The sequence below is a fragment of the Pyrgilauda ruficollis genome, unplaced genomic scaffold (genome assembly GCF_017590135.1).
Source record: "Pyrgilauda ruficollis isolate IOZ18807 unplaced genomic scaffold, ASM1759013v1 scaffold97, whole genome shotgun sequence".
Taxonomy (NCBI): Eukaryota; Metazoa; Chordata; class Aves; order Passeriformes; family Passeridae; genus Pyrgilauda; species Pyrgilauda ruficollis.
In genome coordinates, this window is record NW_024531821.1 from 3,597,939 (window position 1) to 3,668,355 (window position 70,417).

Genomic DNA, 70,417 nt, shown 5'->3' on the forward strand with positions numbered 1-70,417 from the left:
AAAGCCAGCATGGAGCACTCACAACTAAAACTATTTTTGAGAAAAAAAATCCCTCAGCGACATTTCGTGTCTTAAAGCCGAGCGCTCGTCTCGCAGGTCAGCGCCGGTCGGGGCCACTCCGAGCATCCCCGCAGCGCTGTCAGACCGGAGGGGTCAGACCGGAGGGGTCAGACCCCGCGGAGAGAGACGAAAGGACGGAGCCAGAGCGGTCGGTGCCCGCAGCAGCCGGCGTGCACCCGGACGCGCCGCTGCCGCCCTGCCCGCAGGACCCCGCGGCGGAGGCTGTCGGCGCCCCCCGGCACCGGGACCGCCAACGGCACCGGGACCCCGCGGGCACCGCCAGGTGTATCTTTGAGCGGAGCTTTGAGTCCCTGCTCTGTCCAGCAGACATCTCGCCACAGGCGGAGCTTGTCTCCTGCAAACAAGTAATATCTAAATTGGTTTTTTTTCAGATAAAATCTGCAGCTTCGAGGCCTGGGGACAAAGCTTAAGCACAGATCACACACAACGCCCCCAAGCAGTTATTTAAGCAGACCACAAACATCTCTTGTGACCCTCTCCTGGCAGAGCTAATCGAGAGCCACCATTTCAACTGCATTTAATCAAAACTTCCAACAGTCCAACCTCAAAGATTGAGAAAGCTCAATCTTAACTCAGTGTTCTCCTCCATCAGCCTTACACTAATGGCCTCTCTTCATGTAATTATAGACTTTTAATTACACCCTAACCGTATTTGCATGCTTTCACAATCACACCGTTCCTCTAATTCACACACCATCCTGTAGAATTAGGACTGCTGTAAGCTTAATTTCTGTGGATTTCCCTCCAGAGTCATAAGGACTTGCGTGAAGCTCACAGCTGCTGGTGCCTGATTAACTCAGGTTGGAGCCATTGGAATGACTCACCAGGAAAATAAACCCACTTGTGGTCAACACAGCAAGAACAAAACTGACAATCTGGTGGTAAGTGTAATAGTCATTATAAAAAGAAAGGCAAAGTCTCCAAACCAGAAAATTGACTATTTTAGGTTCACTCCAGGCAAAGGATTTTGTGTGAGGGCTCTCCTGCACGTGGACAGGGGTTTGCTCTGAGCCAGGACTGAGGGCAGCGGAGGAGCCTGTGGGGCCCCAGGCAGCTGGTCCCTTCAGCACTCCATCCCACCTCCAGGCTGGCACCAGGGACAGGAGCTTTGAGGCACATTTGAAACAGTTCCCAAGAAGAACCTTCCTTCCTGTTGTTAACTGGCCTGTCCTACTGATCCCACTGAAACCTGACCACACTTTCTGTGGTTACCCATGGAGGAGTCTGCTGTCTGGAGCACACGAAGAAATAATTATTACCTTTTACATGCATCACTCAAAAGTATTTAAAAGGCCAAAAGCCTAGCCTAGAGGTGCCCCTAAGGTAAAGAACTTAGTTTTAAGGTGCCTCTGGGTGAGCTTTCATCTTAAAGACCCCGACAAAGCTAACCATCTAGCTTAAGGGCACCTTTGAGCTAAGCTTTAGTATCAGCTCTAACATAAGTGACTGAACATCCTGGCTTTCATGTCACCTCCACTGGAACCTCCTAAAATGCTGGTTCAGAGCCTAGAGAAATTGAGAGATGTGAAAAACCAGGAAATTGTAAAAGGCTTCAGAGAAAACAAACAGAGTTACCTCAGGGCTACTGAAATGCAGGCATCACTCTGCTCTTTGGAGCATTTGTGAGCCAGAGTACTATTACACAAATATTCTGGAAATTATCATAACTTCCAAACAGGAAAAGACACAGGAGGGACTCAAGAGATGACAGAGGAGTTGCTGTGACTTATCAAGCAGCAGAGATCAGAATTCTCCTGTGCTGCTCTCTTGACATTCGGTGTGTAATTTGGAAGCTCATGTAATTTCTGAAGATCAAATGTAAATTCTGCTGCAGGGCAGAGTTGGACTGCTGGCGGGAGGAGAGCTCCCCACGGTCAGCCGAGCTCATCATGGCCAGCCGAGCCCCCTTCTCCAGCCGAGCCCCCTCTGACAGCCGAGCCCCCTTCTCCAGCCGAGACCCCTTCTCCAGCCGAGCCCCCTTCTCATCCGAGCCCCCTCTCCCAGCCGAGCCCCCTCTCCCTCCCAGGCCCCCCTCCCCCCCGACCCGCGGGCTCGGGGCTGGGCAGCGGGCACTGGGCCGGCACCAAGCCAACAGGCACCATCGTCCTGCGCCCTCGGGACAGCTGCGGGGGCTGTGCGCTCTCTCGGGGGTGCCGGAGGTCCAGGACAAGGACTTTGTGTGCCCAGGGGCAGGGCGGAGCGGGGCTCGCCCTCGCTGCACAGTCCCTGCCCTGTGTCCCGGCAGCTGCAGCCCGGGCACAGCCTCGGCGCGGGGCCAGCCGTTCTTCAGAGGCCTTGAAAGAAACATTCATTGCCAAATACATAATATTTACCCCACTGGGTTTTGTAAAGCTATTTATTAAACTGCCTTTTCAGGCAGAAGGCAGCTCTTACCTGGGCTCTCTTTTTGGTTTTGCTGATGAGTTAAGGTGGAACAAGGTCCTTTAAACTCTCCAGACCTCAGTTTTATCCCAAGTTTATCTCATGCACCTAATCATGGCCTAAGATAGAGTGCCGTTCAGGTTTCATTCTTTCTATATTGTTTGCTATGGAGAAGAATGAGTAGCACATCAGTGTGACATTTTTTCTTTAACTCTTTTTTTTTCCCCCTCAGTCCTGTCATATGATCTCCCTTAAAACAGCACACAGGTGTGCTTCTCCACTGAGTTACTTGTTCCCGTACAATAATCGAGAAGTGACTTGTTCAGGACATCTTAAGGAACTGTACCTTTGGATATAGTCAACTTGAAAACAAAAGAAATCTTCAGGAAAATTCTCAAATAAAGAAGTTAAGAGTCAGATATCTATTTGGATAATTTAATCTGCTTAGAACTTCAGAGAAACTTTAAAACAAAAAAGTTTATACTGTCTGCTTGGATTGAACTACAGCAACCCGAGTAGCTGTAATAACTTAGCCTGGAGTGTCATCGTCTGCTGCCAAGTGCTCCTTGCGTGCCCCTTCCATTCCACACCCTCAGCAACCAGACCTCCCTCCAGCGTTCACCTGGATTTTCCTCTTGGGTCAGGTTGGCAATTCAGTCGTGTTCACAGACTGATGGGTCTGCAGAAAACTGGGTGACAGGGTGACGGTTTTCATCATTAACTGATTTTGTTTAGGGCAAATGAGGAAAACCGCTGTGGTTCCACACGGGGAGCAGCAGTGCCGGGAATGTAAATCCCACGGAGCTGTTTGGTGCCTGCGGGAGATCCGTAGCCCCGTCCGACAGCTCTCACACAGCGTCACGCGGGGATGAATCCGCAAGAATGGGCTCTCCACTGCGAGAGTCCCACGGAAGTCTCGGCAAACACAGTCCCGCTACTTTGCATTCCTACGATGGAAATGCAAAGTTGAAACACTGCTGAGAACATTTCCTTTCCCCCAAACTGCTGCAGAGCTGTTTCGCCAAGACCTGGAAACACGCTCTGCTGACGCCGGGAGAGGGGTCGGTGCCCGGGGGCGGGCAGAGCACGGCAGCATTGTTCCATTTCCTCGGGAATATCCGGGTGCATTTAAAGCCACATCTACAAACCACACGCACCTGGAGCCGTGCAGCCCCATCACCGCAGCTCCCGCGGCTCGGCGTTACCGAGGGAGGGAGGGAGGGAAGGAGGCCCCGGCCGCGTCCGCCGCTCCCCCCCGCGCCCCGCGTACCTTCCGCGTGGCAGCCGGCGGAGCGGAGCGCGCCGTGCGGCCGGAGCAGGTACGGGAGGTACCGCGAGAAGCATTTCATCCTCCGCGCCGGACCGAGCTAGGACACCGACCGACAGCGGCGGGGAGGCCGGGCCGCGCTGCGCTGCTGGCGGAGCGGAGCGGAGCGGAGCGCCCGGCCCGGCCCCGCCGCCGCAGCGGGTGCGGCACGGCCCGGAGCGCTGACTAAGCCCGTCCCGCCCGCCAACACACCCCCGGCGCCCCGCGCCCGGCCCCGCAGCAGCCGCAGAGCCCCGGGCAGCCCCAGTCTCCCCGGGAGCCGCCGCCGGGGCCGCATCCCGGGAGCGCATCCCGGGAGCGCATCCCGGAGCAGCCGTGTCCTGACGCTGCCGCGCGCCCGGAGCCCAGCGAGCCACCCCCGCACGCACCAGCCCCCAGGAGGTTTCACCTCTAAAGTTCGCGCTAATCCTTTTTCTACAGTAGACTCCTAATAGTCAATATATCAGGATAAGGCAAGATCTCTAAAACTTCTTTTGGCAGTACTGAAATGTTGTTGAAAGCGCTGTGATATGACAATGGTAGTCAGAAACATCATGTACTTCGCGTTTAACACTGAAATCAGTGTTTGAGCAGCTGAAAGATGCCTCAGGCCTCCCCTCTATGCACAAGGGAGCTCATTCATCCCCACAGTTGCTTTAGTTAAAGGATCCATTACACCCCGGGTTTCATCGGGACAAGTACCACGGACTGTGACACCATTCTCCAAGTTAAAGCAACGAACAAGGAAAGAACAAAATGAGGTGGTTTATGTAGATCTGTTTGTGTGGCTTCTGTGTGGATAAAGCACACAATTACCACAAAATTAATGCAGAATTATAGTTGGCAATATTTGAGGTATCATTTGAAAGCCAGAATGACAGTTTGTTCTGCTGGAGGAGGTAGGCTCTGCTACATTCAAAGACAAAGAGCATTTTAATAATAGTGACATCTCTTCTCAACTGACCACACACAACTGTGTGCTTCCTAGTCACTAAGGAAATCACACTGTGCAAGTTCAGGATGCTTCGATATTACCAACAGTTCTGAAGGTCAAAAATGTGTTGCAAAGTCTAACATAGTAGTAGCAAGTTATGGATAAACTACAGATGAAGGTGAGGCGTCTGTAATACCACATTTATGACTTCTTTCATGTACACACATTAGTACCTATACACGTGTGCATTCACACACCAGCACAAGAACCAAAGCCCATCCCACGTGTAACACTTGTGTGAGCTCCCTCCTCAGTCACGGTCGTGCTGTTTGTGCCTGTTCAGGTTGGATGCACCAATGGCATCACCTTTTCATTACTAGTTTTACTGAATACAGCTTTTAAGTATTATTCATCAGCCTTTACTGTTCTGTGAGCCCAAAAAAAAAAAAAAAAAGCTTACAGCCCTCAGCTGATAAGTGGTTACATTAAGAAAATAATAGACAGCAAGAGAGGCAACCTAACATTTCATTAATCCTAAAGTAGCAAACAAGTACTCCTGACCAGTTACAATGATCTGCAGATTGTACAGTAAAAGCTCAAAACACCTCTAAATAATTTTAAAAAGTCCAAAACAAAACAAAACATCAGTAAAAAAAATTTTTGCTTTATTAACTATGGTGGTGTTTTTCTCTAGAGATTTAATAAATTTTTAGATATTCTTCTGAGTGTTGTGCCCCACTGTAGTCTCTAGAGATTGCAGACTGAAACCCTCTTCTGCAAAAGCAGCGTAACAGCACTGCTGCTGAAGCAGGACAGGTGACAGTGCTCCAGGCAGAGCTGCCTTCCCACCAGGAGAAGTCAGAGCTCTGCTCTCAGAGACCTGGGCCAGCTCAGTCCTCTTGGTCTCACAAGACTGTGCTTTTAAAAAAGTCATCACATTTCATGGACCACAACAAAATATAAGGAGAGTTCTAATAATCCATCTCAGTTCCAGAACTGATTCTGGTAAAGGTTATAGTGGGAGAAGCTGTCTCATAATTCCCTGAAAACTCTAAATAAAACAGCTGAAAACCAAAAGAAAGTCTATTTCAAAGGCTATTGATATGATTAAGCTATAATGCCTTCAAATGAATTCTTGGATCAATAGCTAATTTCAGATGCACAAGCACATAAAGAGGGCAGAAACCAAGGAGCTTGGCTTAGCTCTGTCCCAGCAGCTCCCAACAGCACACAAATTACCTCCCTGCACACCAGCTAATCAAGATGTATGTGACAAGTTATTTTTGGTCACAGCAACAAAAGGAAAAATAAACTTACATTCTGTCACCCCAGCATCTATAGTTCCTTTTACTTGACTGAAGCACCACAGCACATCCTGCATGAGACTTCCAAATCCTGCCAGGAAAACACATTCAGAAGGAAGACACAATCACATTGGTACATAGCTTGTCCTTTTTAAAATGAATGTACATGCAGCACATGCATGCACGCACACGCACACACATGCACACACAAGGTGCAATCTCTGCATGAAATAAATATCTGCTCACCTGGTGTCATCGTTCCGCACTAAGCACAAAGCTAGCACTGCAGAGCCAAGAGCATCGTGCCTGCCTTATGAATCCCCCTCTGTTCTCTCGTGCCATGGCAGGGCTGTTGGGAGCCAGCAGAGTCAGTCCCCTCCACATCACTGGCAGCAGCACAGAAGTCAGGAGGCCCTGTAGTCATGGTCTTTGTCACAGCCTCCCTCCATCAGAATACTAATGCTCCCAGTCATGTCCAGCACAGTTAAAGAAGGAGTGAAACAGAAAAAAAGAACTGTCCTACTACCACAAGAAATTTTTTTCACATTTGTGGTGAGTGTTCTGAACTGCTTGTCAATGAACCCAAGCAGCATGGAGCTGCTTTACAATACATTATAACACTTTCCTCAAAATCTGCCTGCAATCACAAGTGCCTTATAGCTGCTTTAAAATATTGCTACAGACATTTCTATTGAAAGGCATATTATTAAGCTGTAGTGCTTTCAACTGTGTTTGCTGCTGCAGCATACTCTGTGTTAAGACTCTCTGAGAGAAATTAGGATTTCATCTACCAATGCTCCTTGTTTTCTTGACAGCTCAGCAGAGTTTCCCTTTCTGTAACACAGTTTTCACTGTTCCACAAAAAAAATTCACTGCCTCAAAGGACAACTTGTTTCCTTTCATCCTAGCACACATTTTATCTCGAAGGATTTCCAGGCATGAAGAAAGCAGGAAAATGGAGCCATGGGGACCAGTAAATTTCATCTCAGCTGTTTTACACACAGGTGAAATGTGTAACAGAAGATGGAGGTATTTCACAGTTGGCACGTGTGATATGAGCTCAGTCTGGGGTCATGCCGTGGACACACAGACTTGTTACTTCTCTACAAAAGAAAAGGAAAACATGGGGCTGGGAGACAATATCCAGTAGGGGATATGACCAAGCTACATGGACTATGCTGTAGCCTAACTGGATGTCTTTGTGTGATTTCCATCTGATTTTATTTAGGTTTCTGTATATTAATAGAGGTATATATCAAAAGTAATGTAATCATCTGGAATACATAATAGGTACAAAGTCAAGAGTGAGCTTTATTGGATTATTCAAACCAAATACAAGGAAAAGATGGAGCTTTAAGGGTATGAAAGGAGGCCCTCTTTTTGTATGTTGGAAATGGGTGATTTAAAGGAAGTTGTGGTTTTTAAGGTTTATTGCTAGCTTAATTTGTGAAATTTCTCTCTGGACCATGCAGACCTCCCCTGTAATTTTTGGAGTTCTTTCTCTTGGCACACCAGTTCTTGCTTTAAGGATGGAATTTCACTAATGAAGTGCATGTCTATGATATTGATGTATGGGAAAATCTTGCCTGCAAGCTTGGTCTCTCTCTTGCCAGTATGCAAACTAAAAGCCTTTTCATCCTACGAATTTGAAAAAAATCTTTTAAAAAACAGGTATGCCTGGGGAAAGGCTGCACATGGATATTGATTATTTTTATCTGTACTGCATCCAGCCCTGGGACTGACCGAGTCCAAATGCTGGGGAAGAGCATCTGTTTGAGGTGCACACGACAAGCCTGGAATGCTGATGGGAGTGGATGATGGACACAGGGATCCTGTCCCAGTGGGAGAGATTATGAAACATACTAGTGAAAAGGAGTAGGAGGAACGCTTTTACAGCCCAGCCACCTATTGACACCTCGTGTGACAATGAACCAGTGTTAACTAATGAGTTCCATTTCTCTGCAATGAAAAGTTGTTAGCCACTGCTAACAACCCAGCTTGCTGGAGGTGAGCTGTCACTTTGGATTCTGAAGTCCTGTCCTGCCTTAAATTCTAGTGACCCCTAGCTGAGGAATCCTAGTTCTTCACATTCTGCAGCCAGGAAAAGACATTCCTCAGTGTGTTCTCTGAAACGGAGCTCAGATTCTGTGGAAATCTTGCTGGGATTGGTGTGTTTAAAAATGCAGGTTCTGGAACACTGTGGTTTGCACTGCGAAAAGGATGTCCAAGCTATTTTCAGAAGCAGCCACCTCACAGCATATATCAGAGTGGGTGCAGGTGCCATCATCTCTGCTGAGTCAGGGGCTGGGGAAACTGTGCATGGGATAAGGCACCAGGGGCAGATTTGCCCATCCAGAAAACATTTAATCCTGATCATGGGAGAGCTCCTGCTACAGGAGGGGATCCCTGGGTGGGCCACACCTCTGCATAGCCTGCAGTGAGTTTTAACCCTGATTAAGTACGTATATCAATGGCTACACTTTGGCACTGGCAGCCACCTGCAAAGCACACAAGATAGTTCTCATTCAGAAGGAGCTGTGGGCAGTTGTGGAGGTGAGCTCACTCTAATCACAGGAGATGCCAGCAATGGGTATTGAAATCTAACATTACATGCATTACAGGCATACCATAACGTTAAAGTTTGCTGAAAGATTACAGCTGAGTTATGGCTGCTCAGTATAATTCCACTTCTTTAAAGATTTATGGTTCCAGAAAATACATACAATAAGTATAGCAAAACGTCTCTGCTTTTGCGAGCCATTGATAAAAATTAGTTTGGTAGTTGAACCAAAAGTATAGTTCGCTGAATAGTTAAAATTATAAAGGTGAATAGAACTTAAAAAACTTATTTTTTAATTCAGTGGCAGCCATTAGGGTCTTTACCCCCTCTGACCTTTGCAGACCCCAGGGGTTTGCCTGGCGTGCCCAGGCCGGGGGAGAGGTGGGGTTTATGTGCTGGAGGAGTGTATGGGTTGGTGGCAGGAGCATCTTGGACAAGAGGAATGAGCCATGCCTCCTCTCCATTAGAAGGCACCAGAGATCCACCACGGCGCTCCCATTTCTCAAGCCAGGAAAGCTGGCAGTGGCTGTTGCACATGACAGGTGACAGAGAGACCACTTCACTCCCCTGAGCTTCTTTTTCTATATGAGTGAAAAAATTCCCCAGCTTGGGACATGCCTCCTGTTTCTGAGCTGGCACAGTAGAAAAGCTCCATTTCTTGAGAAAACTGGGGGACAGGTTTATCTGATTTTTTTCCTAAGTATGCTCTCTTTTTGTTGCAGACCAAAGCCCCAGCTCTGGGACAGGAGTCTCTCTGTTTCCCATGGAAAATGAATCCCTCTGCTACACCAAGCAGAATGGTGTTTTCCCATTGCCCAGTGGGGAACAGAGTTGGCTGTTTCACAGGAGCACTTGCAGATCTGCCTTCTGTCCTCTCATTTGCCTACTCAATAATCAAGCTTAATATTTCATTTCTGCAAACATACAAGACCCTGAAACTCTTCAGATGACCCACTCTGGACTACTACTTTTGTAATATCTCCACAATTGATTCTACTAGTTTTACTGGGTTTGTCCTGGGTTATAGCTTTTGTTGGAAATAAAATCTGAACAATAATGTTTAGAAAAGGATTCTAATTACTTAAAGAAAAATTTTCAAGCTTCATGTACATCACTCACATGAAAAGTCGAATAGAAAGGATTCTCCATCCAGCAAATTTTAGTCTCTTCAGGGAAAGTTGCTTTGGATAGGCAGAAAACCACAGGTGGATCCTCTGAAAGGTAGAGTTTGGTCTTGGGCTGGGAAGGAAATCTTGGGCATCTCCTGGTGCTGGAGCTGTATATAAATCACTGCAACTCCCTGCAGCATGAATACCTTATCCTACCCACCAGAGATGGTTTACTTCAAACGCTTTGTTACTTGATTTCTGTGTGGTAACTGCTGGATCCCCATCCTCCCTGCAAGGCTGTGCAGGTCATCTCCCAGGACGGGAGCTGGTGTCCCGACGTGGAGCCCACCTGTCCCCAGAGCCCTTGTACGTGTCCTCACCTCAGAGCTGGGTCCTGAGGACAGATGTCCCCTGGCCCAACCCCGCTCTGCAGGAATCCAGCCTCTTTCTCCCTCCGCAGTCCATGGGTCTGTGTTTCAGACGCTCTGAATTGGTTTAGATAGCTTAGGAGAGTCCCAGCTGTGTTTCAGCTTATTGGTTCTTCTCTAAGTAACACATGAAATTGCTAAAATTGGGTAACTGCTCTGACTTCTGTCTGCCCTGGGGCAAGGACTGCTCTTTCTCAGAGCTCTGGGAGTCTGAGCCTGCTCCTGGCACTCAGGAATGCGAGCAGAAAAGCCAGAGTCGGAAGAGTATGATCATTGGGATGGGAAATGTGGTGTCTCTCTTATGGGATCCTCCCAGGGGGAACGCGAACGGGCAGGGGAGGCAGCGAGCCTCGTACCAAGATCAGAGGGACCGAGGCTCGGACGGGGCCGCCCTCTGGAGCTGCCCCCGAGGCGGGGGCTGGATGCGCCCGGGCACGGAAGGCGGAGCCCGCATCCCCCTTCCAAAAAACAACAGAGGGCCAGGCAGGAGGCGGATAGAGGAGAAAGGATAACCCCGGGGCGAGGGGCGGCAGAGCGGCTCCGGCGGTGGGGCCATCAGAGGGACTGTCGTTCCTCGCCGCAGGGCGGGCACGGGGACAGGCACAGGGACAGGCACAGGCACAGGCACAGGGACACCTCCCTGGCGGCGCGGCGGCCCCGGGGGGCGGTGGCGTGTCCGTGGCGAGTGTCGCTGGCGGTGCCGCAGGCTCCTCCCGCCGCCACCGGGGCCCCGCCGGTTCCTCGGCTCCCCCGGCCCCGGCTCCTCTCCTCCCGCCGGCGGTGCCACCCGGGCCGGCGGCTGCTCGCTGCCTGCGAGCCCCAGGTAGGCGCCTCCCGGTCGTGCTTTCCGGAGCGGGTCTGAGCCGCGGTCCGTGCCGGTGGGCGGGGGGCGGCAGGGACGGCGCTCGCTGCTGGCGGCGGCTCGGGACGCGCGGGGTCCGGCGGCAGCTCCGCCGCTGCCCGCAGCGCGCTGGGCCGGGGGTCGCCCTGCCGGAGAGCCGGCTGCGGCGAGGAGAACCGCAGAAGACTCCCTTAGCTCCGGAGGAGACGCCCAGCGCACTGATGGTGAAACTCAGGGCGCCTCTCCTCGCCCTTCCCGAGCGCCGTTGTGGCTGCGGGCGAGTTCGGGGTCATCGTTCGTTCCTCTGGGACCGAAGCTCAGGGTGATGTCCCTCCGGGCTGTGCCACCGCCCAGTCCCAGCTCTTCGGCGGAGCAGTGCTCGGGTAGTGCAGAGGCCGTGAGAGAAAGTGTCTGTGAACCCCTGGAGGCAGCCGTCCCCTTCCAGGGTTTCGGCAGTACCCATCAGGGATGTCTCTGCCGGCGCGGCTGGTGCGGATCCTTCGGCTGAGCCCCCCGCCCCTCCCTGTCCCCCTGCGCTCCCGTCCCCTCAGCGCATCCTGCTCGCCGTGCAAAGCCCGCAGCTGGCTGCATTCCTCACTTTGGCGTGGGGTTTCCATTCATCTCTCGTGACCGAGGCGTGCTGGAGCCTGCGGGGCTGGGGCGGCCCAGCAGCGCCTGCCGCCTGTGAAACCCCCGCGGCGGCCGGGGAGCCCCGAGCGCTGCGGAGCCGAGCTGAGCCGGGCTCCGACCCTGCATGATCTTAGCGCGGAAGCGCCGGCAAATCTGGCCCGAGGAAAAGTCATGATTTTAATAGTTTTGTGACTTTGCAGCGTGAAACAGTGAAAGATTTATCATTTCCATCCCCCGGCTTCACTTTGTAAAGGTGCAAATACTTGTAATTATTACTCAGGCTAGCTTAACTTCAAGGAACATCTGCACTCTTTCTTCAGAGCTTATATGTATTGATGTATTTTCAAAAATGAACTTGGCTCCAAACTGCTGTGCAAGGAAGTTTCCTTGGGAACCTGTGATTTCGTTTATGGCTGTTGCATCTGAAGGTCTATTTTTATTCTGAAGAGTAAGTTTTGGGGCTCAAAAAGAGTTACTACTATGGGTTTGTTTGAGACTGAAGGCTCGATCTGTTCCTGCCAGAAGCACTGAAGGGAATCGTAAACATTTACTGCTTCATTTGTTTTATTGCTGGATCTTGTTTCAGTTCTGAGATGGGAAATTAAGATTTTGTTTTGGTTAGCTGGAGAAAACAGGCTGTGTATGCTGGTGGGGTAACTCATTGTATCCCATGACAGACCCAGTTCCCAGTAATTCTCTTTTCTCCAACATATTTCTTATAATTCCTCCCTTTTCTGCTTCAGTACCATAATTTTGTTAATTTAAAGAAGTGAAGTTAGTTAGTAGGTGTTTCCAAAGTGTAGATCTGAGAAAATGTTCAGTGAACATACGGATGCCCTGGAGAATGCTCTGGGCTGGACCCAGTCCAGATCTTGCCACACTGGTATTCCCTCATTTTGTTCTTTTAAGGCTTTGTACTTGCAACAAGGAATAAAGTTGTACATCACAGGAATATCAGTACCAAAACCAAGCACATAAAGGTGCATTGCATGTGAATGCTTAAAAAATATAGTGGCTGCTGTACCTTACAGAGAGTGTTCAAGCTCTCTCAAGTGTCAGTAAACTCTACAGACAAGTCAGGAAAGATTGGAAAATTCCTGTGCTCCCTGCTAATGAACAGACCAGTCCCTTTGCAGTGGGAGAGGAAATCCAGTCACTGCAGCCAGCATCAAGCCAGAAATCAGGTTTGCTCTTCTGTTCATAGTTCATATCCAAAAAAATCTGAAGAACCTGAGTGGAAACTATACCTTGATTTTACATGGAATCTTTTCGTTAGAAATACCAGAATGGTATGATTTTTTTTCCCCAAATGAAAGACTTGTGTAACTGCTGAAATCAAAAGGTTGACACTGTGAATTTCTTCTTCTGTAGCTTTTACCCTTCCACATGACCTCAGTAGTCAAAAGTGCCTTTTGGTCTTATCTAGCCAAGTCAGTATGTCCATTTATTTTGGATATTGGTCCCACTGCAGTTAGTCACCCCTAAAGCTACAAAGTACATGCTGGATGATACAGAAAATATGAGCCAGAACCTTGGATCTTTGGGTCTGCTGGTCTGTTCCTACCCTTCCTGTAGCGGGCAGCAGTCCCGATCTGAGGCACAAGGTTACGGTGTTACTGCTTTCTCTAGGGAGCTCCATTGCAATGTGCTTTTCCCTGACAGTCAGTCTTGTCCCCAGAGCAGAGAACCTCCAGTGAGACATTCACAGGCTGTAAGTGATGAACTTTTGCTTCCTGCCCTCTGCAGGATGCGTCAGCAGGACGTTGCCAAGGTCTGGCAGGACTGACCCACAGAACTGCACCAGAGGCTTCGAGTGTGGGAGCAGAACCCAGAGGAGTGAGAGTGCTGAGCCTGGGCTGAGCACACCATGGGGGCAAACACCTCCAGCAAGTCACCACCCTTTGATGGGAATGAGGAAGGTAAGGACTCTTCCTGTTGTTGTCTGGGGCTGCAGAGTTCTCCAGTGCAGGCTGGCTGTAAGGGTGCCAGCCAGCACCTGTGCTGAGGCTGCAGACACCTGGGTGTCCCAGGCCAGCAGAGTGTGTGGAGGTCAGCAGCAGCAGTGTGCCCGTGGTCTGGTGTTGGGGTCCCTGCTGGCCTCCCCTCCCAGCAGCTCTGAAAGCAAAACTGTCAGCAGAGGTTTTGTTGAGGAGCCCCTGGGGCACTGCCAGGCACCTCGGAGGCAGGGACAAAATGCTGCTGCTCTGGGGGCTGGAGAGATCTATTCTGGAGGTCCCAGTGTAGGGAGGAGTGGTAGGAAGAATGGTGGGAAGGTGGCTGGAGCGATGGATGTTCCCATGGGTGCTCCTGGTGGCTGCCCAGCTGGGCAGGACCGCCTGCAGGCACTGGGAGGCCAAGCCTGCAGGTTGGGTTGGCTGGAAAAGGAGCTGGAAAACTACTGCTGGGAGCAGTATCAGAGGCCAGGGTCCCTGTGCTGCCAAGATTACAGAGACAGTCATTAAAAGATTGCTCCATAAATATATTTGCTGTTGCATGAGTCAGCTTGCTGACTGCCATATGGGCTTTCACCTAGGTACAACAACAATATGCATATGTAGATAAATACAAATACATAGTACTAAACATAAAACATATGAAGAGCTGGATACCCCATCAGCTGCTCTTTCAATGTGCTGTGTGGTGCCCCTGCCAGTCTGCAGCTGCTCAGCAAAACCAGCTTCAGTTTCCAAATTATTAATGCAACTGCTTACAGATTTTCTTTGGTTTTCATATTTTTTTCATTTTCTGTAGCGCAAAAGAAATCTATGCTGTGAAGTTTTCCTGAAGATTTTATTCCTGGTGCATCGAAATGCTCAGTATTGGCATTTTTCATAAGCAACCACTTAGGCTTGCATGGGTTAATGAGCAGTTCTGTTCCTGAGCACCTTCCTCAGGGTGGTGTGCTCTGGCTGTGGGATTTCCCTGGGAGTGGCTGGTCTCTGCTGGGTCTCTCTCTGCGTTCAGTGTTATGCAGCCCCAGCTTCTGTGGCTGAGAAACACAACTCCAGGAAAGGCCCTGTCCTGACCCTGCCTGATCTGCCAGTGACAGAGGCTGACCTAAGGAACTTGCCTTTGAGGCTGAACCATGGAGGAAAAAAAGCCCCGTTAAACACACCAAGTTTAAACAACACCCAAATCTTCAAAATGAACAGAGCTTTTCTGTATCCTTCATTTTTCTCAGCTCATAGGGATAAGGAAGTAGAAATAACATAATATTGTCAAATGTTTGCTCAGCCATTTAATATTGAAATGTTGCTCTTTCTTACAGTTACCTTCGACCATTTTGAGATTTTGCGAGCTATTGGGAAGGGCAGCTTTGGAAAAGTGAGTGTTTTGGAATGTTTTGGAAACTAATCACCATGTGGGCAGCTGGAGATGTAACTGGGAGGAAATAGATGAGTTGGAGGCTCACATGAGAGTACAGAACCAAAGCCCATGCACTATCAGTGAGCCTTGACCTTCAATTCCTGGTAATCAGAAAGGAATCAGAGCCCAAATCCTTATCCATTCTGTAGCCACAAATCAAAGCCCAGTACCCCTTAAACAAAGCCCGAGATTACCTGTGAACTAACACTTCTCAGGGGAGTGAGGCTCAGGTGCTGGTCCCAGTGTTTGACCTGTAGATCTGTGCTGGAGGGGGCTCTTCCCAGCAGTGTGGGAGGAGTGGACATGATGGTTAGTGAATGGCATTAAATAAATGTTGACTTCTCTGTGATTCCCTGTCTTCCAAGTTGTGATAATAAATTCCTTCCTCTCATCTTCCCCCAAAAATTTCTCTTTGGGTGAAATCCCCAAGAGATTTCCAGGCAGTGTCCAGTGTTGCAGCATTGGTGGATGGAGTTGTGTCCTGGCAGTGTCAGCACTGCCAAAGCTGCTGGAAAACACTCACGTCACTGGGTTTTACCTGCCCAAATTTGCTGACAAATCCTCTCTGTTTTATCCCCTGATTGCTCTCTTAGGTCTGCGTGGTGCAAAAGACTGACACCAAGAAGATGTACGCCATGAAATACGTGAACAAACAGAAGTGTGTGGAGCGTAATGAAGTGAGAAATGTTTTCAAGGAGCTGCAGATTATGCAGGGCCTGGAACACCCTTTCTTGGTTAATTTATGGTAAGAGGTGGTGCCTTGGCTGCCTGCTTGAGTCAGTTAGAGACACTTTTGAGATCAGACCCCCCTCATCTGCTTCAAGCCTGTCTTGGGAGCAGCTGCTGTGTTCCACTGACTGGGGCTCTTGTTTCAGGAGAATCCTGTTTATTTAAGCAGTTATCTCCCTTGTCCCCTCAGACAGCACAAGGGAGTTTATTCATGTGTCCCTTTGCAGTGTCCCCCAGGCAGGTACTGGCTATCACCACAGCCCCACCTGTATTTAAAGGAGCTCTTTGCAATCACCAGCAACTTCTGGCAGCATGGGACTGATGGTCAGGCAGGGCTCTTTGCTGGCTGTCCCTTGACATTTCTTTCTTCTTAATTTTATGAGTAATCAGTAACAGTTTAACCAGTAACATTCCAAGGGGAGTGAGCTCACATATTGCATGATAAAGTGGCCAATATCCTGTATTTTCAGTATTCCTCTAGGGTCATGGGTAATTACATTTATTGGAAATTTGGTTTTTTTTTAGAATCAAGTAGAAATTATCAATGCTAAGCACACACACACACACACACACACAGACACACACACAAATAGTCTAAAAGACATTGAAGATCAAAAATCCTTGAATAATTCTTCCTTTTTGAAATCTTCTGTAATCTGAGTGTAGTTCAGTGAACTCTTGGTATTTTGCTGCTGTTGCCATTTAGGCTGGTTCTTACTGGGGTGTGAATGGTAAAGGTGCAGCTACACCTCCTATATAATATCTCCAACTTATCTTTCCTCCTTGAACACAAAGCTCCAGGCAAAGCTCACTCAGCAGCTGAAAGCTGACCAGTGTGTGTCTGTGCAGAGATCTGTACAGAGCAAACCATCCAAGTGTCCCTGCTCCCGTTCTTGCCATGCCATCCCTGGCTTCAGGATGCCTTTAGCATTCCTGTGTCTTTCCTGCACTCTGGGTGATAGACAGCCTACAAGCTTTGTGTGGAGCAGTGGTATGGCTTGTGTGCTGGTCATCCCATCAAGCAGGCAGTGTGCTGATAAAGTCCATGAGGAAAGGGCTACAGCTGGTTGTGAGCCCCTCTCAGAGAGACACAGCCCCTCAAATGAGATCACTTAGAGCCCAGCTGCACCCCTGTTGTGCTGAGCACAGGGGGTCACAGCCAGGCTGCTGCCGTGCCTGACAGAGGCACCTCCAGGGCCGGCTCTGGCCAGGGCTGCAGGTCCAGGGCTCCTCTGGTCACTTCCTGTGGTCACTTCCTGCTGGTGCTCGGAGAAGGCAGAATGCCCATCCTCAGTTGTTCATACAGTCTGCTCTGACTCTGTTATGGATCTGAGACTAAATTATTGTTGTCACAAGTGTGAGAATAGTGGGAAACAGAGCATGGAAAGGTCGTGAAATTTGGAGTGAAAAATTCCAAGAAATGTATGATGAGTATTCCCAGAGGTACCACATGTTCCTTTATTACTTGTCATTTTTCAATGCTACTGTCCTTGAACCATGTGTGTGCTGTTCTAGGTACTCATTCCAGGATGAAGAGGATATGTTCATGGTGGTCGACCTGCTGCTCGGAGGGGACCTGCGCTACCACCTCCAACAGAATGTGCGGTTCCAGGAGGGAACTGTGAAACTCTTCATCTGTGAGCTGGTGCTGGCCCTTGACTACTTGCAGAGCAGGCACATCATCCACAGGTCAGCCAGGCCACAGGCTGTGCTGTGGGCAGGCTTTTTTTCCTTGATGTGAAGCAACAAATAGAAGCTTAAGTGATAAACAGCATATTCTTCCATGTGTATTTGCTTTTATGTGAAACACAAGGCATCCCCCAGAAAAGTATTTCATACACAGCAGAAGCTATCTGATTTGTCCTTCTGGGGTAGCTGTGAAATAGCATATTTGATTGCCCACTGATCCTGCAAAAATATGTCTCTGATAGGTTTTAATTAGCTGTAACTCATTAATGTCCATCCTCATCCAGAGAGAGTAGGTGTCAGCACTCAGAACTCCTGTGTTCGTGCTTGAAGGTGTCTCCCTTTGCCCCCCTCTGTATTGCACCAAAATATGAGGACTGGGCCCAAACACAACTTTTTCTTGTGTGAGGTAAATCCCTTTTTAGAAGTGCTGAGAGTTTCTTTTTGGCTACCACAATTTCTCATGGCCAGTGAAAAAAATCCATGAGCTCTTCCCATACCTTTGAAGACCTGCAGAACAGCAGAGGAGGCAGAGGTTTCCCCTGGCTGGGGAGCAGGGTTTGGCTGTGGATGGACAGACACATGGCTCCTCTGCTGGTGTCGTGAACAACGCAACGCTCAGGGGCCCAAGAGTTTAGCCACGTTAGCTGCTGTCAGGGGGGATGAGCAGAGAGGGTGTGTGAGGGTCAGTAATTGCAGGGAGAAGGTCACTTCATTTAGAAACACCGCTGCAGATGAGCATTCTTGTGCAGTATATAAGAATTAAGCATGGAAAGTGTAAAATTGAAATGGTTGTTAGGGGAAGGCACAGCCTGGTGAGGGTGAATGCCCGTTCCTGCCCATAATGTCCAGTGCCATGTCCAAGGAGTGAGGGTAGAGTGACCCCTTGTCTGTCCCTGCAGCCCCAGGAGCTCGGAGCAGTTCTGCTCTGCTGCACCCGGGCCAGGGACAGCTGCCACCTCCTCAGGGTCTCCTCTTTCATACTGCTGCTTTTGTGCTTTACGTGTGGGGATCTTTGCCCCAGTGGGAATAGGAGTGGGAGAAACTGCAGGTGAGGTTGCAGTGTGCTTTTCACACAGCTGCATGTGTTTAAGGTAAATCAAGTACAACAAAACGTGTATGGCAGGCTGTAAAATTTTCAAGTTATTTAATTAACACTGTAATGCAAGTTGTTTAATTAACACTGTAACCCAGTGGGACAGTACTTGATTGATAAAGTGGTTCGGCTGGGGCAATTACACTGCAACAGCTGTAATTTGGAACATCAGGAGACAGGGAAGCAATGGTTTTGTTTGGCTGAACAAAGCTGTGCAGAGACAGCAAACTCAGGCTGTAATTATTTCCCACCTAGTTGTAAAATAATGGGAAATATTAATATATTTTAGGTTAGGAAATTATATAATCAGCTTATAAAAAAGAAATATACAAATTAACAATAAGCAGAATTATGTCTGGTATTTGTTTGCATCCTGAGAATGATCTTACTGTGCTGGTGTAATTTCAGAGGCTGTATGCCAGACTGAGGGAGATCAGAAACAGCCACACTAGAAATTAAAAAGTAATAACTTAAGAAAAAAAATAAAAGGAAAGAGGTCCACTGTGCTTAGGGGGAAAATCAGCTGCTTACCTGACACTGCCCTGTGCTCTGCTAATGATGCCTGTCCCTGTACTCACCTGTGTGATGGGATGGCACCAGGAAGGGAACCAGTGTTTATAACCCACTGGAAGTTGTTTGGGTAACAAGATGCCAGAAAACTGTAAGCTATTAGATGACAATTAGATATACTGTGGGGCTTTGATTCCAGGTGACTTGGAGAACTCAAACTGTATCCTAATGATTGAATTTTAAAGATAAAATCCTAAATGTGTTCATTTCTTCACTGGGAGCTCCTGGGCCTGGTGGGGAGCACCAGCTGGCACAGGGCCACTGCATCTGTTGCCTGCCTCCTGGCTGGGACCTTTTCTCTGGGGCATCAGGTGGCCAGGTGCTCAGTAGGAACTGGTGTAATGAGCTCATTAAAGCCAGGTAATGGCTTGTAAAGTCACTCAGGTGGACACTGTGGCTGTATCAGAGTATCAGGTGTACGGTTTCTCCCTTCAGTTAAAGTGTTTCCCTACAGCACTGCTATAGGTATTATTTTGTGGGGTCCTTTTACTTAGGAATAAAACCTGTGGGTAACCCATTTGTATCTAGAACAAAGACATTAAAATGCTTTAATTTGTACTGGGGACCCCTTCTCATACAGTATTGAAATAGATTGAAAAGTAACAGGAGGAAAACGACAAAAACACTCTCTAACCTAACTGTGGGTGGACTTAGGTGGGTGCTGTCACCCAGACCCCTGCAGCCTGGCAGCGTACCAGTGCTGCTGGTGCTGGTCACTGACTCTCCTATGCCCGAATCAAACGGGAACGTCAGAGCTGAGAAGCCCGAGGCTCTGGGGGTGCAGTGTCTCTGCCAGTGCCCCAGAGCCTGGCTTTCCTGGGGTCACTTCTCCAGGCTAATGGCTGTCTCTGCTTCTCTGCTTTGTTTCTCAGAGATATCAAGCCTGACAACATTTTGCTGGATGAGCACGGTAAGTGCCAGGCGCTCTGCGGTCACGCACGTGTGTAGGAGCAGCTGGAGGCAGGAGACAAGCTGCAGTCTCGTTCTTGCTGGTGCCATCCTTTGGTGTTGGGCTCTCCTGCTCAGCCCAGCTGGGAGCAGGGTCATCCCATCCTTTGTGCTCCACTTGCTGTCTCTTGCTTTTTGAGCAGCAGCATCTTGTACCTTCAGGGCACTGGGCGCCCTGTGATGCTGTGGTGCTTCTGGGGTGGCCTTGGTGTTTTAGCCAACGCCTCCTTTGGCTCACTGACTTGATGGTGTCCCTACAAGACACTGGCAGGGACCATGTGTTTGGTGCTGCTTGGGGCCAGTAGCCCAGCATGCCTGATCTTAACATTTTCTTGGTTCTTGTTTAAAACTTACCCAAAATGCATCATTTGAAGGGCAGTGCTTGTGTCACTGCAGGGTTTGTGCACAAACAGAATTAATTATGGTGCAATGGATAAGCCTTGGTCATGTATTTTCTTTTTCCTTGAGGATTTGGCATGGGGAGGGAGCTCTGAAGAGGATTAGGGGTTAGGTATGTTATAAATGTTGCTATTGGTTTTTCTATAGTTTTTCATAGGCAAAACTCTTGACTGTATTCTTGCATAGCTCTTCAGTCACTTTTTTTTTCCTGGCAAAGATCTCACAGTGAAAAGTTGTCTGATATTTATTAGTTTGTAACTCATTAGAGAAACATTTTGTCAGGTTATATTTTTTTTTAAAATCCAGGTAACTATTGTTGTGAGAAATCTTCATAGCAGCTAGAGCAAGGTGCTTGAAGAGAAAAGTCAGTGCAGGGAGGAGGCATACCTGCATTTGTTACGGCTTCAGAGGCTGTAGCAGAGATGCTGCAGCTCCCGAGGGAAGCACTGCCTGGCTCTGTGACAGGCTGTGTGTGACCGAGGTTGCCTGGCAGCACCGAGCCCAGGCTAGATCCGTTTGCATATGACCTCTAATTTCAGAGCACTGGTTGATTATTTATTTAGGAGCTGGCAGCCAAGTGGCTTTGTCTCCAGGTGCTGGAGCCCCACACAGGCCATGGAGAGCCCCACACAGGCCATGGAGAGCCGACACAGACCATGGAGAGCCCACACAGGCCATGGCACACAGGGCATGGGGAGCCCCACACAAGCCATGCGAACCCCACACAGACCATGGAGAGCCCCACACAGACCATGGAGAGCCCACACAGACCATGCAGAGCCCACACAGACCATGGGGAGCCCCACACAGACCATGGAGAGCCCTCACAGACCATGGAGAGCCCCACACAGACCATGGGCAGCCCCGTCCTCCCTGAAGTGCTGGGGTCTGGCACTGCTGTGGCTCAGGGCTGCCCATCTCGTGCTTTTGGTCAGTCCTCACTGTTGGGGGCTTTGGTGACCCATCACCATTCTCCCAGAGCTCTGTACCACTCAGACTGGGATGACACAGCTTCCTGGGAGGAGCTGGGATCACCATGGCCGTGGGAGAGTAGGTCAGCACTCCCTGAAGAGGGAAAAAAAGAGGAAGGCTCTGTTCATCTCTGCAGCTGCATTCAGCCCAGGAAGACACAACCTACTAACTTTTATAATGATGTTACAATTCGGGATGAATTTTGAGTCTATTCTCTGCTCACTGTGATTTTTTTAAACTCTCTCTTGCAGAGGATTCAGAGTGTTTTTTCTGGGGACATACCCTTGGGCTGCAGTGTCCTTTTGTCTGTGACTTGTAGTATTCCTTTCCTTCATCCATGGTAGCAAAGGTTTGTCTTCCGCCAAACTTAGAAAAGCTAAGAAAGCTTTGGACATCACAGAGTTCATTTCCTTTTCCAGAATGATCCTAAAATATATTAAGACTCAAAACAATCACCACTAAATTACTTTTTGGAGAACTCTTGTATTTTCTGGTTCCCCAAAGGGAAAACAAGGGGATATTTGAAACAAGAGACATCTGCAAGCAGCCTGCAAGCTGAAATATTTTCTATCAGTTCTCCCACTGGATTTTTTTACCTGGAAACTCCTTTCCATTGAGTATTTTACTTTATGTTTCTGATTCAGAGCTATTTCTGGCGTGAAATTAAAGCCAAGCCTGTTACACATTAGCCTCTGTCTTTCAGGACACGTGCACATCACTGATTTCAATATTGCCACGATGCTGACGAAGGACAGCCCTGTCACCACCATCGCTGGCACGAAGCCCTACATGGGTGAGAACCAGGGGCAGTTACCTGTTCTTGAATCCCCATTTTGTGGGCTTGGGTGGACTGCTGTGGTGAGACACAGCTGAAGACAGTTTTGGTTAGAGCTGGGACTCTTTTCTTCTTGATCCCCATCAAAACATAGCCAGTTTGAAGTGAGGAGCACCCTGGAGAGGGGATGCAGGGTGGGGACAGGAGTGCCTCCCCAGAAATGCCTCAGTGCAGATGGGGAGTGTGCGTGTCCTGCTTCACGGGGGAGGTGAAGAGACACTTAGGCCACCTTATGCCTAGGTTGAGTGAATGTGCTTGTTCTGGAGCTCGTTTACTAGGAATGGTAGGCAACTCCTGTGTCAGTAAAAGGAGTTTGTCTTTTTGGGCTTTGGGGCAGAGAAGCACAGGGAGTTTCCTGTGGAGGGGACTGTGGGGCTGCTGGGTGGCCCTGGTGCAGGAGCATGGCAGCACGGGAAGGGCAGGGTCAACTGCTCTGTGTTGCCCATTTCCACTTGGGTGCAGCAAGGCAATTGTTTCCCCCTGTGTTTCACAGCGCCTGAAATGTTCAGCTCCACAAAACCCACCAGCTACTCCTTTGCCGTGGACTGGTGGTCGCTGGGAGTCACTGCCTACGAGCTGCTCAGAACTCGGGTATGTGTTTGCCTCGTGACCTGGCTTGCTCTGCCCTTGGACGTGCTGTTGGGAGGGTTAATGCTTTACAGCAGAGATGAGATGGCCAGGCTGAATTCAAGGCTTTAGAACTTATTACAGCAGAGGAAATCTTCACCAAGGTTCTTGCGATCATGGTCAGAGAAGCTGCTGCAACACAGAACAGCATGTTGTGGCAGTTGCCTGTGCAGCTGAGGGCCTCTGGATTGATAAAAGGGGGCAAGGAAGACAAGCAACAGCTCCTGAAGTTTGGGGTGCAATACCCTTTACTTGGAGCGTCTATCCCGCAAGGAAAAATAAAACTTGAAAAACAACCTTGTTGCTGTTGTAACAAGACTGAGCAGTCGGAGCAAATGATGGGAAAAGCCCAATCCCTGCCTGTGCCATCAGGGCTCTGCTGCTGACTTGGGCAAGTTGGGAGCTTTGTAGCTAGACAAATACATCAGTGTTTTGAATGTGCTGCACAAAAAAGTGGGACAAAATTTTAAAAATTATATTATTCTAAACAAAAGAATGTAATTTAAAGAGGAACATTTAAGATCCTGTGAAGCTCAGAAGCTTCTTTCAGTATGAGTATGCAAAACATGGTTTTTAAAAGCTCTTATCATCAGTCTTTACAGAAGATATTTTGATGAACAGATTTTTCCATTTGAATTTGTGTGTCTCAGTTGCAAGAGATCAGTTTACAGATATTGAGGAGATGTGGCTGTCTGCGATGTACCCTCCATAAACATCTTAACGTAATATTTGAGTTTTCCACCTATAATGCTAAATGAATGGCAGGACTGTGCATCACGTTGGTTTTTGACTTGATGGCACTGTTTCTAAAGGCAGGAGCAGAAATGCTGTCTTGTGCTCGTACGTGATGGCACAGCCGTGGTGAGATGGGGGCACCTGGGTGGCTGCCACGCGGGGGAAGGGGGGCCTTGAGGTCCATCTAGTACTGGCACATGTCAAGCACACTGCACCTGATCTGATCTCACTATTTATAGCTACTATTCTTTAAATGCACTTTTAGTACGCTCCTGCCTTCTTCCCCCCAAAATAAGGTAAAAATCTGTGAATCGAAACTTTTGAGATGGAAACACTCTGCCATTTTAAGTTCTCTCTCCAGGTAAATTGGCAGAATTGTAGATGGAAAATAAACAGGGAGGTGACTTCACCTGCGCTGTACAGTGCTTGTGTCACTGTGTCACTCACTGGTTGTGCACTGCATGTTGATGCAGGAGGAGTCCCTGGTGCTCCACTGTACCGTGTGCTCTTCTGCAATGGCTCACCTGTCCTGGTGACATGACAGTGGCCACAGGGCAAAAGGAACTGTGACCCTGCATCCTGATGCCCACCTGAGGCTGATGACCCTTCCTGGGACATCCTTTTCTGAGCTGATTTTATTGTTGGGGGATATTTGTCTTCTTTTCACCGGCATTGTCCCCAGCATGAGTGAAAAACGTTTTACAGGAGTATCAGGAGTGCTCTAACCACAGCACTATGTGTTACAGCCTTGTAAGATAAAAACACTGACCAAGCAAATTCCCACTGGCTGATAAGTCTGACTTCTGGGGTTTGCTCCTGCCTGTCCTGCTGTTAAATGCCCAGTTATTAGAGTAGTTCTTGCTGACATTTTGTTTTTCGACTGAACCATGGTCACACAGGGAGAGAGGTCCCACAGGAGGCTGGGGACTGGACAGTGAGACTGTGTGAAGCTTCTGTGTTCTAACCAGATTTCTCAAGAAGTCTGAAAAGCAGATAACTTCACGCTTGTCTTGTGGTGTTCCCCACAGAGGCCGTACCACATTCGGTCCAACACTTCCTCGAGTGAGATGGCTCACGTGTTCAGGACAGCTGCGGTGGCGTACCCGGCCGCCTGGTGCCCGGACATGGTGGCGCTGATCAGGAAGGTGAGGGGGTGCCCAGGGCTGCTGCCACCCCACTCTGCACTGCACGGTGGGAAGCGCTTGCAGAGGGTCAGGGCCAGGTCAGTGACCTTCAGAGCACTGTGTGGTAAATGCCAGCTGCACGAAGGTGGTGGCAGCGAGCAGCGCTGCGTCCCGGGCTGGCAGTGGTACAGCTGCTGCTGCACCTTCTCTCAGGACATGGGCAGCCTTGGCTTCCACGGTTTCCTCTATAACTTTACACTCTGGAATTTACTGACTTAGAAGCAGATATTGATATATGTGTCAATAAATTTGGGCCAAGAATCACATTTTTTTAATCCTCAAGAAACATTTTTTCCAGTAATGGAAATATTTGCAAGAAGTGCTGACACTGTTGTAATCCTTTGATGCCATGTGGTTTATGCACCACTCCAATTTTTTTCAATAAAGCTGTTATAAAAATTGCTTCAAAATCATTACTGGAATAATTTTGAAGCTGAAATCCCTTTTGAAATGAAGCCATAGCTTCAATAAACAAGACTATGGCTTAACAGTGGCAGCAAAGCTGAGCACTTACACCCCGCATAGTAGCACTGTGGCAAATTTTAAGGAACTATGTAAATAGTTTTTTAATTTCAAGTAAGTGTGGACTTTCAACTGTGTGGTTTTTCATCTTGTAGCTTTAAACTGTTCTTTGTTCCAAATAATATATATATGTATGTATTTTGTAATTTCTAATGAAATAGACTATCAAGCATTTTAAGGAAAAGAGGCTGTCAATTCTTTGCTGAGACAGAATCATGGCATATTTTCCAGAAAGAAAATTGCAGAATGTCTCCATTTGCTGAAAGTTCAATGAAGCCAGTATTTCATTCAGCCTAACAGTAAAACAGAATATTTGCTGCAGATGTCCTGTGTGTTGCTATGCTGGCGGCTTTTTCCTGGACCACAGCAGGCAGCAAGTCATGGAGGCTCCCTTGTGAATAAATAATACAATGTCACAATTTTTAAAATTTCCCAGTACTCCTTTGCATCTGGTTTAACAGCCATATGTATCATATATGAGCCCAACTGTGCTCCTTCCCGGCTCAGCCATCCCCTGTGGATTTCTGCGTTTATCACCAGCCCAGGCAGATGTTTGTCCTCGCGGAGCCGCAGCGCTGGCGTTGGGCTGGAGGCCAGAGCTCTGCAGAGGGAGCTGGGCACTGGGGACAGTGCTGCTGACTGGCTGCACGCCAGCACGAGCAGGGCTGTGCTGGTCACCTTGCCTGTAAATTCCCCAAAGGGTTTGGATCATCTGGTTTTCCTGCTGAGTTTTAGGAGTGCAAGATGTCAGGAGTTTATGCAATGTATAATCCTTGAACAGAGACCAGCTCAACCCTTTCCTTCCACACAAGTAATCCCTACAGCAATGTTAAAAAATTATGAAAATAAGCAATGTGAAGGCATGCTTTCACACTGGAATAAGAATATTACTTTAGTAGAGTGACAGAAGAGGCTGTTTTAAAAGCAGAACACAAACACCTGAGTGAGACTTCTCATTCCAAACAAATACTTATTTTTAACATTGGACAAATTGTTTAATGCCACTGTAATGCCTCATTGCCTGCTCCTACAATGGGGATAAAAGTAATTCATAAAAATGGGAATAAACAGAGGCAGAGCTTGTGAGCCTGCTGCATGCCCTGGTGAAGGGACTCTGAGCCAGAGCAGGAGAGGCACTGGTCCAAATGCCAGCGTTGATGCGGTGTCTCCGGCACCATGTGTCCTCAGCCATGCTCCACAGAATGTGTGCCCTGTGGGGATGGTCTCATCTCTTCCCTTTATCTCTTGCTGCAGTTGCTCGAGCTGAACCCCAAGAAACGTTTTTCTCAGCTGAAGGACATCCAGTCCTTCCCGTACCTGTCTGATGTGAACTGGGATGCTGTTCTCCAGAAAAGAATAATGCCAGAATTCATTCCCATGGTAAGGCCATTTGAGTGTAAAGGTTCCTCACATCCAGCACTGGCACATGGGACATTCTGACAAATTTCCACTGAAGCATCAGGTGTCACAAGGGGAAAAGAGAGACCAGGGCAGAGCTGTCTCTTCCCTCTGTAGCAAAGAGTAGTGGAGGGAGACTACAGTGTGGGTTCCCCAAAACTGATATGCCCTGTTTGTAATGTTCCTGGAATTTCTGGGTGCAGAACTGGTGTTGCAGCCCACTGGGCTGTGCATCTGTGTGGGATGGACAGTGTCTGTGAGCCCTCTCGTGCTGACCCATGCTCTGAGCCATGCTGCTCCCCACATCTAAAAACCTAGTGCACCAGGATGGGCTCAGCAGCACCTGGAGATCACCCACTATCTTATGGGAATTGTTTTCTCCTGCAATGCTTCCCCCAACAAGCTCATTGTTAACAGTAAATAGCACATACTAGATTTGTGTTTATGGGCCTTTTTAAATTGAATTAAACCAGCACATAAGTAACATAACCCTTATGGAGAATAGTCCAACTACTCCAACTCAACTCCAGCAGAAGGTGAGCTAAATTATGAATATTTGTTCATTGTATATCCACCCTTGTTGCTGGGTTTCTCTGTGGTGGGTATGATTCTGTACTGCTTGAAGGCCAGTTCCACTGGGCTGTTGTGCTACTCTCAAAAAGGCACAACCCAACCAGGACACTGTCCTCATCCTCATTGCCACTCCAAAGCAGCCAAAGGGCAGAGCAGAAGCAGGAGCACAAAAGGAGCCACTGTGACACCTTGAATATGGCCCGTAGCTGAAGGGACTGATAAAGAAGATCAGGAGTATAGCCAGTGCTCTTGGCTGCATGTGCAATTATAATTAGTGCTTTTTTTTTTCACAAAATTCAGCTCCCAGATGCAGTCCAGGTTATAAGAGACTCCTTAAGACAGTCTCTGATCACTTAAGGCCACTTCTCTCTCCCCTCCAGAAAGGCAGACTGAACTGTGACCCAACCTTTGAACTGGAAGAAATGATCCTGGAATCCAAACCTCTTCACAAAAAAAAAAAGCGCTTGGCTAAGAAGGAGAAAGACACAAGCAAAAGCAATTCATCCCAGGTGAGAGCAAAGAGGTACAAGCATGGTCAAGGAGGCCTTTAATTTTTCAGTGACTGCCATCTAGCAAGACCACAGTAAACTGAACAGAATATTTTTTTTTTTCCATTGTGACCAACTTTATTCCTAAAACACTCCCCATCTTCCCTGTGGTGAAGGGCAGGATGTGCATCTACTGCTTTACTGCAAGAGGAGAGCCTTAATTCCATTCTCCCCACTGCAGGGCTAAAGATGCTCTGTGCCTAAACATATTGCCATTGTCATTGAAACTGTCCTTGCAACTGTTTTCTGTGTAAACTGTGAATTTATTCCCTGTCTCTTTTATTTTTCTATTCAAATGTGAAAGGTCAGCCACCTCCAGAAGCACCTGGAAATGCTCCAGAGGGACTTCATTGTTTTCAACAGAGAAAAGTAAGTTTTGATCCAGAGGCAGCATAAGAGGCACTGGCCTTTGCCAAAGCCTTTGACAGTTTTTGGGGGCCCAGGGCAGGGGGGACTGTGGGGGCCGTGTGTTGGAGGAGCTTGGGGCACTCGGGGCTGGAGGAGCTGTGGGCTGAGTGGCAGCTCATGCCAGGCAGTGGGGAGCTCCAAGACAGCTGTACTTCTATGGGGTCTTGGCACTGCCTGGGCTTTTCCTGACAGCTCAATCATCCTTTTCTCTCCCCAAGGGTAAGACCCCACCATGACAGCATCCAAGAGACCATGACAAAAAGTGGAGGCCCACACAAGGAGGACAATCAGAACAACAACCTCTGAGAACAGCTCAGCCCCTGCAGGGGACCTCCTCATGGGACTGGGCTCACCCACCCATGCACCTTCACAATATCAGGCTGAAGACTTGTCCTCTGCTGCTGGCACCCTGCCAGTAGCCCGGGGCACAGAGGAGAGCTGGGGCACCCACTCCCTCAGCTTTCCCCCCCCACAGCCAGAGGGTCCTGAGCATGGGGGACAGGCTGTGGGGGCTGCCTTGCAATTGGCCACAGCTGGTTACACTCAGATCCTGTTATGTTGCCTTTCCTGGGGGCAGGAATGGGACCACAGGACAATGGATAAGACAGTGTCCAACGTTTTGGCTTGGCTGGCAGGTGCCCCAGCCGCTGGTGTCACCATGCAGGAATGCTGCAGTGTGCCGTGGTGCTGAGAGGTGCCCACGGCCGTGCCACAGGGCTCGGCTGAGGCTGGCATTCCCCGAGCATGGGCTCAAGGCTGGCTGCCCCGGGGGAAGAGGTGGCTCCAGCTGCAGGATCTTCACCAATGCATTGTGACAGTAGTGGCCTTTGGTTATAGACAGCTCCTGCCAACACCCTGTGAGGGAGGGCACAGGAGGCTGGAGATGAGCTCCTCCCTTAGCTGGGAGGAGGCAGCAAAGCTGTCCTGTCCCATAGAGAGCTATGTACCCAGCAGGGCTGGCATGGTGGGGGGCCAGTGTGGACAGATGTGGACACCAAGCAGTAACAACTAGGTGGTGGTGAATCCAGGTGCTTTACCAGTCTAGCCTGAAAAATGCATTCACCATCATGTTAAAACTGCTGCAGCTCACTGAATCTGATGGGGTTTGGCTTCCAAAACCAGAGGGGAATTTGAATGTGTATTTTGAATGTCTCTACCACTGAAATCACACTTGATATAAGCAAGAACTGTCTTCAGGAACAACTGCACTGCTGGTGTGGTCTTTCCAAGACTGAGATTGGCCAAAGCATTGCTTCTGTGGTAATGCCAGGAATTATGCTATTATTTAAATGCTTGGACAGGCCTGAGGTTTCACCTTCCTTATTTGACATTTTTCCCATTCTTAGCAATGTAATGAACATGTGATGAAGTGTTTGCCTCCCATTAACCCAAAGGTAAACGTCCTCTCTGACCCATGTGTCTGTGCAGGCTTGCAGCGGGTGTCCCAGCACCGAGCAGTGCAGTTTGTGTCTAAAACCAGGCTTTCGTTTGGTGTCTTCCGTGTTGTGGTCCCTCCTGCAGTGCTGGGGGCGGGTGTCCCACGGCCCCCCAGCCCCTCAGGGTGCCGGGCTGAGGGGAAGCTGCCCCACTCCGTGTGCTGCAGCCTCCCCACCGCCCTGCCTGTACAAAAAGCCCCGGGAAAGGCGACCCTGCTCCGCCCAGGGAGCTGTAAAGCTGGAGCGGAATTAATTCACCAGTAAGAGGGTATGGGAGTCCTCAGTGAGTGTCATTGTCATGGGAAAGTCACCTTTTCCTGCCTAGTCACAACACACCTTTCCCTGCTCCATCAGAAGGCGCCCCAGCTCATGTCACAGTGTGCTTGCTGTCCCCCTCCCCAGCCATGCTGCCTTTCAAGCCATAGGACTTCGCAGTGGGGTGGGGACTCCATGTCTCTCTGCCTTTGACTCATCATTCCCAGGAAGGCTATCCAGAGCACCTCCAGCGTTCTCCACTGATCCTCTGCTCTCTGCCCAGTCCTACGGCAGGTCTGGTGCCAGGCAGCAGCAGGCAGGGCTGTGCTGACAGCTGTCCCTGTCTCCTGCACAGCACATCGCTATCATTGCCTTGCTCTGGTGCAGGCAGAGGTTCACATACCATAAGTGTATTTATCTGGAATCCCAGCTCTGCTCCTCACTAGGGAAAAATCTGCTGCTGCAGAAATACCTCTCCACTGGCTAGTCAGAAAAGCCCCAAAACAACTGAAGTACTTAAATGGAAAGAACATTGCATATTAAAAAATTTTAAAATGTAGAAATTTAAAGATTTCTGCCACCATCTCTCTATTCCCCTCTTCCTCTGTACACAGAGGCACAGTCTCAGCTCAATCTCTACCAGGCAACAGGAAAAATCCTTAATTACTTGATGGAAGAACTTGACAAAGCTTGTAAGCACAGCCTTCCCCACCCTGGCACAACTATTATGGCCTGGCCCCTCAAGGACTGCGGCAGAGACAGCTTGTCCTGCTCGAGGTGCAGATGTGTAAAAAAAAAGTATTTAAAGGTCAAATACCAAAGAAGGAAGGAGGAAAGTGTATTTGTTTAGCATAGCTAAAACTGACCCTTTATTTTTGTAATCTTTAAACAACAATCACTTTTTTTTTACACGCTTTGCAAGCTTTAAAGGACAGTGTCTCATTCTAACAGACAATGCTTGATGGAAGGGGAGCATTTCAGTGACAGGAGTCCACAGAAAACAGCCTCCAAGGCTGTCTGGCCAGGATGACCCCAAAGCCGTGCCCAGGCAGTGCCATGTTGAGGCCGGTCCCTGTCAACACATAGAAGACTGGCACAGCTCCTGCCAGGCAGTCCCAGCCCATGGTGGCCACGCCAGGCTCAGAGCCTGCATGCACAAACTGAACAGCGTTACAAATACTTGCATTGTGCTGTTTTGCTAATACCTTCATCTGAGAAGCTACACCAACACCCTGACACATGCAGCAGTGAGCACTGCATGGTGTTTCCCCGATAGCCTGATGCTGCAGCCCCCTCCAGCCCCAACGCCACCCAAACCCCTCTGCTGCCCCAGCCCAGCTCCCTGTGGGTGCAGCTGGGCACTGCCCCTGCCAAGCAGCAGGGGCCTGAGGAAGAGAAGAGTCAACTGACAACATGAGCTGTTTGAAGGAACAACTTTTTTTTTAATAAAGTGTACAAAGTAGTAAAACTCCTTACACAAGGTGCTGTGACAGCTGTTACAGAGATGATTCGAGCTCCCCCACAGGCCTCATGATGAAACGGCAGAGCATTGGGTGGAGATGAAGGAGATGAATGTGACAGACCCACCTCTCCCTACGAGCTCAGTGCACCTGCCCTCCCCATCTGACATCCTGCCTCCGGCCAGACCCTGCCCCTCACCTGCCTGGCCGGGTCACCCCCTGGGCCATTCCCACTGTCCCACACCACGGCATCCCACACACGTTCAACACCAATAACATTGAACTGAGCAACCTGTCCGAGCAGCATGCATACAGAGAGGAAGAGCAAAACACAACCCAACCAAACCCACAACAGTAACAACAACAGAACTTTAAGGCTATGCAAAACCAAAATGAAGCAACATCTTTAAAGCTAGGTAGCAAGTAGCATTTGTGAAACATAAGGCTTGAGGCTTATTGATTCTTCAGAACAGGTTTATTTCTTTTCATTCTTCAACACCAAGGTACCATTTTTCTTCCTTTGCTTGAACAGGGATTTGGTTTCCTCCTCAGCCGGGACATTTAGCTCAGGGAGGTGATGTTGGAGCGGCCTCCCGGGGGTGCGACAATGCGCTTGCTTGCTGAGCGCATGCCTTCATCAACCTGGGTACCTGGGATAGGATGAGAAAGTACAAAGGGAACAGGGAAAGTAAAGTTAAGAGCATCTTCTTCAGAGGACTGAGCAGTCAGGCAGCCTGGAGTCTTGCCAAGGCCCTCCAGAGGCTATCTACTGCAACCTGCTCCCTTCTCCAACTCCAGCAGCAACTCACAGCCGCAGTGGCTTTAAAGCCTCTGCAGACGCTTCGTGAACAGACCCACCCAGCAAGAACAGCATCGGATGCTGTGCTGGCCTCCATGGCCACGGTGGCCTCCAAGTAATCTGCCTGGCTGTTACTGCAAGGTGCATCTCCAGCCATGTCCTTTAAGGGACACACGGGATCCTTCCCTGCCATGATCCACTCTTGTGCTTTACCTTGCCGCAGGCCACCTCTAACTGCCCCCTGCCCCAGGCCAGGGACTGGAACATATGGCCAGTGGCTCTGCCCCCTGCCCCAGGCCAGCCACCACATGTATTCACCTGACAGGCTGAATCCAGACTGATGGAGATTCCTGACGGGCGGTGTCTGACGTGTGGGGGACCCCCTAGTTGACCCCGCAGGGGTGCCCCCCTTGGGGGTGGTGGTCAGGTCAAACACGGGTCCGTCATATAAGCCCCGGGGCACAGCATGCACCTCTGCCATCTGTCACCAGAGAGAAGAGGACAATGACACTTCTCTGAGCCCAGGGAACATCATGCTCCAGCCATTCACCGCTCATCAGTCCCCCTGCAGAAGGATGTCACATTGCTATGTACTGTAATTCCTGCAGCACTGAGGCCTGGCACAGCCCCACTGCCCTGTAAGGTGTGCAGAGCCAGTGCAAGAGGCTATCACCCACATGGGGTTTATGCTGCACAAATCAGGGAGGAGAAGGCGATTTTGGCCAATCTCTTCATTTTAAGCAGTGTTTCCCTCCAGACTGTCTCCAGACTCCTGCTGCAGCAGGACAGGATGAAGACATTACCACTGCTAACCTTAAGGAGCACCTGTCTCTACCATGGCACATCACTAACACAAAGGGCTCCCTATCCAAGCCTCAGCTATTCAGTACATTCAAAATACACCAGCAATTTGCAGCACTGCTTACAGGGTCCAGCAAGAACAGCAAAGGAAAACCAACCAGTTATTAAGGGCAATTTGGGCTAACAATAATCCTGTCTCCTGGCATCCCCACCTCCTCACCTTCCTCCTGGCTTTGATGCGCTTGTAGACGTAGTCAGAGAAAGGGCTGCTGGGCAGGAATCGTCCAGTCCCCTGGGTCACATGCAGGTTGCCATCCTCCAGCATGATCTTCCCCTGGCATATGACAACCAGTGGGGCCCCACGGAGCTCCATCCCCTCAAAGATGTTGTATTCAGCCACCTGCAGCAACCCCAGGATGATGGTCAGGAGGGACAAGAGCACTGCCTGCCCACTCAGGGTGGGTCAGTCCCCACACCTCACTGCTGGAGTCACCAACTGCAGGCAGGAAACACCTCCAAAGCCTTGCATGCTCAGAGGCCTTCTGTAGCTCACTAGCCCATCACAGTAAAAGCCCACCAGAATTCCCAACACAAACCAGGACCTGCTGGTTTGAAGCTCAGTGTGAGGAAGAACTCCCAGAGCAGATAAAGGCAGGACCTAGGTTGAGGTAAGGCATGAAGAAAGCACTATGGCAATGCCAGGAAAAATATTTGTGTCTGGAAGAGGAACCAAGTTAAGGAGAAATGGGTGTCTTTCCACCTGCATAGGCCAGGGTCAGGAGATGAATACTCAAGCAGGGTGAAAAACCCCATGTGCCTAGGGCTCATGGACATTCAACCCTTAGTCACAACAGGCACTGCCTAGAGCTTGAGCTCAGTCCCTCCTCCTCAGAGCCAAGCAGGACAGTACCAAGCTCCCAGCAGCCAGGCAACCTTTCTACAAAGCTACTCACACGCCACCCTCCAGCTTTCACACAGATGAGCAGAGGACTTACAGACTGATGGGTTTTTGCTGTGACGATTTTTACTGCATCAGGATCCCATATAACCAGATCACTGTCCGAGCCTACTGCTATTCTCCCTTTTCGTGGATACAGGTTGAAGATTTTGGCAGCATTAGTGCTTGTCACAGCCACAAACTGGTTTTCATCCATCTTTCCAGTGGCCTGCACACAAACAAAGAGAACTAAGTCCATCTCTGGGGAAAGGGTGAGTAAGAGCCCTGGGAAGCACCATCCTCACTCCCACACAAGGTGCGGGCTGGCTGGGCCCAAGCTTCTGAGGCTGATCTTACTAGCTAGTGCCAGACAGACCAAGGACTGGGGGCACAGTTATAGCTTTGGATGTTCACCCCAAGCCTGCAACAACCACCTCTCCTGCCCCAGCTTGATTTGACTCTCAAAGCCAGACAGGGAACAAGCTGGGTGCCCAGCTCTATGGGGCAGTAGCATGGAGATGGCAACCACCTCTTCCCACACTGCCCCTTCCCTGGTTGGACTCTCACCACTGCCTTGTCCCAGATGACAGACATTCGTTCCTCTATGCCATTGGTTCCTTCTGGGATCGCCGTGAAGTTGTCTTTTCCAATGGCTTTCTGCGCGGTGCTGAAGGTACAGTGAGCGCTTCCTGACACCTGCAGATCACCACTGAAGAGGGGTGGAACAAACACTGTCAGTTGTTTTGCAGTCAGACAGCAACAGAGACATGAGGGATATGGATTTCCTCTGGCCACAAGCAGCCCCCAGCTCAGGTTTTTTTCACTCTGCACCCTCATTTCCACAGTCCCCCAGCCTGAACACTTCCACCTGTCCCAGCCCCTGGGGCAGCTGTGTCACATGGGGGCAAGAGACCTCTGCCATGCTGTGCTACCCACCTGAGCATGGACAGCATCCTGAACAAAAGAAAAGTCAACAGCTCAGATCCTAGGGAACAGGATGGTCCTTGTGACAGGCCAGAAGATGTCCTTTCATACTGGACTCCATTTCTGGCAGTTTGTCAGGTCTGCTTGAGAGAACCCTTCTGCACACAGGGAGGAAGAGGCCTCTCTGCTCCAGGGCTGTCTCCCAGTCGCACAAGCCAGCCCTGGCATTATGCACTGCCAGCTCCTGCATGCTGAGGGCTAGCACAGTCCTCCCCCACCCCATGAAAGCCTGTTGCAGTGGGATGGAGGGAGTTCGGACTGCCCAGAAGCAGCTCTCTGCAGGAAGCCCAGAAATGCTTCACTCTTCACCCTCTGCCCAAAGGGGTACCTGGACAGATGAGATACCCTGACCCATCCTGCTCCTAGGAAAGAGGAAGAGCCAGCGAGCTGCCCACAGACAAGGCAGGGTGAGCAGCTGTCCATGGCTCCCTGGAAGTCACCCAGCTGCTGCTCGGTCCTCAGGTAACATTGGACAGGCAGCAATTGGAAAGTCATTGCTGCCAGGCAAAAGGAAGCAGACCAAGGCAGGCCAGCTCCCAGCACTGCCAGCATGAGGCAAGGGGCCTCAAGCATCTTGACAGTGCAGACAGTGGCTCTTCTCAAGGCTGCAAATCTGCCCTAATCCACTGGTAATCTCCACCTTCCTCTAATAATTTCTGCCATATGTCTGATGAACTGTACAGACAGAGGCCCAGAATGATCACACAACATGCTCCTGCTGGAGACAAACAAGCCATCCAGCCCAGCTGGAACCGCACAGTCTCTCCTCCTGCTGCAGCCTCACAGAAAACGGTATAGCAAAAGTTCAGGACAGACACCTATGAGCTGCAGGGACCAAGAATTGCTTGTGTCTTCTTTGAGGTCGGGGCTACATTGGAAGTGGAAGGTAAGGAGTAGAAAACCAGTTCAGGAGCTGGGCTCACATTTCCTTGCCACTTGTTAAGACCTGCACCCATACCATACATCCAGTATGCGTGGAGGTATCTCTTGTTCATTGACAAATGAACACCTCATGCAAAATGCAGGGTGAGCTGCATACTCAGACTGCAAATGCATTAGCACTTCTCTTACACCCAGACACAGCATCTCCACTCTGGCACAACGCAGGTTTATCCTAACGTGTCCTGCTGCAGACACCTCTCAGTGACTCCTCATCCCTTGTTCATCTTGGAAGAGACATTTCCAGCATTACCGTCAGAGGACACTTCCATTTACAATCCCCTGGCTAACAGACCAGGCAGCACACACACAGCTGATGTATAAACATGGGCTGAGAGTGGAGGGGGATGCACACATGGCACACAGACAGGGCAGGAACATACAGTGATCTCAGCTGCTGCACTGGCCTTGCAAGTAGGATGGAGTGTAACTGTGAAAGGTCATTGCAAATTGCTGAAGTGCTTCTTTTGCTTGTCTTTGTTTTCAAAAAATCCTTTCTTTACCCTCTTGCCTTCAGGATGAAAAAACAACCTGCCATCCCAGACAGATGTGCAGGAGCTGCTCCTGAAGGTCTCCTGCACTCTGCAGGCTCTGCTACTGCTCACCTGTATAGGTGTGTGAATATATCTGCTTTGTATTTGACTGGGGTCCCCACCAGCCTGTCTAACCTGTAACACTCTCCACATTGGTGCAGCATCCCAATCCAAGCATCCATTCCCCACTTCTCCAGCTCAGTGAATCCTTCCATTGACAAGTCTGTTTTAGCTTGTCCTCATTTCTTTGCCTTCTTCAGGGTATTTAAAATGTTCATGACTAGTCCTATTTTTCTCATTAGTGATGTTAAGCTTAATGTGTTCTCCCTCCACTCCTGAGGACAAACCAACATGGCTTGGAGTCAGAGCCATTTCACTGCTCAGCTCATTACATACCTGTGCACAGTGAAGTGGTTCAGGCTGGACTAATCTCTTTCTTCCCTATCCAGAGTCCACTTTCTCCTAGCAGTACCCCCAGCAGAGCTGTCACTCACCTGGCCAGGAGGGAGTTAAGGTAGTCAGGAGTGGTTGGGTCTGGGCTCAGTGGCGGAGAGACCACAAATGCCGCAGCCTTGGCCCAGTTCTTGCTCCAGTAGTGTGTTCCATCAGTGCCCAGACTGGCCGTGATGGGCTCACCAAACACCACAATGCCTGGAGAAGGGCACAGAAAGAACAGTGTTTCGGTTCTTTCTCTGCTCCACAGCACTAACAACAGCCTGCAATTTCCTGAGAATACCCAGACCCAGGCCATCACCATAGGGTCCTCATGCACCAGAATCCCCCTTCACATCTCCTGGGGCAGGGGCACAGAGCCCACTGAACAGAGCCGTGCACATGCCTGCACTCGTGGGGCATCTCTGTGCTCCAGCACCATTGACAAATGGAGCTCCCAGACACCTGAAAAGGCACCCAAGCACTTCCAAGGGGCGAGCATTCAAAGGGAGGACAGAACTATACGCAGCAGCTCAACCCACATGCATTGAACAAGTATTCTCATTGAGCCCTTCACAGCTGCAGACAAACCGTGGTGTTTAAAACACTGCTCCTACCTGTGCCCCACATACTGATGTTACCTGATTGTCAACAAAAGGTGGCTCCATGTGGCCTACTGCAGTGTCACCCTGCCCTTCAGAAGTCAGGTAAGCTCCTAAGACTCCCTAGCAGAAGGGGAAGCTCTAGACAGCACTTGAAGCACAGTGCTGGTCTTGGCAAAACAAGCACAAGGACATGAGGACCACATAATCCAGCATCCTTGTGCAGCAGCAGGGCTGAGTGTAGCACCAGCTGCCACTCACCTTTTTTTCGGGCTTGTGAGATGAGGTCAGCAGCACTTTTGCTCATCACTTTAGTCACATAGAGAGGACAGTTGGTCTGGCTGGCAATAGTGATGGCCCGAAAGACAGCTTCTGCTTCCAGCTGGAAGAGAGGATGGCACACAGCTGCAGAGGAGCGCTGGCTGGGCAGGGACGAGCCCCTGTTACTCCCAACACACCACTGATTCTGCAGACACCCTGTGCCCTCGCTTCTACCTTTGACTCCCCCAGGGCAGTTTCATCAGGAAGACCTGAGGGAGGAAGCTTCCATCTCCCCACGGCCTGGCCCAAAGGCAGGCTACAGCAACACAATGCCTGGCACAGGAGCACTATCTGAACCCTGCTCAGGGGCCAGCAGAGCTGCATCTGCTGTTTTTTCCATTGCCTGGTTCCAGCTCTCATGACAGCCCAAGGAGCCCAGGGACTGCTGCCCAGCCAGCCAGCACAGTTTGCAGGCTGATGCCAGGCAGAGGGAAGGTCCACCCTTTCACAGCAGTCCCCTGCTCCAGGCTGTCCTACAGCTGCAGCAGGCTTAACCAGATGTCCCCTGTCACCCCCATGGCAGGGTGCAGAGGGCTGCACGCTGGCAGGCTGCTTGTGTTTGAGGTCTGGCCATCCTGTAGTGCAGCTTCTGCTTGCCCCAACCTGCTGACAGCTGCCCCATCTCACTGTCCTGCTGTTAGTGGAGGTAGATTTCCACCAGGAGGGATATCTTTGGACCATTACATCAGCCTGAGCTCAGCCCCAGAGTTCTCCAAGTGCTTGCTCCATAATTTGGCTTCAAGTGTTGGCTTGAGATAGTTCAAAACAGAAGCCTTAAAAAGACACAGTGATCCAGCCCCCAGGGCAATGCCTGGGACCATGCCAGCCAAAATGTCCCAGGGCAGAGGAGAGCACTGCATCCAGACACACATGCACTTCTACTCCTCTCATACTTCTGCAGATCTATTTGCTGTACAGTGAAAAGAGGTTTTTATCTTCTTAAAGACTCTTTAAATAGAAATTTAAGCAAGAAGTGATTTTTTATCACCATACTTATGGGCTGATGGGGTTTGATGGGGTTTGACATGTGGACAGGAGCAAACAGCCATCACTGCATACCCTCAGAGCAGGTTACAATCTGGAGTTGCATCATCCTACCCTACCAAGTCACCACCATCACCTGACAGAAGAAGATGCCTCTAACCCCCACTGAGGTCCCTCCAGGACAGAGCCACAGACCTACTCTCCTAATGCTCTGCCATCTGCCTGCAGGCTTTATGCGGTAGCAGGGTCATTTGTGCTCCACCTAACATCTTCCAAGAAAGAGCATGTTCTGGAAGAAGGACACTGTTTATTTTCAAAGGCAATGAGATCTGGATTTGGCTGAATGCATCAACCTTGCACTGTTCTCACTTGTCTTATACTTTAGTGGCATTTCAAGATCAAACACCTAACAATGTTTTATTGGCTTTGGATGAGATCTGCACTGCTTATGGTAACAGGAAGGTTCTCAAATCTGGGCACAACCACAGCTTCCCGTAACTGCACTTTAGCTTGCCAACTAGTGGCAACAGGTTAGAGTCATAAAAATAAGAGGGACTCTGAGCCACTGTGTTTGACACTGAGACTCTTCCCTGTACAGGAAAATGCTTTACACTCTTGTATTTCAAAGAGAGTAAGTACTGTTATTACACTAGGCCATTTATGTTGTAGTTGCCCAAATACAGCCAACTTCCTACACTTTTAATTTAAGCCAACTGATTTTATTTCAGAAGGCCCTGAAGTACAAATCTGCCCATGTGCTTCCCTGCTCAACTTTGCTATTGTACTAAATTCCTATTGTTTTCTTCTTTCACATGCTATGGGAAGTCAAAGCACCTCTCAGCAGGGAGTTATGTGAAGGGAACCTATCTAAAATTAGACTCAACTCATATTAATGGACCAAACAGAAAAATCCATACAAGCTAAAATTAGAAGTAATCTCATTAGTGTTCTGACAATGATTTGTAACCAGGGAATTCCCCTTCTCTTTCCCTCCCCCTCCTTCAAACAATGGCTTCGTCCATCTGCCTCTGAAACACACTTTAGAGACTAAGCAGATATAAAGGAGGAAAAGGCTGGAATCTGTCAGCACTTAGATGTGAACAGTGAATTCTAAAACTCATCAGTAGATTCTTCTTAGTCTTACAACTGTGGAGTCACCTATACAAGACAAATGCTCCCAAAGCAGCCTCAAAGATTGCTACAGCCATACACACATTTTGGTTGATTGATTCCCCTCTGTGAGACTCAGAACAAGGGCTTCTGTCTCTGCTGGGCAACTCAAGCACAACTAAGAAATGTCTGTCACAAACATGCACCTCGCTCTTTCCTGGCATGCTGATGAAAAAAGACAGCAGTGCCTGTAAAAATGGATACCCCTGGATGTATACACACTCTCCCCTGCCCTGATGCTTGCTTGGCCCCACTGAACACACCGAGCCCTACTGTCACTGGGAAAACTCTTCAGTGAAGCAAGGCTGAGCTGTCCTCTGCATCTTACCTCCTCAGGTCTGCTCAGCACATGACCTTCAGGGCCTGTTATTCCCATCTCCAACATCCTGGCTTGTTCCTAGGACATCAAAAGAACAGAGGGATGTTACAGGACTGAAACTATCAACCAAAAAAGCAGATCCCTTCTGTGTCAAGCCCTTCCCTGAGGACCATCAACACCCTGTGTCCTGTGGAACCACCAGGCATGGTAAGAGGCTGCTGTGCCCTCAAGAGATTTGAAAGAGAAGGAGGGAACATGGGGAAATGGGAGGGCAGGCACAATGAAACAAGAACAATGTGGCAACAAAACAGGGCTACAAAACTCCCAATCCTCTCCAGTTCCCAGGTCTGTGAAGTGCTAGCAATTACTAATTTTGGGGCATTTTATGATTAGGCAGGTGCTAAAATAGAGATAAGCTCTGGCCAATACAATTCCTCTGACCACTCGGTTCTCATGTGAAGGAGCCATCCAACTGTGCACTGCAGCTCTAAAAAGTCCAAACAAAAACTAATTCTTATAGTCTGAAAAGATGCTCAAAGAATGACTTGATTCATGCTCCTTCAACTCCCAAGAACAAGGGAGAGAAAAAACCAAATAGTTGTAGATCTTAACTGAGCAATGTCTTCTGTGTCTTAATGAGAATCAAAAACATTTGGATCTTCTGCCAGCCAGCACCAATTACAACCCAGCAGGCCAATACACACTACCCACCTGATCACTAAGCCACGTCCCTCAGAACATCTCCCTTGTGAATCCAGCTTCATCAGCTACCTGTTTGCTTACAGGGAGAAGTCTCTCTTGCCAAGGCAGTTGGCCTCAATGGACTTCACCTCTCCTGGTTTGTTAAGTGCAAGGCAAAGATCTCTGCCTCTCCACACTGAAGGCAGCTGCAGCAAACATATTTTACTTGATGGACACTCACTTCCATTTAGGTAATTGCTAATGGCACTATTTCAGACTTGCTTATGCACAAGGTATTCACAACAAAAAATCTTGCTAACTTTGATATTGCTGCTGAACAGCAAAGATATCACCTTGCACAAGACATCCAGCTTCAGAGCCACTTTGCTAATGCCCCACACCAAATCTGCCTGATACAGATTTTCAGTTCTTGCATGCCAGAAGTAGTTAGTTACCTGTGCAATTATATCCCCGTTTTCTGCATGAACTTGAGCTATGGCACCCAGCTCTGCCAGGCAGCTGAAAATCTCATACAGCTAAAAGAGAGACAAGAAGAATTGATTACTGAGCAGGCTGCCCATGGCCCTGGCACCCCTCATGGCCCTTCCACCCATGGCCCTGGCAGCAGTAGGACCCAGCGGAGCCATGCCAGGCAGAGCTCTGCCTGTGCAGGGACCATCTCTCTGAAGGATGCAGTCAACAGCAGATGTTCTTGGAGATCTCCACACTAGACTTTTCCTCCACCTGCAGTGCAGGAGCCCAGCCCGCCCACAGCACAGTCTGGAGCAGCCCTGCACAGGCAGCCAGGGTAGAGATGAGGAGCAGCAAGGCCTGGCCAGGGGCAATAGGCACCAGCCTTATGAGCTGCCCCACGTCCATCATGGCTGCACCCTGCACTGCCCCTTGAATCAACACAACCATGGCGGTGCAGGCGGTCTCACCTCAGTGTTGGACATCTGGTACAAATCCTTGTAGGCCATATACACCATGAAGGAGTTAACACCTGGGGCAGGGCAGAGAGGAGAGAGAGGTGAGCTGGGTAAGTCAGGCTGCCTGCTCTGGCCACCCTCCCCTCCCCACCAGCCGCCCTGTGGGTCACAGCTCCTGCTGGCAGCTGTGCAAAACCCTGCAGGCACCCAACAGCGCAGCCACCTCCTGCCCTCCCTGGCCAGGGGACAGGGCTGGCCAAGGCCAGGCAGGGAGCCACAAGACACAAACCTTTCTCCTGGACCATGGCGTGCAGCTCCTGCCTGACGTGGTCGCTCCAGCGCGGGATGTCCACATGCAAGGCGTAGTCGCAGCAGGCCTTGCCATCAGCCCACTCGCGCCACCGCTCCAGCGCCTCGGCCAGGCTGGACTCCGGCTCCGGCGCCACGTGATCCACTGCAGGGGCACAGCAAGGGCTGGGCAAGGCCTTCCCAGCCTGCCCGTTCCACCGTGGCCTGGCAGCTCCCCCACCCCAGGCTGGCCTCTTCAACAGCTTCAAGGCACCTCACCTTCACAACATGCCTTGGCTCCTCAAGTGCATTTACTGGCAGGGAAGTGCACAGAGCCTTTCTTTAATGGCCTCTGGCACAGGATCAGGGGTTTTTACATGCTTCTGCTGAGAAACTGTCTGAAAGCTGAAGAGCCTTGTCTTTCCCCATCCCCACTCCCACCCCATTAGCAGACAGCCTCCTGCCACACTGCAACACTAATGCACCTTTTATTGCACAGCAAGCAATCTCCACGCCTTGCCACAGAACATTTCACAAAACATTTTTTTTTTTTTTTGCATAGAGGAAGGAAAAATGGTGGGGGAAGGACAAGGAACTCAGCCCTTTATTGGAAGGATCAACATTTGCTCCTGCATCCCAAGAAACCTTGCAGTGCACACAGCTGTAACCACTGCACAGGACAACACCTGGACCTCAAACCAGTGCACAGCCATAGCATCCTCCAGGGAAGGACCTCAGAATTCCCTTTCCTTTTTCGTTAGCACTGTTTATTTTTGAGCAGTGTGGGATGCCAACATACTGCTCCGTTCCTCTGCTCAGAGCCATCTGAGCACCATGCTGCCCTACTGTTATTTAACAGAGAAATTGTGCCATTGCTCCTTTCTGAGAGTCCCAGAGGCAACAGTGGCTGCAGACAAGCACTGCAGAACACAGGATCTCCAAGGCCAAGGGGTCCTATGTATATCTCCTGTCCTATCACTTCATCATTACTAGGGATCAAAAGATTCATCCCAATCCTTACTCCCTAGACAGCACTGACAGAGATCACAGAAAATATGAACACACTGTCATGGACTTTGAAAACACAGAAGACTGAGAAAAGCACATAAAAAATAAAGAACTGGGTGATCTTGCATGAGTGCTGGGTGGTGTCATGCACAGGCCATGCCTGCTGCACTTACTAATCATGGTGGTTCCACCAGCCAGAGCTGCTTTTGTTCCTTGGAAGAAATCATCCACAGAGGTCATTCCCTTGTATGGCATCTGCAGGCGAGTGTGGACATCGATTCCTCCAGGGATCACCATCTTCCCATTGGCTTCTATGGTTTTGACCCCTCCAGGAACAATCAGGTTGTCTCCGATCTGCCTGATGAGATCACACCAAGATAGTCTCACAAAGGAAAACCTGCCACAACTTAACCTCTGAACAGCTCAGCCAGGGACTGCCAGGGCAGCTCTCTGCCCACAGGAACACCCCGCTCTGTCCTGCTCCCAGACCCAGGTTTGCCAGAGCAAAATCACTCCACTCTGCAGCAACATACAGGATTGTCTGGCTTGCTTACACCCATGCTGTGCTTAGTCCAGGGGTGGCTGCCATCTGTCCAGCTGCTCTGCAGGTGACTTGGATGGCACCTGCTGGCTGGGGCACGCCCTGGGTTGGGGTAGCTGGGGAGTATGGTCTGATGGCGATCTCTGCAGTGTGTGGTGGGAACCTGCCTAGGACACCTCATCCCACACAGGCTCACGAAACAGGCTGCGGCACGCATTCCAGAGTAGCAGCCCTAACTGCTATCCCAGGGTGCAGGCTCACAAAACCCGACACCAGCCCTGCTTCCAAGTGAATCTCTCCTGTCTCTCCTGTCTAATCTCTCCTGTCTCCCGTCCTTCTGCCCACCTTAAGTAAGGATCAAGTCTGAGCTTACTTATAGATAAAGATGATTTCCAGTGTAATGCCACAGCTGCTAGACCAGCTCAGGGCTTATCAGGGACTTGCAATGCTGCTCACAACACAAAGTCCCAAGAGTGAAGGACTCCTGGGAGCTGGGAAATAGCTCAGCAAGTGCCCAGCCTGACCGGCTGCAGCCTGCTGGGCTCATGGCACAACCTGTAAGCTCTGGGCTCACTGTCTTCCCAAGAAGTGCACAGTTCTCCCCTCTCACCTTGTCTCTTCTGTGATCCTGAAGGACAGCTTTGCTATCAGCAGGGCCACACTATAGTGAAGGCAGCTAAAATCACAAGTACCTAAAAATGTCTTCTGAAAACAGGAAATCTAGAGAGTTCCAGGATAAATGCACTAGTAACCTAATACACAACTATAGTGCTCTGTACCCCGTCCTGTTCAAGCACAACTTGACATATCCAACCCTCCTGCAGGCCAAGTCACCTGAACCTCAGCATTCCCTTTTTCAGTCCCCGTTCCCTCAACCCCTTTATGTGTCCCATATGTTCAACTGAGCCTTCAAATCTCTTCCTTCAGAAATCCTACTTTCATCAAGCCCTTCTCAGTGCTCCTTGATAAATCAAGATTAAAGGTAAGTTGGTTTTAGTGGAAAACTTCTGATTTCCTTGGCACACTGGGGAGGTAAAAATGAGAAACAAATTCCATTTTTGCATTTCATTCAAGCTGAGTCACTTTGCAGTTTTTTTTTCCCTAGTGTAACAAAAATTCTGTGGACAGAACTGCTCACTTTACTGTCCTCACAGCAATAAATCAGCAGCTCTTCCCACTGCTTTTATGGAGATGAATCCATCACTCAAGGTTTTTAATTGCTCACTGTATTATTCGCAGAATTCACTTGTAAGAGCATTTAGCTCCCAATGCAGTGAAATTCTGTAGCCTCCAGGCTGTAGATGAGGCTCAATGATTTGCCCATGCACCACAGCAACACCAGAAGCTGGCTCTGACCCCTGCCTGTGTACAAGCACTTGTCAATCACAAATGGTCTTGTCCACCAGAGAAAAATACAATCACACTTCTTGAAGTATTTAGCTGCTGATGGATATTTAACATACATCACCCTGGGAAGGCTGGATACATAACTCTTACCACAGAGCAAGCAATGCCTTTTCAAGTCTCAGGGCTATAAACTATCATGGTTCTTTCATTTCACCCAGTGTGGAGCTGGCCCCAGCACAATACCTTTGCCAAGTTTGAATGGCAGCCTTTAAACAACTGAGCTATTCCTGCAGCTCTGACACATACATGAAGAAGCTGGGGGAACCCAGAGGTCTCCCTGCAATTTCTGGAAATCTCAAGGATGCAGATGACTTGCAGCACAGCACTATCCCTGTAAGTGCTAACAAACAGGATCCTGTGTGGCGTCATTCATGCTAATACGGTTAACAGAGGGCAAAAGAGAAGTCACAGATAAACCTTGCTCCTGGTGCAATTAGACACAACTTTTGCTATACTATGCTGTACAATGGACGCAGAATCACGATCCCACAAACCTGACTGCAATTCAGTCACTAGAGTTCCTCTGAAAACATGAGACTTATGTGCTTACACACACTGCGGAGAGCTGAGCCTCTGAATAGAGAGGGTTATCAAGTTTTACTGCTTGGCAAGTTGGGCACAGACCACATCCACAAAAAGGCAATAACCACCCAACCTGAAGCTGGTTTAAGGGGAGAGGAAGATAATAGAAATCCAATACTTACTTTATGAGGCCATCCTCAATGTAAATGTCAGCATAGAATGACTGGTCATCATTGACTATTCGCCCTCCTTTAATAAGGAGACGATCACTCTGAAAAGGGAAGAGCACAGCAGCTGTCAGTAACATAACACACATGCTTTGTTCACTTTTGCCTGAGAGGGTGGTTAGACACTGGAACAGGTTGCCCAGGGAGGTTATGGATGCCCCAGTGCTGGCGGTATTCAAAGCTGGGTTGGCTAAGTCCTTGAGCAATCTGATCTAGTGGGAAGTGTCCCACTAGAGGGGGTTGGGACTACATGATCTTTTAAGGTTCATTCCAACCCCTCAATATATTAAGGTTTTATGATTCTCAGCATTCTGTTCTGTGCTCTCCCACTGCTCACCTCAACCACGGATGCTGCAGAAAGGTCACTGGACCTGTGTCAACACTCCAAACAACAGCACAAGAGCAAGGACTGAAAATGTCATACTACTAAAGCTGTTTCTAAGTGGGAGAGGGGGCTGCCAGAAACAGTACCTAGGCAGACTGAGCACAAGGGAGAGTCACAGGGGACGCAGCAAATATGCTTCCATAAAATACAGAGAGAAGTCAAAAGCTTCCTACGCCAGGACATTATGCACATAACTTGGCAGGCAGCATGAGCCACACACCAGCATTTAGAGCAAGTCTGTACTAAGGGCATGTCTCTAATGATACCATGTAAAGTAAGTTGCATTAAAGAAGACAAGTTACTCTCTCCTCTGTTATCACCTTGCAAAAACCACCAACAGGACAGCCAACCAGCTGTTAATCTGTCACTCTCCTGCCGTGTTGGGGTAATGCTTCTGAGGCATTTCACAGGTCCATACAAAAACCAGGAGGCACTGGAGACTGCACACCGGTCTCATGATTTACCACCTCTTCTATTCTTCTCACCTCTTCTCCTTTCTATTGACCAAAATGGCCAGCAGCCTTCTCCAAAGGAGCACAGCCAGACACCAGAGGAACACCCCAACCAGAATTGTCCTTATGCTCTTCCTGCATTCCCACTTTTGGACCAGACAACTCAGCATACACTGATGGGAGAGGCTGGGCACTGTCCTGTGGGGAACAGGCCCTGTCCAGAGGAACTGGGATGGCTGAGGTGCTGCTCTTCTACCTACCTCTACCTGCACAAGTCCGCACAAGCAGCTGCAGGCAGTACAGGGGCAAACCACCTGATCTCACATATGCCTGCTATGGATTCAGGTGACATAGACCGACTGCTGTGCCAGAGAACATGTTGTCTGACTGCTTAAAACACCTCCAACAACTCTTCAGCTCTTGATCACACCTTACATTCCTCTCTGTTACCCCTACTGCCCACAGCCCAGGTTTTGGCATGTAAATACACTCCCTTTCCACAGTGTGAGCCTGGACAAAGGCCGACCAGAGCCTTCAGCAGGGCTCACATGCCAGCCTCACCCTGTGACGCTCTGGCATGGTTAACTGCTCTGCAGGGAAATAGGTTTGCTCTCCACCCGCCACCCTTGGGGTCATTTCTGAAGTATCGCCACCATGGTGGGAATTTGCATTTCCTTTCTGCCAACAGAAGGATGCAAAGAATACTCCTGCATCCCGGCAGCAGCCAAAGCCCAGAGCCCCGCGTGCGTTTTACAGCAATCTCATCCACGCGCAGCGGAGACAAAGGAACTGGGTGGGGAAAGGAGGGGAATGCGCTCAGCCCCGCCGCAGCTCGGCGCGGGGAGAGCCGCGGGCTGCCCGCCCTGCCCGGCGGGGCTGCCCCACGGCCCCGGACTGCCCCACGGCCCGAGCTGCCCCACGGCCCCGGACTGCCCCACGGCCCCGGGCTGCCCCACGGCCCCGGGCTGCCCCACGGCCCGGGCTGCCCGGCGGGGCTGCCCCACGGCCCGGGCTGCCCCACGGCCCTGGGCTGCCCCACGGCCCTGCAGACGGCTGGCACCCCCGGCAAGGGGGATCTGCCTTCCCCGCCCAGCACGGCCCATAGGGAGCCTCTCCTCCCTCCCACCGGGAAAAGAGCTCAGCTGAGCTGCTCCCGGTTCTCCTGCCACTCACCGTCCTCTCCAAGAAGCCGACCTGGGGTCAGTCCCGCTTCTTCCCTAACCCAAGCTAACACACCGGGCAGAGGTCTGCCCAAACTGTGCTAACGGCGGCCTGGAAGCAAGGGCACGCCGCAGCCCCCCATGCACAGCTCCTTCAGACATCCTGCACTCCATGAGCACACAGAGATCCTGATCTTGACCAGCGAGCTGGGGACCACAGCCACCTCTGACGAGCAGCGGAGGCACAAGGACAGCTGGTGTGCGCTGGCTGGGCAGTCCCACACAGCTGCGCTACGTCTCTCCCCATGGGGCACGTGCTGGGTGATGCTCAGCTTTGGGGCTGAGGGCCCTGAGCACAGACATGATAACAAAAAAAATCTCTCTGCCCAGATCCACTAACAGCCCTCCATTTTTTTTGTCTTGTCCTCTCCAACTCACTTTCTCAAATTCCTGGAGCTGGTTCTCACTAGAGTGTGGGAGCATCAGCAAATACTGATGCTGGCCTGCACATCAGACCGGAGGAAGCCAAGGGAGTCAGGCAGAGGTGGCACAGGTGCAGGAGACTGTCACATTGACAATTACTGAATAAAGTGTTAATATGAGCTCAAGAAATATGCCTGCTCCACACTCACAAGAGGTCATTCTGTGGTAGATGTGAAGGGCTGCTCAGTGCTAACTGTCAGTACACAAAATTGAGAGATCCCCAGTGGCTGAAGCACAAACAAGGCATCCATTCAGGAGAGCAGGCATTGCTAGAACCCACCGTACCCACCCAACAGTGAAGGGACTGCACCAGCACCCACCCACTGACTGCAAGGAAAAAAATACAAGTTGAATAAGGAAAATCCATGCATGCCTGCAGGCTCTGGCATCATTCAGGAGTGCACCAAGGTGTCAAGAGGCAGGGAAAAAAGAAAATAAGAGAATGAAGCAGTTATGAGGAAATGAGTTTGACTTAACGGCCAGGCTTCTTCAGTGCATGCTACCAGAGCAGTCCCAGACTACAATAAATGCACTGTTCCCATATGATATGGGCTCACTGTGCCTCTGTACACCCACCACAGCTCTTGCCAGCCAGTGTCAGGCTGTGTCATCAGCCTCTGAGCAGAGGGAAAAGCCCTCCTGCAGCAGGAGCCATGGGGCATGGCCAGGGAGGGAACGGCCAGTGCCCAGCACAGCCTCTGGGCACAGGGCGCGGCACGCTGCGCTGGCCGTGCCACCCGCAGCAGCACTGCACTGCACTGCACTGCACTGACCTGCCAGGCCCCTTGCCCGGCCTCCACTGCCTCCACAGCACTCGGGCAGCCAGTGACAGCTCACCTGCCACCGGTGTGGTGCCTTCTGTGACGACACATTTCTGTGATGCCTACGAGGCCAAGCCTGGAGCTTTCTCTCCAGGACAGCTCTGCCAAAACCTGCCAGATTCACCACCAGCCCTCAATACCTCTCCATGCTGGTAAGCCTTTATGCAGAACTCTCCCTGTCTCTCTGCCTGTTTGCATTTGGGATCAAGCTTTCAAACCCATTACCCATTCCCTCATGCCCACACTCTGCTCCTGATGTCCTTAAGCATCATCTGGTCATTTGGAGATCCCAAAGTATCAGGTGGTCTTCAGAGTGATGCTGCAGAAAGAAAGGCAGGCAGCACTTCCAGAAAGCTGCTGAACCCAGCCAAGTACAGCGCTCACCTCATTTACAAGGACATAATTAGGGGAGCACAGAAGCAGGTGTATGGTTTTACTGCTTTTTCCCTTATAAAAGCAGAGACACTAATTGCAGAGGTGTTTCATCAGAAGCTTATGTTTCCTCCTTACTAATGCACCACACAACAGCATGGAAGAACCCCTGGCTAGTGTCATAGGGAGAGATAGCTACCAGCTACACTGTGATTCCCTACGGTTTGTGTTTTAGAAATGACGTACTGATAGCTACCAGTTCACCAAAATCTGTCTGGTCACTGACTGAGGCCTTCTTCCCCATGTGTACCTAATACAACATACTGGCCAACACCATACAGACCTCCTTGTTTTTAGAGGTGGCAGAGACATCACAGAGATGTGCTTGTGGGCTTCGGCAGGGGAACTGGGGTGGGCATGGCTCACACCAAGAAAAAATATGGGATCTCCAGTCTACCTGGCCTAGGAGAGGATTTTATGACAAAAGCACAAAGACTGAGTAATTTTGATTCAACCAACAGTTCTGTTAACAGGTATTTTGTAAAATCAGGACAAGATTTTAGTCTTCCACCTCTCTTCCTGCCGAAAAACATACTGCAAGAGGGGAAATACTTTGATTATCTTTCCAAACAGCCAAAGAAAGGAACCAATAAAAAGTCTCTCAACAGACACACAAGATCTGAAATTGCTATTCTCCTGAGCTGGGCACCCTAGAATCAGCACACATGAAAAGTAATATGATGTTTAGTGGTCTCTGATGCATGGTGCACAGCAGGAGACAGTGAGGAGCAACACATGCATACCAAGCTGATGGAGCCATCACTGAGAAAGGCAAAGCTTTGGCTAACCTCCCCTTCCCGTGTTTCCTCCACAGCACAACTGACAGACATGCCTGCACTTCCCAGCCCTCCATCAATGACTACAGTCTTGCCCGTCACGCTGTCACATACAGCTTTTGACCAGGCTTTTACAACTCATGTTGGGAATAATTTGCACAGAAATTTATCTCGCACGAACACATGCACTACTTGCTCACGCTCCTGGCCTCTCCACTAAAATGGCTGTCCTGGAAAAGATGAGAAACTGCTGCAAACAGATACAATAGGCAAACTCTGATTTTTCAGACGTTACTGGCAGAAACCAACTACAAATACTGACTGCAGCACTGTTGAGTACAAGAGGAACCAGGAGGGATTGTTTCTGCACCTCCAGAAACACACTAGGCAGTTGAAACAATAGCTGTTGGGAAGCACAAATACCCAGTTCTCCAATACATCCTTCATGAAAGCCCAACCTGCCCATTGCTTGGGTGACAGAAGTGCAGCATTTTCAGTTTCAGCAAAAAAGCAAAGGATTTAATAGGAATAAATCAAGCAGCTTGGAAGATTTTGTTACCACTGAGGGGAGAGAGCTGCCATTGGATCCCAGAGGAGCAGGCACAAGCTCTGCATATTGATAAAGTATATAATAAAGAAAAAGCCCCAGAGAATGAGAGAAATCCCACCTGCAGCAGCAGTTGGGGTGTCTCCATCATAGTCTAAGGATACAGAAAAGGCACTATGTGTAAAGCCATAATATTGCTTGTGAAACCATCTGAATCTAGGCTGACAAAGGAATTTCTCTTTACAGTGGTCAAGATCTTAATGCTTCTTTGAGAACATTTTGTTCACATTTGTAAAAACAATAATGGAAGTCAAGTGCTTTGCTCTTCCTTTTTCTTCAAAGGGCCAGAACTGTCCTCAATAGAAAAATCAGGAGCTACAATGAAGCCAGCAAAAAAGCCAGCAAGATGAAAGACCAGACTGCCTTCCCAGGAGCAAGCCCTCTGCGGCTTCCGCAGGGCGAGCCGTGGAGCAGAGCTGCCAGGCAGAGATCAGAGCAGGAGAGCCCCGGAGGGAGCGCCGCGGCAGCGGTGGGACCGGGGCTCCCGCAGCTTCAGGGCCAGCCCAGCCGCCGCCTCTCCCGGGCGGGCCGAGCCAGGCGGGTCCCGGAGCGCCGCAGCGGCACCGCCGCACCTGATACGGCGAGACCGAGGGGCTGCTCGGCGGGGACACCGAGCATGGGGAGCGCCGTGCGGGAGGCTGCAGCAGCCGCCCGCGCCCTCTGGCCCCGCACGGGGGAACGCCCCACCGGCACCGGGCACTGCCGGGCACCGACCACCGCAGACGCTCCAGTCCGCGCTGCGCCCGCGGGGCGCGGGTTCTGCCCAGCACAGCGCACCAGCGGGGCCGGGGCACCTGCGCGGGCGGCGGCTCTTTGTCTCCGACCCGCAACGACGGACGCCGGCACCGAGTTTCCCCCCGCCCCACGGGGCGCCCTGCCGCGCCCGCCGCACCCACCGTGATGCGCGGGATGTTCTTCTTGCCCTGGTACGACATGACGCCGTCCGGTCCGGCCCGACCCGCTAACGCCACCCGGTCTGCCTCCGCGCCGCTCCTCACAAAGGCGAGACCGAGCCCGCGCCCGCCGCACCAGGTACCGGCACCGACCCCGGGCACCGGCACCGACCCCGGGCACCGGCAACGAGCACTGACACCACGCACCGGCACCAGCAACGAGCACCGACACCGGCGCAGGCACCAATGCTGTCCGCTCTGCGTCTCCACCCAGCCTGCAGGGATCGCCCACGGCAGCAGCCACAATCAGGGCTCTGTGCTGGCCAAGACCTTCCATGTAGCACTGGCACGTAGAATGAACAAGGTCTGTAACAGAACAGGCTGCACCTGCATCACACCTCAACTTTCTTTCACATGCACAATAATTGGAAACATTAAAAAATAATAAAATACACCACACATCTGGCTCCAGGAATCCTATATGCGACACAAACACTGCAAGTGCTGGCAAGGACTCTTCCAAGGACTTCTTTCATTTTATCTGCTGTGACTTTGGCAGGAAGGTGTAAACGGTGGAATTGTTTGCAAGCACTCAGCGTGTGCTGAAACAGACGATGCTGAGCCTGGCCCACAGCTGGCCAGGACCCTGCCAGCAAGAGCTCTACCACAATGGGACAAATTTGTCTACCCTTTCCTGCTTGCCACAATCCATTGTGTTGCCAGCAGGTCCTAAGACCCATGGCCACCCAGAACCTTGCTTTCTCCTCCAGCTGCGATTCCACTCTTGCACAGAGCTTTGAACACCATCAGCAAGATGCTCCTACAGATCCTGCTGCCAGGCAGCTCCACTAGGAAAATCTTACAGCCACACCTGGCAAGGACATTGCTGTAAATCCAATTCTACTTCCTGGCAGAAAAACAAGCCATCTGACCTGGGTGACCAACACGCAAACCCTCCCTCCAGTTTGCTTTCTGAACTAGAACCTAACAACGGCATCAGGGGCCTGACAAGCACCCTGCTCACCAGTGTGTGCACAGGCATTTCACAGCACATCCCCTCACTCGTCCCCATCTCACAGCACAGCCCCTGACACTGCAGCCAACTTTGACTGCTACCAAACCCTAAGAGAAGTGGGTGACAGCAGCACGGACTGTCAGTACCACGTGCTCTGCCCTAACCCTGCCTAAAGCTTTTACTACCCACTGAGTCTGTTACTCCGTGTGCTTGGGCTGAAGTTCTTGGCTAGTTTTACTGAATTTGTATTTATTCTAAAAACAAAAACCTTTCACCAGTTTGAAGTCAAAGTCAGCAAATGCTCAACAACTTATTTATTACTACCAGGAGTGTGAGAATACTGACAAAATTTCAAGGGCTGCTCGGCCCTCCTGTTTCCCTTGTCCCAGCTACCATGCCACTGCTGGTGAGCTGCTGTACCCCTGTAGTCAGCAAGAGATGGCTGGAAACCTTCCCCTCTCCGGCAGATCCATGGCAGGGGATGTCTGCAAGCACCAGGCAGAGAACAGGGGAGCAGGGCTGTGCCAGAGCCTCTGCAACTAAAAGCCTGTGGGGAGAAGATCAGGTACCAGACCACACCATTCTTGTCATGACACTGCAATGCATCAAGAACAGGTCCTGGTCTCTACTGAAATGAGGCTGTTTCTCACCTCCCAGACCCAGCCAGCCTAAACTCCCATCACCAAAGCTCTCAAAACTTCACTCACACATTTCCTGGAAAGTTTATGAATATCTCCATGCCTGGTGGTGCCACATTAACTTTGTCTAGACTCAGTAACAGAAACAGCAGCAGTTAATTAGTTAATAATAGATAAATGACTATGCAGATGCTGCTGACTTCAACATTTGGACAGTTTCAAGAGCCAAGCTTGCATCAGCCCCCTGGATGCTGGCCAGCCACAGTGACTTCAGATACCTAGTTTGAAGAGATGTGCTTTCCTCATGGTTGCTATGTGACACTCGCACAAATACAATCAAACACCCTGCCCTGGGCCCAAAACATTCAAAACAGAAAAAAACTTTTTCCATAGGATCTCTTCCAGATGCAGTGTGTGAGGCGCTACTCACATGCTTTAAAATATCCTCCACGAGTAGCACGGTCAGTCTCAAAGTTACTTAAAATGGCAACTCAGAGCTCGAAAGCTCCTCATGGCTCCAGGTGTCTGTGGACAGCCACAAATGAGAAGAGCAGGGCGAGGAGCACCAGTGGTGTGAAGACAGAACAGAAAGCCCATGCTGCTGCAAGGACTTTGGCACCAAAATAAACGCAGCTCTGACTGCATTGCCCAGCAATGCTCAGCAGCCTGGCTCAACCCCACTCTCTGGGGACCAGGAGGCTTCTGACCTGACTCTAATGCAAAGGTAAAAAGCAGATCCCACCAGCCCTATGTGTCCATGACCAATGACTCTTATACAGGTGCAACCAACATTCAGTGGTTGCACCTGTATAAGAGTGGATATCACCAGTCACGGAACTATCTGGGCTCAAATGTCATAATGTTCAGCAGATTTGCCAGGCCAGCCTGTCCCCATGCATACAATCTCCTCCTCCCATACATATTCTTTGCACAAAACCATCCTCTCTGCTCTCCTAGCAGATGAGTCTTCAGGGGTTAAGTTACCTCAGAGGCAGTGAATCCAAGGGACAGAAACATCATCCCTGCACCGAAGTGGGAAGTCCTGTGCCCCCAGAACAGCTCCTGCACACCCAGAGCCCTTGCCATGTTCCTGGAAATATCTGCTTCAAGCAGGCTGAACACGTTGTGTCAATGCGGGGCTGGCTGGCTGTTTTACACCTGGCTGCAAAACCCAGTTTCTTTTCTGCTTACAAACTCCATAATGACCAACATGTCCTGAGAAGAGCATGATGCTTTCAAGACCACATCAGCCCAAATAACACTCACAGCATCATATCAAAACCCTGGCAGTGCAAGATTGGCTTGCCACCTCAGTGCCCCAGAGGCAGTGGCCAGGTGCCCCAGAGCCAGCTCCCTGCCACCACTGCACTGCCCACACGCCAGGACCAGCCACTTCCAAAGCCATGACCACCCAAAGCTGAGAAAGAGGACAGAAGGAAACCAAGGACCATTGCCAAAAGATAGTGTGAAAAATCAATCTACTTTCATGCTAGGGTAAGTTTTGTGGTAAAACATAAGATTTTTGCAGCAAGCAGGAACTCTTTAACTGAATCCCTAATTTCTCTGGCAATCTTGCCCTGCTGCATAACTCCCATGGAATCCAATATCTGTCTTCTTAAGCAGGGGGGTGGGATAACAAATTCAACAGTTTTGCTTAAGTGCTGGCAATAACCTCTGTCCTAGCATGAGAGCCAAAGAACTGACTCTTACTGCTGTGCTTCAGGCATCAGATTTCTTAAAAAACACAAACACATATCTGTGGGATTTTTTTTTCAATAAAAACCTGAGTATTTAGTATTCAACTCCACAAACTGTAATGCAAGTTTAACTGTTGCATTTGTTATGCAGGAACTAGTTCAGTGGATTGGATTTGTTCCTATTGTTCGTAAAAGTAACAGATATGATGTAACTCCAAATTATTCTCTTATAAAAAGAACAAGTAAAACCAAAACAGAGATGCTGAATGGGGTGATATTGAGGTGATGAATTAATGCTCTTGAAGTGCTTTAGGATCCCTTCCACAAATTCAGGATTTTAAACAGCTAAAGGCAGTGCACAACTGCAACTTCAGGTTGTGCCAAGCTGCCTCCTGAGGCACAGACTGCTGTTGGCTTGGTGGTCCTGCTATAAATTGCTGGCACTGGAAACCAAAAAGCTGAATGCTGAAGTCAGAGCACATTTTACAAGTGTCAGAAAAACTAAGAAAGGATCAAGTTAGTCCAAGCTTTGTTCTCCATTTGAGACAGCCCTGCCTGAATTTCCACAAATTATATATCAAGTGGTATCACACATACCACGAAAAAGCAAAGGACTGGCCCCTGCTGGTCTTCTGGAGGGGACAAACTCTTTGCCTGCTTTCACTGCCTACTAGTTTCCCTTGCATTTCTTTTCCCCTTTCTCCCCAGCCAACGGAGCTGCCCCAGCCTGAGGTAAAGCCACAATCCCATGTTTGTGGGACCACAGCCAGTTGCAATGGAAATGACAACTTAAGCTGCAGAACCATGCAGCAGGAAGGACCAAGTGTCTGGGGGTTAGCACCACGTGCTATGACTGCACAGGAGGGTGAAGATGCAGGGTCTCTGCACGGCTGAGCAGTGAGGAGGAACGTGGAGGATGCCTCCACAGGCTTCTGGTTGACCTTCCCAGGCACCAGGCACCAAGTGTAAGGCTCCTTCCCCACTCCTCAAAGCCCTGTTGGCTCTGTGGATGTGCAGTATTGCAGCCCTCCAGTACCTGTACAAGCATCACCAGCCTTCTGGGAACATCCTGGCCACAGGAATTCAGAGGGTGTTGTCTGTGACCTACAGAGAAACTCTCTTTTTACTTCATGGTAGTAAAGTGAACACAGTAATCCACTCTGGTTAAACAAATGGCTAAACAAATGACAGCTCTCAGAGAAAACTACAAGACACTTCAGAAGGGTAGAGTCCACACTGGCTACTACTGATGAAAACCTGCACTGACTTAAATCACTCTTATTAAAAACAGTCTCTGCAAATAGCCCAGATCAGCACTGAATCTGGCTCCCCAGTGTTGTTCCTCCAAATCTCAAGTCTTGTATGGCAAAAACTCTTGCTGCAGCAGAACTCAGTAGCAGGGAAACGAACCTGCTTTGAGCAAAGAGCAGCTGAAGGACACACCTCTTGCTCCTGAGGAAGCCCACAAAGGCAGCTCCCATAGCCACGGCCTCCACAGTAGTCCCCTGGGCCCCTACCCTAATGACTGTCCCTAAATCCACTGGCAAAGCCGAAACTCCCACTGACAGAGCAAAGGTACAGCTCCCAACTGCTTTGAGCTATATCCCCATCATGACTTCAGTGTGCTGCAATATACAGCCGAGATTTTGTCCTTCCAATAGACTTTGTGATAAAACTAAGCAAGGTTGGACCATGTGCCTGGGTCTGTATTATTCAGTCCAGCTGCATGACACCACGTGTTATCACCAAGCATTTATTCACTGGAGCTGTCTCCCTGTAGAAATGTTAGGGTTTTAATTGTAATTAATGTCATTATAGGAAAACAAACAAACAAACAAAAGGTGTGTTGGTCTGTTGTACTTCAAATAAACTGTTCACTGCAAAAATTAGAAGACAGATCTCTGTCTGTTGTCCTGGACACAGGCAAGTCTCTTACTTTCAGCTTCTCTAATAAACAAGTTGCTTGGGCAAGAGTAGATGACTTGAGCTCTCTCACTGTTTCTTAATCTGTGAAATTATTCAAAGTTCAATTTGCCTTGACAAAAGTGCCTTTGTGTGCCCTGAATCTGCAGAGTCCAACACAGGGAAACTCCCCATGGCTGTGCAGGCAATGGGGCTCAGTGTGCCCAGCTCATTTCCCATTGCACTGTCCTATTGTGGGTCACCCCAAAGCTTGAAAGCCACAGTATCAAGTCATGCAATTCCTTCTAGCCATGCACACACAAAAACACATGTATGAAGTTGCCCACCCTTTTAGGCAAGATGTGCAGATAAAACGGGTTACTTACTTACTGACCCTTACTTTCCTGATGCTTATCAGCTGAAGGCCTCAGAGGAAGAAATCTAGAGGCAGAAATCATCAGGAAGAGAGGAGCTGCTGAAGGAAATCCTCAGCTACAAAACACCGGAGATAAGGGTCTACATAAGGCCTTAAAAGGGAACAAGGCTTTCTTCAAATTTTTGGCACAGCTAATAAAGAAAAGCTCACAGCAAAGCATGCAGACAGGCTGTCAGGAGTTTCAGCTCCTTTTCCAACAAGCAACAGCATAAAATTGTTAATGCAGTGGTTAGTTTTGCAGCTGCTACTTAAACCACGTGGACAAGGTTGATACTGACAGGAATAATGTCAATTTTGTTCCTGACTCTGAAAAACAGCTGTAAAGGAGCAAAGCTCAAGAACATGAACTGAGAAGCATGCCAATAAGAAAACAAAAAGCAGAGGCTGAAGAAATTGAAGTGCAATGAAGAAAGCTCAAATTAAGCATTGCCTAGTTAGACATTCCTGTAGATGACAGTGGACACTTAGGACAGCCTAATGCTTTTCCCCAAAACCGAGACAGCTCAAGTCACCACAGTCCACCGCCATGCTTCCACTAGGCTCATGCTACTGAGGTTAGGCTTCCAGATCACCAGGGTCTGCTGTTTGTCAGGGTTTGCACTCCAGACCCAAGTGGAGGTTTCTGCTGAACGCCAAGACAATCACTACACCTCTCTGTGCTAAGATGCAGGTGATTTTTTATTCCATCTTCAAAAATGGGGAGGTGGGAGGAGGTTTGCCCCTGTTCACAGCTGAAAAAAAGTGACCTTAAGATGGCTATTAAAAAGTTCAGCTCCTAACAAACTTATTGACCAACAACAGCGAATAGCCTTACTTGCCTGATGCAAAAATGAGCCACAGGACCATTGAAATCCCAAACAAGATATTCACTCAACACTATTAACCTAATCATCTTCTTGCCCAACTGCTAGTGCAAATAGGACCAGAACCAGCACAGCAAGCCAACTCACCCTCCAGCAGAAGGACTACACTGTGGAGCTGGATGGATTAGTTTATCACTTTCACTTTGGTGTAAGTTGAGAAACTTTGTGCCTAGTGATACCTCCAACGCTGTCAATTTCCAGATCAATGCGCCGCCCCCACTGCTGGTGTGGTACTTCTAGTTTGTGTCCATGAGAGATAAGGATCTGCCTGGTTTGAAATAGCAGCTCCAAAATCCCCCGGTTTTGTTTTTCTTCCATGTTCGGTGGCGCGGGAGTAGCTATTCTTTCATAAAAGTATAAAAGAGCTCCTGCAGCAAACCGAGCCAGCGACTCCGACTCTGCCGGTGCCGCGGCGAGGCCGCCGACATCCCGCTGGGCGGGCGGAGCGCCGCGCCCCGGGGACGGCCGCGACGGTGCCGCGCCGGGGGGACGCTGAGGGCAGCCGGGGCGGAGGAGCCGCCGCAGCACCACCAGCAGCTCCTGCAGGGCCAGCCCCGGGGCCGAGCGGCGGCCGGACCCAGCCGCGGCCCCACACCGCCCCCCGAGACCCCGCCCTGGGGCCCGCGCCCGCTGTCCCGGCCCCGGCCCAGCCCCGCCGCGCCGCCGGCCCCTACCCTGTCGTCCGCGGGGGCTGCGTCCTGGAGCCGCTCTTCACCGGAGGTGGCGCGGAGGCCGCCAGTGGTCGGACCGGTGCCGGGGGCCGCGCCGGGCGGAGAGTCGGCATCGGCGCCGGGGCGGGTGGGCTGCGGGGCGCGGCGCTGCCCAACGCGCAGTGCCCCAAAGTCGAGGGTCTTGCTCTCGAAGGCGCCCTCGACGTTGCAGAAGAGCCCCCCGCGCTTCTGACGAGGCACCGCCGCCGAGCCGGGCCGCGCCAGGTACACCGGCAGCTCCTCGTCGTCGCGCCGCCCGTCCGCCGCCATCCCCGCCGCGCCGCCAGGACGGGACGGACGGGGCGGGCTGGGGCGGGGCCGGGCCGCAGGGCGGGCCGGGCCCGACGTGAGGCTGAGGGGCGGCGGGGCCGGGGCCGGCGGCTCCGCTCCGACCTGGCGCCGGTTGCTCCGGTGGCCTCCGGGCTGGACGTTGCTGTGGGGGAGCTGCCACCGGCCGCCTTCCCGGGACGCTCCAGCCGTGAGGACGGAGCGGACACACGGGAGCGCCTCGCTGCTGACCACGCGGGGCGCTCGGCAGATGGGCCGTGCCCGGACGGCCCGGCAGCAGCCGCGTGTCAGCTTTCCCCGCCGGTACGCGGGGCAGCCCGCAAGCCCGGGGCCGTGCCTCGTTCCGCTTGGGCCGTGGTTCCTGCAGACCCACTGCGGTTATGTGGACATGAGCAGTGTCCCCTGCACAAAGGCTTCGCTGCTCCCAAACGCGGCCGCGGCTGTTCCTGACTGACCGCACGAACAAGCTCCGCGTGTTGGCTAGTTAAGGTCCATTGCGACTTCATTTCAAAAGTACTGGAGGCCCGAAGAACAGACAGACAGCCAAGACTGGGTCTTACAAAGGCTAATGGTTGTATAACAGTAGTAACCTGTGAAATCTATCGTGAGCACCAAAACTGGAGCTTTGACTAAAATCATTTTGCCAAGTGCTCATTTCTTTATCTAGAGCAAGTGTGCATGGTACCTGGGCTCTGCATCCTGTCAAGTGATTTCTCGCACCACATTTTTGTGTTATGAGGTATTGTCAGTCATGCTTTTTTCAACCTTTTCTGCAAAATCAAAACAGTGCCATTATCTCTGCCAGTCCTCCGAGGACTGGTGGTTCTTAAGTAAAATCCACATGGAGCCTGACCCATCATGGGTCAGAAAAATGACCCTGTGGTTAAGCCTGGAGAGGCAGTCTGGGGGCACTGGCTGACTGAAGCTTGAGGCTGTGTGGGAGGAAATGGTTTGGGATCATTTCCCTCCTTTTGCACACTGAGAAGCAGTCTGCTTTTGTAACTGGACTTGTACCAGTGTCATTAACTGAATCCATTTCTTTTCTCCATCTAAGTGGAATAATCTACAGTAACTTATGAATTTTTTGAATAATTATTCAGGTCTAAAGGGTTAGGAGAAGAGAGGATGGACTAAATATAAACAGACTGTGTCTGTAAACTTGGAATAGTTACTTTAAAAGCCTTGCATTACACAGCACGGTGAAATACTGGTCAGTGTCTGCCCTTACTTTCTCTAAAGCAGCACCAGAGAGGGTTGCATTTGGTTGTTCTTGGGCTCTTATGTGAACTTCAGTATGCAGCTGCCCCAGCATTGTGGCTTCACGATGCTCAGCACCATGAGTGTCGTGCCCGCGCCAGAGCCCCACTGCCACCTGATCAGGATGTGCCAGGAGGAGAGCCCAGCACTGTCACGTTTCACATGCAGGGGCAGCAGCAGTGGCTGGCAGCTAGAGAAGGAATATCCCTTCAAATAGCCAGAAAACATTTGTTCCGGAGTTTTTTTCTGCTCCTGTTCTCCTGGCAAATGCCCCTCCTCTGTAACTGGATGCTTAGCAGCAAGACCACCAGTACTGGCCAAGCAAATGCACGAAGTGGCTGTCCACCAGGTCTTGACCTTCCTAAGGGACTGCCTTAGCATAAAGGAATTAATCCTCCTGCTGCAAGTGGGATCCACTGAGTAGAAGATGAAACCCCCCCTCAGGCAGCTTCTGCCCAGGTGAGTGGGATGTGCTGATCTTGGAGCTGGCATGGCACGCTTCACACAGCGAGCCGAGCCCCTGCCTGCTCGCGGGCTGAGCCTGTCCTGGGAGCAGCAGCTGGCCCTGCGCTGCAGGCTGCCCTGTGCCTCCGTGCACTAAGCACAGCGCACTCAGAGCCAGCCCCTTCCTCTGCTGGGACATCTCCGTATAGCTGTGCAACTTTATGGGGAATTAAAATTCTTTGGAACGGGGCCTGGCCTTTGTCTGATTCTGCAAACATGCAAAAATTTCAGCATTGTACTTTAATAGCAATATTTATTTAAATCCTGATTCCAATGTTTATCTTTCCTAGTGCCTTGCTGCGTACATGGTTGCACTGAAATTATCTGCACCAGTAAAGGAGTACAGGGCACTTCTGGGGAGTGAAGGCTTTAAAATCTGACTTTTAATGAAAATCATTCCCTGTATAAAAGACAGTTCTTGATTTATGCTTTTCAAATTGCCGTTCACTTCTAAGATCTTTTTTGTTAGGTGTTGTAAGGCTACTAGTTCAATAACACCATGAAAATTGAAGTTTGTTTTCAGTGTGTGTTCACTGCACAGTTGCTTTTGAGCCCAGCAGAAGGCATTATTTATATTTCTGTATATGTATGTCTTGGATCAGATGTGAAGCTTTTAATTATACAGTGACAAAATGTCTGCCTCCTGTAGTTAAGTAAATTTGCTCTTCTTTAAATCACATGTTTATATGGTCATGGACAAAAATGTTTGTCAGGCAAGCAGTCATGAGTGGTGCAACCTCAAATCCTGCTGGCAAAGCAGCTCTCTTCTCGCTTCTCTGTACAAAGTAGATTGAAGATAGAAATCAGGGAGGGGATCCAGTGGGAAGGCTGCTTCCCCTGCCTGAGCCCAGGGAGGATGGAGATGGTAGGCATGTGAGCTCACGTGCTTTGTGCTGCCATGGACCCACCGGAGCCAACCCTGCAAGGCTTTCCTTGGCTCAAGGGCTGGGTTCACATCCTGACCCCAAAACAGAAGTGCTGGTCCTCCTGGGTCAGGAATTTGAGCTGAGCCTGACAGATGGGCACTGTTTGTTGTCTCCTGAAGGAATAGAGATAGGCTGCTCTGATCTAGGGAACAGCATTTATTTTATGAGAAATTCTCTAGTGGCAAACTTCTAATTCATGTCTTTCTAGTTGAGTAAGAACTGTCTAAGGCACACTGAGAAATGGAAATCAGCCACGTTACAAGGTGAGCCACGCTGGTTATGAATGGGGGAATCGTGCAGCCTTCTGCGAAGTGGTCTTTAAGCAAATCCCTTTCTGCAAAAGGATTAGTTAATAAGATGGAACATAATCACCCTGTCTGCAGTGCACATTTTCTTGTTTCTCTCAAAACCCAGTGCTGGTTTTCTTTGTCCTCACTGGCTGCTGCCAGAGCACCAGCTGGGCTTCCCCTCAGAGCCTGTGCAGGGAGTCACGGGCTCCAAACGCCCGAGCCTCAGAGTGTCCAGTGAGAAGCACAACGTATTGTGTAACTTTCTCTTTTCCTTCATAAGGCTGTCAAACTTTCTGTTATCTTTTAAATGTTTGAAGAGGAATTCAAATTGCCAGCTGAATAATTCAAATAGCAAAGGTACTGACAGAGAAGTCAAATTAGGTCATTCTGCCTGCTGCTGCCAAGACACTATTGTCCTCCAATAGGTATTTTCCAATGACTTTGCTGATTTATTTTCTATTTGTCAGGGCAGTGGGCAGTTTCTTATTTGGAAAAACTCTACATCCTCTGCGGGCAAACTTCTCTGCTGGTTCCCAGCTCCCAGATGCTTTGTGCAACATCATTCTATCTGTAATAAAAATAGAAAATGGTTCAAAAGGGTGAAGCATGTCCCAGATGGTGACATGTTGTTCACATAAGGCTGCCTGTGTCACTGGAAGTGGCTTGTTACACCAGGAAGCATCTCAGGCTCCATAGCTGTGACTACAATGCTCAGAGAATATTGTGTTATTTGAAGGAAATAGACTGTTGACGTTAGGTGAGATTTGACCCCTTCCTTCACCAGTGCTGACAAGCTTGAGCTGTGTCCTCAGTGAGGACATTTCCTTCCTTGATGTCAGATCCATACAGAATGGTTTTACACTGATTTTCCTGTGGGTCTGGAGGCAGCGTATCTTTGATTGCATGTGAAGAGGATGTGATGTAATGACTGCATAACAATGTGAGCAGGATAAATGCACATGTAGCTTTTTCTAATGTCTGTGGGTTCAGCGGGAGAAGCAGCAGGACAGTGGCAGTAGCAAGCTAACACTGATTTCTTCTGATTCCTACAGGATTTGATAAAACTGCATCCCTTTATTACATGCATGATAAGTTGCAATGATGAAGTAAGTCCTACTTGTCTTGTTTCATGCAAAGTTAGAGCTGCCTTCTCGTACTCTGCAGTCATGATTTGCAAGCATGTCCTGTTTCTGGAGGCTGACAGATAAACAGGGTTGTTCTACTATTGTTCTTGCAGCAATGTCAGAAAAGCCCCTGGCACTGCCTTTCATGTGTCTCAGGGAAAGTCAGGCTAAGTACAAATGCAGAAGAAACAGTGAAAGAGTCCAGAAAATCTGGTTGTCCCACTTAAATCTAGAAGCAGAGGTCAGAGCTGGGTGGGCTTCTTTTTTCACTCAGAAAAGGCGTGTTTATGAAGGGCAGGTGACTGATGAGCCTGCTGTCTCAATCAGCTGGGGAGGGCCCGTGGCTGATGCCTGCATCACCACACTCCAGTTTCTAAACTTTCAGACACAGGCATGTGAGAAGATGAGACAGACCTTTGTGATCCTCCAGGCTGCTCTGCATATCAGTCCCTGGGGAAGTGCTGTGCACAGGGTGTCGTCCTTGGTGAAATCCTTTACCAAAGCCAAGCCACTGCAGAGTCAGAAAGGCAAAGCATTTGACTCTGTCAAAAGCCTGTTCAGTATTTCATGCCAAAACCACAGGGAGAGTGGTGGTAATTTCTACTGCAGAATGCTATTGTATTGTTGGAGGGAGTAACTTCAAGCAACACACACAGCCTGACTTCAGCATGCTGTCAGTCTGTCGTACTAACAGAGACCACAAATCTGATAAGCAGCTGGAAGTTATAATCTTCTGTACTTGGTTATTCCAAGAATATTTCTGAAATGGAGTAATGCTTTTTGCTCCCAGATTTGTTTAGTGCTGAGCAAAACCCTATGGAAAATTCCAGTATTTCAGTACATGGGGTATTTTTTTCCTCCTAAAATGAGCTGCTAGTCAAAATATTAAGAAATAGTAATGGTGGAAAAAGAGTTCTGAAAAATTTTCTGTGGGGAATCTGGACTCTTCTTCTCCCTCACCAGGTCCTCCAAGGAAGGATTACTATCTTCTCAGTGTCAGAGGATTCCCGTGGCACTGCAGGCCTTGCAGTCAGATGCAAACTGAGTCAATTACGAAGTTGTTGGGGACAAAAGGCACCAGAGATAAGTAATGTTTTCAAGAGGGTCAGAAGCACAGATCTGGCATCAGTATGAAACCCCAAATTTTCCAGCCTGGCTAGAGTGTGCTGGGCCCACCTGAACTAACAAGGAGGAACAGGTGGTGACCTGGAGGCACATCAGGTGAGCTCCAGCCACCTTCTGTTAAGATGGACACACCCAGAGATGTCACTCCAGATTTTTAGGAACAGCCAAGTGAACTTGTAGACATCTTCTGTTGTTTGCATGTCAGTGGGTACCTTCAGGATCACAGTTTCAGGAATGGTGAGATTTTAGCCACTGTAACAGCTGGCTGGCTTGGTGTGGTGTGGGCCGTTAGGGCCTGGATGAGATGGATTTATGTAAGAAAACACACATTCTGTATAAGTTTGAAGCCCAGGATATTCTGCCAGGCGTATGCCACCAGATTCACTTGAAGAGCAATCAGCCCACTTCTCTGAATTCATGTTCTGCATCTCAAAATCAGTCTCTTTTCACCTGGTCCTGTTTGTTCCCTGCTTCTTGTATGGCATTGTCCAGCATCTTCCCTAAGCTGTGAAGCCTGGCTTGGCTGGTCTCACTGTGTATTTGGCCACTGTTGTGATGGCAAATGCTGACTTGCTTCCAAGCGTATCTGCTGTTGTGACTACCTCTCATTCCAGCTTATTTTAGGGATCACCAGCTACTCTCCTCTGTGCCTGCTTTTATTCCCAGAAGTTATTTGGAGGACTAAGCTGAGATTTCCTTGTTTCCATGGTGTTGCCCTTGACCTAATCAGCCATTGCAGACCTAAAGTGTCCTTTCTTTCAGCCTCTCTCTCCTTCAACCTGTGGCTTCAGGGGAGCACACTGATGCAAAAATGGGTGGTGTATCTAGAGATAATTAGTGATTATGTGCCAGTGATTATGTGCCAGTGATTACAAGCCTATAATGAATAATTAGATGTCAGCAGAGTAGAATTACAGTGGATTTAAAGGTACTATGTTTGCTTGTTTGTTTATATGGCTCCTTGTGACTGTGAGGAAGCAAGCAGTCACATATACTTTGGCCAGGCTGGTGAAGGAAACAGAGCTGCCATTTGTGCATTTTTTGTCATGGCCCTGCACAGCCTGGATAATGCATGAAAGAAGCTGTCTAAGTACCGCAGAAACCAGGCTGTGACTGAAGATCCTAGTCTGCTTGCCTGTCAGTCTGTTTGCTGCTGCTTTGGAGGAAAACCATATTCTGTAAACTGGAGTGACTGATGCCATGCAGGAGCTAGAACCTGTGCTTGCCATGGCTGGCACTACTTCTTAATTTTTCACTTGATTTTCATACCTCCAGCTGATCTGGTTATGTTAGAAATTGTGTTCAGTCTGTATTCACTGTCCCACCAAATTCTCCTTTGAAATCAGTGTTAAGCTGTCCTACCATTAAGGACTGGTGGGCTATCCCTTCCACACAGATGTAAAAATAGATAATGTCCATCTATATTGCTCACTAAGTATGTTCTAGGGAATAACTTACAGTCCCCACTTTTCAGGGAATAGAAGAAAAAGGCTTCTATACTACCAAAATCTATCATCCAAACACAGCCTGCACTCCACCCCTTTGTAAAACCACTCTTTTGCAAGCAGTCTTGGGATTGGTTGTTCCTTCAACTCTTTTTCAGCTGCTCATGTGAAACCCAAGACTCTGAAGGCCAGAACCCAATCTCAGCTGCATCAAAAACATCTGGAAGAAATCACATGAAGAAGGGGGACTTAATCCCAAATAAAGCCTGCTACATCAAGGTCAGTGTCAGCCCATGACAGACCCAAAGGTTGAGAAGAGCAGGTTGTGCCAGTTTCAGACTCCCTTTCATTGCTATTTCCCAGGGAAATCCTTACTTTACCTTATGGGGTTACTGTGTTGCACAGATATTAAATTAAAAACAAGGTTTTGTCTGTATGCTCATACCCACCTTTGTTCCTTGCTTTTCCTAGCTTCCTAACTTCTGGTTTGGTTCTTTCATCTCAGCTGCTTTTTACTTCTAAACCAGTGGACAGTGAGTGCCACACCTCGGACAGACAGTGATGGAAAGAGCTGAGATGACTCATCAGACTGCAGACTGTCTAATAGGGAATTGTGCATCACAAAATTCCATTGTGCTGAGTGTCACTGCTTTATGAATTTTACTAAATATGAAAAAATAAAGACCAAAGAGAGAACAGATAGTGAGCCAGATGCTTTCTTGATGGAGAGGCTGGAACCCAAGGTCAAATTGCAGCATTTTAATGTTTGTCCTTTCCTGAGCATGGGTGAGTTATCAGCATCAATTGCTGTGAACTTTCAAATCACAGTAAGGTGTTTTGGATTGGGAAATTGTGAAAGGCAGTTTGTTAGTAATTTCCCTATGACAGCTTATAAATGTTGCATCTGTTATTATAAGCTTTGAATGCCTGAGACTGAAATCAATCTGCATCCCAGATGTGCTAATGCCTTACCTGCAATGCAGCTTTTATGCATCCATAAAACATATATAATTCTAAGAATTTCAGACCCATAACTGCCAAATGAAACATTCCCATTCTGTGAAGCTAAAATCCTTTTCCCTTTCCCTGTACTTGTCCCATTGCTATGGAGCAAGAGATTTCTCTTGATAGAACGTGGCTAAGAACATGGCAGGTTACTTTTGCATTGTGCCCTTTCTGGTTCACTGTTAGTGATTTACCTTTCCATTGTTTTTGATATATATGTTGATACATAAGTGGGAACCTGTGTGTGTCACCCACACATTTGTGCAGGTTAGATGCAGGTTGAACAGTGTTTGGTACCCTATCCATTGTTTGTCCTTACGGGTTTAGGCTAAGTGGCTGTCCCTCAGAACATTCAAATCCTTCATTCAGTGACTAGGCTAGCTGATAAAAATCCAAGTAACAGATACCACAGTAACTTCTGAAGGTTCTGTGCTGAGAATGTAAAAACAGAGGTTTGTCTTTCCTGCCAAGCTGAATTCTTTTCACAGCCCCTATCAGTTAAGCAATTGTAACTACTGGCTGGCTTACCTGGGGCTTAAAGAAGGATCTTGGGGGAACTGGCCACTTTAAAAGTTCTCTGTTTCATATACAAATAAGCCCAAACTTCTGTAGGTTTTACTATAATACTCGGTTGATTTTGCTGTTCTTATCTCTTCTTAATTCTCAGAAGTGAAAGTTTAGCACCAATGCTTTCTATCTGTATTCAAAACCAAGAGTCTGGTTTGAGAGAGTGTGTTGGTTCTGGATGAAGAGGTTTACACAGAGGGCTTTCCCCACATCACCTCTGGAACTCTTAATGCTGCAGGGGGTCTGACCTCCAGCTCATACAGCTGCCCACTGCTCTCTTCTAGCTTGTCTAATGGATATGTAATATGTATGCATCAATCGTGTTAAGGAGTGTGTACCTTTACTTTGTTTGAAACTTGCTTAGTAATAGTTTCTAATGCATTCACGTTTTTCCTTTGAGTATCACTAGCACTTTCCACAACAATAAAGACAGGACCAGATTTTCCTGGCAGAGCTCCAACAACAAGGGCAGCTATGGAACAACCCAAAGTGGAGTGCTGGGGACAGTGCAGGCATCCGTGAGTGGTCTGCAACTGAGGAAGCCTTGCTGGGAACATGGTAAGGAAAGTCCTAAAGCATACTGACAGAGGGAATTACTGTGGCTCTAAGCTGCTGTGGTTCTGTGCTGGTTTTTGCTGGGGTAGAGTTAATTTTCTTCACAGTGGCTAGTTTTCTTCACAGGGCTATGTTTTGGATTTATGCTGAACACAGAGTTGATAATATAGAGGCATTTTTTGTTATTGCTGAACAGGGCTTACACAGAGCCAAAGCTTTTCCTGCTTTTCGTACGGCCACAATGGCAAGGAAGTTGGGGGTGCCTGTGAGACTGGGAGGAGACACAGGCAGGACAGGTGATCCAAAATGACCAAAAGAATATTCCATACTAGATTATGCCATGCTCATATCTGACATGGAGGGAAGAAGGAGGAAGGGAGGACATTTAGAATTATGGCATTTCTCTTCCCAAGTAACCATTGTGTGGGATGGGGCACTGCTCTCCTAGAGGTAGCTGAACACCTGCCTGCCTTTGGGAAACTGAATGAATTCCTTGGTTTGTTTTGCTTGTGTGTGCAGCTTTTGCTTTACCTACTAAAGTGTCTTTATCTCAACCCATGAGTTATCTCTCTTTTACCCTTCTGATTCTCTTTCCCATCCTGCTGGTGGAGGAGTGAGCAAGTGGCTGCATGGTACTTTGTTGCTGGCTGGTCTTAAATCATGACAGGTTCTCCTCATGAAAAACTGTTTCACACATTCCATACTGATGACTAATGATATTTTTGTCGTTTAGAATAATTCTCTGGATTTAAATTAAGGAAAGTATCACAGCTTGCAAACTCAGGACCTAAAATATAACTGCATCCAGTGCTACTTGTCAGAATGATCATGTAGAATTTCTTTGGCTTCCATTCATAAAAACCTATTTTAGATGACTAATGAAAACACACTGATTTTCCTGTGTACTAAGCACTTCCAAATCTGTCATTTTCCCACCTTCTTTTTCAGTGTAGTCTCTCCATTAATCCTAAAAACTATTCACTTGTATTCTCTGCATGCCTGGACAGGAGTTCAGATCACTAACTTGGAGACTGCTGTTGAAATATGTTGTCTTCTGCCAGGTCTCAGACCTCCTTTATCTGTCTCCAGGAAGTGAAGCTCATTATGTTTCCCCTGGACCATGCAAAGCAAAATAATAATCTTGTTTTATAAAGTATGTTTTGTGTCACGTTAACATGACTTAACTTCTGGGATGGTTGAAAACATACAAAGAATGTACAAACAAAAGACTTCCAGTTCCATTCAAATCTCTGAATGCACATAACCATGGCTATTGTAAAGAAATCAGAATTAATGAGTCACTGATCCTTACTGCAGAAGGATCTTGCTGAGGATGATACTTACTGCATTTTTATCACAGTTTGTTGTTAAAGGAAATGGTCTGCTCAAGACCAGAGCATTTAAAGCACTTGAGTCAGCAGCTGATATCCCAGCACACAAGAGAGTTTGTCTCACTTGCTTGGGGACTCAAAACTTTACTGAATGGGTTTGTTTCTCTGTGCCATATGTGGCTCAAATATGTGTGGTTTTCCTGTGTCTGAGGCAGTTGGGGAATTTGGGCAATTTATAGCATTAGGTTAATTTCTGTATTTTACAAGGTAGGTTGGTGTAGTATAAGGCCAGAAGTAAACCAAAGAGTTATCATTAATTTAGGTGCAACAGGAAGCAGGGTTGGTGACGGAGTCTCAATTAGGGCTCTGGACCCAAAGCCCTGCTGGCTCCAGCCAAGCACTCCAGGTTCATCAATGCCAAAACTCTTTTCTCTCCCAGTCATTGTCATGTAGCTAGGTCTGGAAACAACAAATGAGACAGAGATTAGCTGACAGTGTGGATTAGAATTCTTGGGGTTAGGGATCTGGAGGAAAAGTGTTGTTGACCTTAGTTAATAGATGACCATTTTTTGGCCCATGACAATGGGGTTACCTGCTTGGTTGCTAATTGCTTTTAGATCTTGTGTCTTGGGGCTCAAAGGTATCAGTTGAGTGTGGTGCTAGTTTTATGTGCTCTGTACATCTCACTGTATCATTTGTTATATAACTGACTGGGACAAAATAATGCACAAAGCAGTGGGAATAGTGCTTTCATCTGCTCCAAGGCCAGAACTCAGTAAGATGGGACCATACAGGATTAATATTATGGTCAGTGTTCAGGATTATATTTGGAGGTGCTGAAGATTCCTTACTGGTTCTTGGAGGCTCCCTCTTTATATTGAGAAATGTGACTCCTGGATGTGAGTCCATCCCCAGGGGAGTGCCTGGTGTGGAGGAGCCTGTTTCATGCAGCTGAGCTCCTGCCTTTGAGTGCACATCAAGCCC

The 70,417-nt window shown here is 49.3% G+C and overlaps 2 protein-coding genes across 3 annotated transcripts; one reads left to right on the forward strand and one right to left on the reverse strand.

Moving 5' to 3' along the window:
* The first annotated feature begins 13,407 nt into the window (after nucleotides 1-13,407).
* On the forward strand, nucleotides 13,408-28,477 carry STK32A (serine/threonine kinase 32A). The gene is made up of 12 exons (XM_041489981.1): nucleotides 13,408-13,494; nucleotides 14,844-14,899; nucleotides 15,535-15,686; nucleotides 17,186-17,359; nucleotides 19,895-19,932; nucleotides 22,045-22,134; nucleotides 22,670-22,767; nucleotides 24,567-24,683; nucleotides 26,499-26,624; nucleotides 27,596-27,724; nucleotides 28,068-28,132; nucleotides 28,390-28,477. Exons 1-12 carry the CDS (start codon nucleotides 13,443-13,445, stop codon nucleotides 28,475-28,477), a joined length of 1,185 nt encoding a protein of 394 aa, XP_041345915.1. The 5' UTR covers nucleotides 13,408-13,442.
* A 2,804-nt stretch (nucleotides 28,478-31,281) lies between these two features.
* Nucleotides 31,282-59,299, reverse strand: DPYSL3 (dihydropyrimidinase like 3). Of its 2 annotated transcripts, none has more exons than XM_041489991.1 (14): nucleotides 58,981-59,299; nucleotides 45,702-45,790; nucleotides 43,223-43,407; nucleotides 42,043-42,207; nucleotides 41,766-41,827; nucleotides 41,280-41,360; nucleotides 40,153-40,221; nucleotides 37,611-37,731; nucleotides 36,810-36,966; nucleotides 34,427-34,568; nucleotides 33,918-34,088; nucleotides 33,143-33,322; nucleotides 32,440-32,602; nucleotides 31,282-31,972 (listed from the first exon to the last, which is right to left on the reverse strand). In XM_041489991.1, the coding sequence occupies exons 1-14, from the start codon at nucleotides 59,284-59,286 to the stop codon at nucleotides 31,884-31,886; spliced, it is 1,980 nt and encodes a 659-aa protein (XP_041345925.1). In that variant the 5' UTR covers nucleotides 59,287-59,299; the 3' UTR covers nucleotides 31,282-31,883. The 2 variants fall into 2 exon arrangements, with proteins under 2 accessions (XP_041345925.1, XP_041345926.1); XM_041489992.1 differs by lacking the exon at nucleotides 58,981-59,299 and adding an exon at nucleotides 51,759-51,889.
* Nucleotides 59,300-70,417: the final 11,118 nt, after the last annotated feature.

What these genes read in the sequence shown, in the direction of transcription:
- STK32A (XM_041489981.1), top strand. Translation starts at nt 13,443, where the DNA reads ATGGGGGCAAACACCTCCAGCAAGTCACCACCCTTTGATGGGAATGAG. An exon ending in TGGCACGAAGCCCTACATGG is followed by an intron (nt 22,135 to 22,669) that starts GTGAGAACCAGG and finishes TGTGTTTCACAG; the next exon opens with CGCCTGAAATGTTCAGCTCC. An exon ending in GCAAAAGCAATTCATCCCAG is followed by an intron (nt 27,725 to 28,067) that starts GTGAGAGCAAAG and finishes CAAATGTGAAAG; the next exon opens with GTCAGCCACCTCCAGAAGCA.
- DPYSL3 (XM_041489991.1), bottom strand. Translation starts at nt 59,286, where the DNA reads ATGGCGGCGGACGGGCGGCGCGACGACGAGGAGCTGCCGGTGTACCTG. An exon ending in CTCACAAGCCCGAAAAAAAG is followed by an intron (nt 36,967 to 37,610) that starts GTGAGTGGCAGC and finishes GCCCTTCTCCAG; the next exon opens with GCATTGTGGTGTTTGGTGAG. An exon ending in TCATCTGGGACAAGGCAGTG is followed by an intron (nt 34,089 to 34,426) that starts GTGAGAGTCCAA and finishes GTTTGTGTGCAG; the next exon opens with GCCACTGGAAAGATGGATGA.